Genomic DNA, 72,089 nt, shown 5'->3' on the forward strand with positions numbered 1-72,089 from the left:
ACACAAGAGAATATATAAACTGTGTGCCTAGCACCTAAAAAAAAAAAATCAAACTCTTGCACATTTGTGTGTGTGTGTGTGTGTGTGTGTGTGTGTGTGTTTAAATCACCATTTGACTTTATACAGCTTCTATCACTTCAGATTCTATCACTTCATATACTTCCAAGATTGCTTTCAGTTGCTTAGGTCTAGCACTGTGTTAGCTCCCAAGCCTTCTCCTATATGTTCACGGAGCAGAATTGTTTCTTGATAGTGTGAATTTATGTTGTTGACAATGGCCTGATTTTTAACTTCACATTTTCTCCCAATGATACTATTCCTGTGAAATAGACCAATGCAGAGGCTATCATGAGGACTAAGGAATTTGAAAGTTATATGACATTAGGACAGTGGCAGATACTAAGTCAGTGTTGAATATAAATTCCTTGCTATCACTGTTGCTGTTATCCCTACAACAAAGCATTCATATTCATATTCAACAATAAGATAGCATTCAACTCTAGTATGATTCATTTTTAATCTTATGTGATTTCACCCAGTAAATTAAATTTAACATTAGATTATTTTTGTGTGATAAACTTTCAAAAAGTTGATGATTTCTTGATAAAAGACAGAACACGTTGGCTTATAGGTCTAAACATTACAGACAAAAGAACTAAAATTCCTCCCAGTGAAGGTCTCTAAAGTTAGGAAGATGACTTAGAAATGACTTCAGTTTGTTCACTAAAGGATCTTATATTGGAAGCTTAACCTGTTCTGTGGAGAGTTTGAAAGTGGGGGAGGGGGAGAAGAAAAGCATAGTGAGAGATTATTAAAGATGTTGCCCTGGGAAGAAATCAAAGTGATTCCTGCAGGATCCTCAGTTAGTTTTTATGAGAGGGCTGTGACAAATGTACAGTCCTGGCCTCGGCAATCTTTCTGTGGTTTTCTGCATGGTAATGCCATGAGATCTTCAATAGAGATATGGTGATTACTAGTGTCATGTTTTTGACCCTCTACACCTATGAGGTAAATAAACCTCTCTCCTTTAGGTAGTTATTAGGCCTCAGATAGTTAATATGGCAACAGATAAAATGAGTCCTCTACTATATAAATATGCCTAAACTGTGATGGCAACACAGAGAGTGTGTGTTTGCATCAGCAGCAAAATAGCCTATTCTTCTCCTGAATTCTTGTTATGCAAATATGAATTTGATGAATATAAACATCTACCTATCTAGTTAAAAGTAAGGAATATCAGTCGAGATACACATTTAGTATATCTCTTGTTTTTGTGCAGAGAACTGAACCCAGGGTCTTGTGCATTCTAGTGCATTCTAGGCAAGAGCTCCAACACTGAGCTATTCTTTGTCTTCAGATTGGCTTTTACCTACTTCTACTAATATATATGTCCTACCATGTAAAATGTCACATCTACGTTGTCTTAGACCAAGCACTTTGAATTAAGCAAACATTTAAGGTATTTTGAATGAATAAACATACACCTAAGAAGGGTGTAATAGTTTTTACATGGGTATACTACAGTGTACTTATATACTACATTGTATTCTAGTTTCTTGAGATTTTTAACTTAAGCTGCTTTCAGGTATAACTGAACATATCTATATAATTTACCAAAAATGTAACTAGGGTCGAATCCTAGAAATGAACATTTGTATTAAAGGCATACAAATATTATGAGAGGATGAAATTTGGGTACAGTCTAGAAAAAAAATTACATCTCCTAATAGCATTTTCTCTCCTATTACCCTATTTAATAGCAATTAAAATCTATGTTCTTCTATTTATATGGCAGTCTGCTTGCACAGTAAATACATTTTCTATCTTTCATGTTAGTATGTTGACTTATTTGAAGAAACTCCAGCTATTTCTGTCACTCATTCATTGCATGGTTTTGGCCTACCATTTCTCTTTGTCAGTTACTTCCTATGTCTTCATCAATTTCAAACATATTGAAATGTGTAACAAATTGCTTTTATTTTCCTACATTTTAAGGTGAAGATGTAAGGTAATTATCATTCTTATTAGTCCGCGACATTAAGTAACACATTTTAAATTTATTCTTCAGTGTTATATAGTAATTTCTTATTAAAATAGCTTTAACTATTCTGTGTACCAAAGCACTTGCATTCGTATCTATTACTCAAGAAGTATGTTTTAAGAGACACAAAACAAATTATATAAAAAAAATGTTTTTAATTCAGGGGCTAACAGTTTCAGAAGTTGAACCCATGACTGTTAGTGCCTGATAGCCCCACTAACCTGCCTTTCAGTTGCTTAGCGACCTCTGACATCATAACTTGCAGCAGTCAGATGTGCACTGGATATAAAAAGAACCAACTCACCTTATCTCTCTCTCTTACCCCCGCCTCTCTCCTGCACTTTATTTCTCTGTCTTTCTCTCTGCCTCATGGGGCATTCCTTCCTTTTTTTTTTTTTCTTTACAGTAATCTTTCCATATGAGATCTGTTGCATCTCTTTATTTTTAATGACAACAATAACAATCATAGTGAGGACAATGGCAACAGGCAGGAAGGCATGGTGCTGCAGTTGCTGTGAGTTTATATCTTCTTCCAAGACCATTAGACAGAAATAAAGCACTATGAATGGCATGAGACTTTGCAATCTGAAAGTTCAGCCCTAATGACACCTTTTCCAACAAAGACACACCTCCTCATCCTTCCCAAAGAGTCCCATCAACTAGGGATAAAGTATTTGAATATTAGGCTACAGAGACCATTTCCATTCAAACCAACACACATGAAAATTCACATTCATCTTTGCAACTCAGAAGGTTGCCCAGTGATTGGTGCATGCAAAGGTTAAAGTTAAATGAGCATGTGTTCTTGTTCTGCATTTACCAAGTCTTATGCTTTTGACATTATATAGGTGAGGATATAAAATAAAGGATCAGGGTTTGGAGAGATGGCTAAATGGGTAAGAGTGCTAAGTATTGTTTCTGAAAAGGGCCTGAGCTCAGTACCCAGAACCAATGCTGGGCAGCTCACTACTGCCAATAATGCTAGTTTTATAACACTTTGCCATGCAGACACATGCATATTCACATAATTAAAAATAAGACAGACCTTTAAAAATTCAAGTTCAAATGTCTCTTCTAGGCAGAGATCAATAACACACACATAAAAGCATGCTGAAAGTGAATAAATAAAATTATTAGCAAATGAAAAATTACAATTTTCATCAGTTTTTATCATTGGACACATCTACATGTTTTTCAGTGAAAAAAGTCCTTAAACACACTAACAGACTAGAGTTTGATAAATTTACAAACAGTTACAATCAGACATGAACCCATGAGACGTTAAGTTCTTATGTACAAAGTATAGAGACTAGTCCAGAAATTGAATAAATTTCTTCCTGCTAAGGAATTAAGAGTTGGGATGGCTCAAGGGTGAGGGTGGGGTGAGGTGGGAAATGGGTTGTGTTTACAGTAAGATGTAATGAATTTCTGGCCTAACTACAAACATGCCAGAACTGTGATGGCAGCACAGAGAAACAGTGTCTATTTAGACTCAGGTCACAGGGTGACATGAAAGAGGCCAAGAAAGCTGGACAGAGATCATCTATGGTGTAACGCAGCCAAGAGAAGCCATGAGAAAAAAAAAACATGCCCATTGGCACTGAGTGATGAGGGAGACTGGCAGAGGTGGTACTTAAGGTGTGTGAAGCAGTAAAACTGTACATTAGATACGACTCCGTTTGGAAGTCACACATACTGTTGTATTTTTACTTAAAAATTCAAGGGTATTAACGGAAGCTGTTTGGCAAGGTCATGATGTGATCCAATTTAGATGCATTTAGTTATCACTCTGGCCTGATTCTGAAGGGTAAATAAAAAAGGAGAGGATTCTGTGCGAATTTAGTGAAAAGCTGGCAAGAGTTGACTCCTGCAATGACAAAAACAAACAAACAAACTTGAAGATTAGGTCTAAGAGATATTAACGTTAGATTCCAGAGATATTGCTGCCATTGTTTATAAAGAGTTATATTCATTGCTATCGTTGATGAAGACATAGAGAAGATGATATTTTGGTGGATGTTGACCATATAAGTGGGCATGAAATAGGCAAGGAAAAAAGAAGAAAGTTAGGGAAGGAGTGAAGAGAATGTTGATGTCTGGGAGCAAGGCAAGCCAAGACAACTCTGCTAAGTAGCTCTTACAAGTCACGAACAAAAGGAGAAATATTGCAAGAAAATGGCTTCATAATATGCAGTTCAAGGGCTGAAGTTTATTCATTGAATTTTAAATCTTGATGTCCTAGCTACCTGAGAGAGGATGATTTCAGTGCACTAGTGGGGCTGAACATTGCATGGACTGGACTCAGGTGGTGTAGAAGAAATGAAGGTAGTGGCCCATCCTTAGGATGTTTCTGTGGGTTTGAGGTTTCTGTGGAGGTTAAAGACCATAGCATTTTTATTGATAGAAATCACAAGTTTAGAAGCTTTTTTTTTTTTTTTAAAGAAACTAGTCCTCAGGCCAGTCATGATGCTGTATGCCTTTAATACCAGCACTCGGGCACCTTTGGGTAGGTGAATCTCTGTAAGTTCAAGTCCTGCATGGTCTACATAGTGAGTCCCAGGCCATCCACTGGTATATACTGAGACTTGGTCTCAACAAACAAACAAACATCCCAAACAAAAACAAATGTATATAACAAATTATATGTATATAACAAAACAAAAGGAATCATATATATAACAAAACAAAAATCACATATAACACAAATATATATGACATATATTAAATCTTATATATAACCATATATATAACAAAACAAAAGGAATCCTCTCATATCAACATACAAAAATGGGACATGATTGACTATTTTCCAAGGAAAGAAAGTTTGGCACAAATATTCTCTCTAAGATGACTGACTGCTAGGAAATTGAAGATATCGATGGTGTAAGTGCTAAACAAAACAGAAAATGTCAACTTAATGGTAGAAAAAAAAACCTGCATTACAGTATGAGAGGATGAAATCACTGTACTTCAGTTGCAGACCTCGCTCTTAGAAAGAGAAGCTGCTCTTTAATTGCATATAAAAAGCCATCATTAAATGCACACAGTCCCAGAAGATAATGAGTAAGTGCACTTGATATGTCAAGGACACCAATACAGTTGACAGCATAAAAGATCCATGGTGTTCTTGCTGAAAGATTAAAATATATTCTTTTCTTCACTCTCTCTATGTTCTATATTTTATCCAGAGAAGCAGAACCACTCAGAATACGACTTGAGAGGTTTTCTGTCTTACTGTTAAAAAGAAGGCCCCATCTGTGAAAACACAAATGTCATAGCAAGCATGTCAAACATGTGCAATGTGCATAAAGAGGAGCCACCATCTATAAATTATCAGACACTTGGGCTTTTGTCATATGAGTCCAAGATGAAGTGAGGCAATTTTTAACTTCTTATTATTTCATTAAAAAGTGAAGAAGAAAATACCCATGAAATATGCACTTAATTAAACTGTGCAGCCAGATTGATGGAAATATTCATAGAAACAGGGACAGGACACAACAAACCACTTTGCAGTGGGTCACATAAGTAAGTGGAAGAGCTGGAGAAGGAATGCAGCCATGGCCACTTCACCAGGACTAAACTGAATGGATAGAAATGTCTTCCTGATAAATAAGCCAGATGTGTCCAAATCTGACTTCTGAACTAGCATTTTTTCTTGGTGATATTTTTTTCATTGTGAATAAAAACCATGATGTCTTTTAAAATTCAATATTCTTTATTGTAAGCTTTCTTATAGCTCATTAAAAGAACTTTTAGGTAAAGAGAACATTCATTAGTCATAAAATTATATTATATAAAATCAATTACATGTTTTCCTGGCTATGCAAATCAGAGAGCAAATTGCATAGTAAATTGTGAGCCACAGAACTAAAAATGTCACAATCATGTGATCTCCTGATTTGGTTACATGGACAATCATAAAAGTGATCAAATATGTATAACTTTGATTTTTTTTGCATTTTTAAAAATTTTATTAATTTATTCAGATTACAACTCAATTGCCATCCCATCACTTGTATCCTCCCATTCCTCCCTCCCTCTCACTTTCACCCTATTCCTCTCCCATAGATCTATGACCTAAGGGGACCTCCTCCCCCACTATATGGTCATAGGCTATCAAGTCTCATGTTGGTATCTTGCTTATTCTTTCTTTGAGTGCCACCAGGCCTCCCCACCAAGGGGAGGTGGTCAAATATGGAGCACCAGAGTTCATGTCAGATTCAGTCCCTGCTCTCCACATAACTGTGGAGAATGTCCTGTTCATTGGGTAGATCAGAGTATTGTATTGCCCTTGGTTAGTGCAATAGTTTGAGCAAACTCCCTGGGCCCTGATGCACCCATCACAATATTCTTCTTGTAAGTTTCTAGGACCCTCTGGGTCATTCTATTTCCTCATCTCCTTTATTTCTCTTACCTAGAGTCTCAGTAGGATGTCCTCACATCTATCCCAATCTCCTGGTAAATGAAGACTTGCATGGGACATGTCTTTTGGGCTAGTGCCCAATTATAAGTGAGTATATACCACTTTCTGCTTCTGGGTTAACTCACTCAGTATAACCATCTCTAGTCCCATCCAGTTGTCCACAAATTTCAGGATTTCCTTATTTTTAATAGCTGAATAGTATCCCATAGTGTATATGTACCACAGTTTCTTTATCCATTCTTCAACTGAGGGGCATTTAGACTGTTTCCATGTTCTGGCTATTATGAATAAGGCTACTATGAACATGGTTGAGCATATGTCCTTGTGGTGTGGTGGAGCATTTTCTGGGTATATTCCAAGGAGTGGAATAGCTGGGTCTTGAGGAAGCCCTATTCCCAGTTTTCTGAGAAAGCACCAGATAGATTTCCAAAGTGGTTGTACAAGTTTGCATTCCCACCAGCAATAAAGGTGTGTTTCTCTTTCTCCACATCCTCGCTAGCATGTGGTGTCACTTGAATTTTTGATCTTAGCCATTCTGATGGGTATAAAATGGAATCTCAGAGTCGTTTTGATTTGCATTTCTCTGATGGCTAAAGACATTGAGCATTTCTTTAAGTGTTTCTCAGCCATTCAATATTTTTCTGTTGATAATTCTCTGTTTAGTTCTGAGCCCCATTTCTTAATTGGGTTATTTGGTTTGGTGGTGTTTAATTTCTTGAGTTCTTTATATATTTTGGATATTAGACCTTTGTCAGATGTAGGGTTGGTGAAGATCTTTTCCCAGTCTGTAGGCTGTAACTTTGTTCCATTGACAGTGTCTCCTGCCTTACAGAAGCTTCTCAGCCTCATGAGGTCCCATTTGTTAATTGTTGACCTTAAGGCCTGGGATGTTGGTGTTCTGTGTTGGAAGTTGTCTCATGTGCCAATGTGTTGCAGGCTCTTCCCCACTTTTTCTTCTAACTGATTTAGTGTCTCTGGTTTTATATAAACTTGATTTTTCAAGGCTATGAATTTGGGATAATTAAGCTGTATTGTTCCATTGTTAAAATTGAGGCAAAAGTAAAAATGACAATATAGCAGTAGGATTTTTTCAGTTAATTGTGTGTGACTTAAAAGATGAGAAGCACAACCTAAATTAACAAGAAAGGAAGGAAGAGAGGGAGGGAGGAGGGGAGGGAGGGAGGGAGGGAGGGAGGGAGGCCCCATAAGTAGATGAAATTAAAACAAAGAAATATACAGCTTTTACCACCACAGCTACGTGTAGGCCTTGAGTTTGTCATCTGCAGCCATCTTTATAACTGATGAAAGAAAACCTCTTAAAGAATCAAAGTAGAAATAAAAAAGTCAGTGACATGAAGCTCTCATATTGACTCCAATACCACTTTCACTCGTCCATGATCATGAACATTTTTTCCATCCAACAGAAAATCAGTAGTAAGCATTAAGTAAAAATACATTGAAGAAACATGCATTTTTATAGAAAATAGAATCAAGGTGTGAGCAGAAAATGAATATTTTGCACAAATCTATTCAATAACTACTGAAGACTTTTAAAAAGCAACCCAAAGTTAGGCAACAGATGTGGGATCCCCAATAGTATTTTTTGAGACCTCAATTTGATCCATGGATTGATCACTTACTGATAATTTGATTATATAATTAACTACAGATTCATGTGCCCTGATTTCTTGTTTGTAAGAAGGTAATAGTTTTATAGATTTCTAGGAGAACATTTGTTTGTATTTGATGTTTACTAGAAGCCTGTTTTGCAATTTGACATACCCTGTCAACTTAGTGTCAGCATTTAACTGTGCTATGTCTTACAATGGATGGCATTTTGATATTACAATAAGCCAGGTGCAGGTGTCTTTTGTGACATTGTTTTATTCCATACCTCCATACAAGTTCGATCCTTTCTGTAATGGCTGAACAACGACAACCCACCAGGGTTCAGCCAAACAACTGCATAAAGACCAGCTAAGAAAGAAACACAAACTATAGCTATTTTCTGAACCCATTCCTTGGTGTCTTTCAGTGATCAACAACAATCCTTGAACTGAAACTTGTAAAATGTCAGGGCTTGAAAAAAACAATCTTGAGACAAAGGAGAGAACAGTCTTCTGCAAAATCTAGCATCATCCATGGTTCTAGAGGGAAAGAAAGCAGTAAGAGAAGGGAAACATTTACAGCCTTACTTGAAAATGACTGATTGGGAACACCGCTGCAAAAGTAACTAGGCTGTTTGCTTCACATGTATTTTGTGCTTAAAACATGCATAGACATTATAATTATAAGGCAGGAACTTATGCCTCAATGTCTATAAGAACATTTAAAGTAAAAATGTTCAGTAATAAACCTTTATGTCAGTTTAATTGGCAGCCTTGCCATACAAGATAGTCTTGCTGTCAGTGACATCTTGTGCTTAATAAAATTTGGCATTGAAGGTGAAAAAAGTGGGTTGTGACCCTTGTAGTCACAGCATTCGAGACGCTGAGGGAGGAGGGTCACTCTGAGTTTGACGTCAGTCTAGGCTGCAGAGATAGACTCTGTCTCATATAAACAATAAAGAAGATACTTAACAGAACTGAAGAGATTACAAGAAAGACAAATGTGATTTACAGGAGTTGAAAACAATGGACATATTTCAGATGACTGCATGAAAGCAGACCGTTAAACTTTGGTTGAGAAGAAAACCCAGATAAGGGATCTAATTTGGGGCACATCCATGCCGAAGCATTGGAAGGTACAGTTTCTTCCCTGTCCTTCATTTGTACCGTCACATGCCTTGCTTGCCCCTGCTGTAACAGTCAGTGGTGTTGTATGTGCTCAGGGTATGCAAGAAAGGATGTGCACTGAGTCAGGCAGCAGGTCTCTTTATTGTATTTACTTGCATGACTCCAATGTTGAATTTAAATGACTGTTGGTGTTTCGAGTGTTTATCAAATACATGTGAATATTAATAATTACTTATTTTTCGGTTTAGATTAGTTTAAAGGTAATTTAAAAATCAGTTAAAATCTTTTGAAAGTAAATGCCATCAGTAATATATTTAATAAATCATAAGTAGAACTTATATTTTAAAATAGTAATCATAAATGTTTAATTTCTCACTTAATTTTCCTGAAGCCTAAACTTCATTTATCATATCACATCATATATTTTCTTTTTCAGTACACATTTTAAAAGTTTAATAAGAACATAATTATAAATCATATTCTGTATTATAAGTTAAAATTTTCTTAGTTTGTATCTGTTGCATGTGTTTTTTTTTTTTTAATTTTAGGTTTTGAAAGAGTTTAAATTCTTCATTGCTAAACCTGTTAAATTATTTTGCTTTAAAAGTTCTAACTCTACACTGTTATTTCCCTGTTTAAAGAGTAGGGAAACGCTAAATAGTTTACTTTGAAGAAAATTTATCATAAAGTCTTTGAAATGTGTCTTGTGATGGGAACTGGCTTTATTTGGATAAAATGTCTAAGTATTTTCATTACTGTTTTGACATGGACTTCTCTCACCATGGTTATACACATGTCTGTAATTGATAGGTTAAAAACAACAATCTTAGCTGTATAGAATTAGAAAAGAAGGCTTATTAGGCAGAAAATAAGCCTGAGAGAAAGTTCCTCCAGTATATTTTGTGGAATCAAGTTTGGGAAGGATACTAAGGATCACACTATCTAAATTTTCAATTTAGAAAATGAAATTTACATGCACAGTACATAGCTAACAGAACCATAACAATGACAGACTAACAAAAGGGAAGCATGCAGATTTATTTAATGTAAATTTCGTGTGATGCTAGAGACTTCACAGGAAATGAAGAATCAGCTAAGTAGGAACCTTGTACATCTTGGTGCTAAAGTGATGGAAACGTGAGTATCTCTGAGGAGTTGGAAGGACAGGGTGCTTCTGACTGAATTTAACAGAGCTTCAACTTTAACTTACTGAGCCTCTTTTTCCAGATCCTTCTTTATCATCATGCTGTGTTTTCAGAGGAAATGGTAAGGAGAGGCTAGCGGAAGGCCAGCTAGTACTTAAGAGGAGAAAGGCAGGAGAAGACCAATGTATTGTATTTGGGAGGAGTATGAGCTGAACCCCACAATGTAATTGCTTGTTCAACTTTAATTCTCTCTTTTATATCTCTGCTGTTTTGTTACCTGAAATCTTAATTGGAAAACTGTTCCTGTCTCTTGTAATATTTTCTCTATAGCATTTAAATCTTTGGATACATTTCTGCTGTAGTCTAAGACTATCTTCCCCGGTTCTTCACTCATAATTCCTTTGTTCATGTATCCATCACTGCCGATGCTGCTTGGCATGTAGTAAGTAAGTGCTTTATAAACTACAGCGAGGAACAAGGATCTGAATGGAGCTTACATTCCAGTAGTAAAGCTGGAACAAACATAACAAACATAACTCTTTCTTAATCAACATTTTTTAAAATAATTACTTACACTGATGATTCTCTGCCTTAAAATAATATGATAGAAATATGAGCTACAAATTTAATTGGTGACAAGCAAAATGATGTTTGTTTACCTAGAATTTACCTAGAATGCTTATTTATCTATTTTCTATAGTAAACAATCATATTTCCCCAAGTAAGCTCACTTTAAATATTGTAGCAAAACAGGCTTTAAAGTGTAAATAGTAGAATAAAAGGATTGCCTAAATGGAATTCATAATATCAAGGATGTGCCAGATTGCAAAAATGTTTAGATTACAATTTAGTACCCCAGTATGTAACATAATTAGCTTCTAAATCTTTAAGTAATATTATAGACATTACGACTATTCTTGAAAGGGACTCATCAATTAGATGACTTAGAGGTCATCTTATTTTATAATTGATCTTTTTCAAAAATCCTTCTTTTGTACTTCTATACACAGCACTGGGTAGAACACGGGGGCACATATTTTTTTTAGCTACTACTAAAAATTAAAGTAACAAATGAAAAAATTATGAAAAGTGATTCAGGTCTTCAGTGATGGGCAGATAATTAGCACACATTAGCAATGGAATTTTCCACTTTGTATTCCTATCAGGGTTACAATTACACATGGAATTGCTCAGCTTTTCTTACATTTTCTTGTTCTGCTTAGAATATCCAGAGCAAAATTTGCAAGTCATTAGGTTAGAGTGAGTCAAAGTGAGAGGGCCATTGGATAAGAATTTGGAGGCCTGCTGTCTCTGAAGAGGGAAAGAGGGGGCAGTTAATTGTAACTGGCAGTTCCTTGATTTAGACTGTAGTTGTTTGTAATAAGAAACTTCCTGGAAAATAAATGAAAGATCTCATACTTCCCAGCATGTACATGAGATACTCATGTGATTTGCTCCCATTTGTATAGCAGTGCTGTAAAATAGAGAAGTCCCTGCTTATTATTCCTCAAAGGGACATTTCTCATCTCTTGACCAAATAACTTCTTTAAATTTCTTACAAGACAGGCTAGCTTTTCCTCTGTGAGGCCGACTGTGCAAAGGCCTTGTTCCAGTATAATGTTAGGCACATCTGTCCTTTCATACTTCACGTTTCAACTGTCAAAACAAGCTATCTCATCCTGAAATAATTTATCTTCATTTGTGGAAAATAGCATTTTACATTCCTTAAGAATAAATAATAATGTCTTTAACACATTTGTAAATCTGAAATTTGACAGCAAGACAATCACTCTACCATTCATTTCTCTATATTCTTGTAGTAAGATGACAGTGGTCAATTAGTGACGTCTTTAATATCCTTATTAAAGATAGCTACTTTTATTGATCCATAAATTTGACAATTAGTCATTGAAAATTTACACACACAAAATAAAATAGACACAATGGATGCAACAGAATATTCAAATTAGATATATATGGTGGGACAGAAAAATATGCAAGCATATATAATGCTTGGGCAGCACAAAGAGTGGTTAAGATCTGGGCTAGAAAGCTAAATTCATGCCACAGTGCGAAGGTGAGAAACTAGGACTCTTAATGTATCGTTCATGTGAAAGTGGAAGACTCTTAAGGAAAGCAGGAACTTTCCATGATTAGATTTGAATTTTAGAAAAATTACTTCTGGGTTCTGTGCAGAAAATGAATTATAAGAAGCTGGAAATATGAGACTAGTTAGGAAGATTATTATGATCTATGTTATAAATGCCACAAAGTCACACCATGTGACAGATCTCACGTGGGAGGTTTACTGGGGAGAATGTGTACAATAGCTGCTTCTGTGTGAGGTGGGAGGGATAAAAAGGGAGTGGAGACAGGAGGCACAGGCTTTTTATAAGGGGATATGGTGCATAGGGAAGAAATCTGACTTGTGGTAGGGATGGACTACAGAGGAGAAAGTCATCTATATAGTATGAGTTTAGATCTAAGGAGAGATAAAGAAAGTAGATCAGAGGCCAGGGCCTGGCCAAGTAGGTATGGGCTGCCCCAGAACCTCTGGAGTAGGACAGTCCAGGTTAGTTGGGTAGAAAGGTAAGTGTCAGGATGAGTCCAGGTGAAATAAAAATATTTTGTGACTAATGTCCAGGGAGATAGAGAAGAAGGCACTCTTGAGGTCCAGGATTGAAAAATGGGAGATCCTGAAGAGAGAGTGGAAACGTGTGTATAAGTATTAACTAAAACAGAGTAGACAAGGATCACTGCAGGATTGATGATCTGAAGGCCTTGGTCCAGGTGACATGCTCCATTGGGCTTTTTTTCAGTGACAGTATAGGGATGTTAAAAGGCTGTGGGGCTAAGCAGTTTTTTTTTTTTTTTTTTTTTTTTTTTAAGGAAGGCAGAGATAATAGGCTTAAGTCCCCAGAGGCTCTGTAAAAAGTGTGGGTACTGATATCAGGTGATGTACTGGGTAGGGTCCTATAACAGGATGGTAACAGGGCAATGTTGTTTAGTAACAGAAGGGTTTTGGATATTCCAGACTTGTGGGTCCATCTGGGAGGCTAGCAAAGGGAATGACTTGATGAAACCGGTAGTTTGGGTGGCTAGGAGAAGGAGGAGCGGAATTGCTCATGAGTTTGAGGTCAGGTGAATGGAGATAATGAAGGAAATAGAGGCTCCCATTTTGGCTAGAAGATCCCTTTCCAATAAGGGGATGGTACAGGTTGACAACGCCAGAAAAGAGCTAGTGAGAACATCTGTGAAAGTGCAATTGAGTGGTGGGGTCTGGCAAGGTCTCTCCCCGTACTCTAGCAACAGGGAAATGAAGAGAGGTTGGTTCACAAAACTTCATCAGACAAAACTGAGTAAGTGACCCTGGTGTCCAGAAGAAAGGAGATAGGTCACTCTGATACTGTAATGACTACCCAAGGCTCCCTATCAGACATGGCGGTGGTCAGACCAAGGAAACCCAGGCTCCTTCAGTCATCCATGGCCAGGGTGGAAAGTTGGCTGGAGGCAATCTGGGAGTGATGTCCCCACACCATGAAGGACACAGGGACAAGGAAGAGCCCAATATCCCTTTTGATGGTGCTTAAGGCATGACCGGGATGGTTTGTGGTGGTTAGGTCAGGCTCGGCCTCAGTGACCCTTCTGACCACATTTGAAGCAGGGACCAGGTGGTTTTTGAACCTTAGGAGGCAAGGGATCCTGGCCAGTCACCGAGGCTGGTTGAATGCCCTTGGCCAGCATCTAATATTTATTTTGTGTACCTTTTTATCTTTCCCATGGAACACCTTAAAGACTAGTGCTAACACTTCTGCTATGGAGTTAGAGATCCTCTCTCCAAGTGATTAAGCTTGGCTGTTGCAATTAAAGCAAAATATGATGATGTCGAGAGTAGAACGACGCTGATTATCGACACTCCTTATGAGAGAAGTGGGGGAGAGAATCTAAAATTCTTAGAAAAATAACATTAAATAGACAGAATTGGAAAGGAGAACCCATTTTTAAAAAGTTGAGAAGAGACAGCCAAAGAGGTAGAAGCAACATCTTGCCAGGGTTCAGGGGAGAAAAGACAAAACCAAATAGGTCCATTTTACTCATGTGTCTTAGAAGAAAAATTGTTTATTATTTATGTCATGTAAAAATAAAGCAATGTATCAGTTAAAACAAAAGATATGAAATAAGAGGTACAGCACCAGGAAAGTCTCATTAAGGGAAAATTATTTCCTTCAGATCAGTAAAATTGAATCTCTTGCCTCATTTGGGCAAGTCAATCACCTCACTAAGAATTCTGTATGGCAGGTTTATTTATGCCTCAGGAAGTTGGATTCACCTTAAGGCACACTAAAGAGATTGGAGTAATAATTATTCTTTTAACAAAATCACGTGCTTTTCTTTCCCATAATTCCTGGCCCTGAGCTCAGTCTCTCTAGAGCTACCATGAGATTCTTTTGAGTTTGTCCACCTTTTTGAGTCCTAACACAAAAAGGAGCTACATTACCTTTTCTTTCCTTCTGACCTGTTTTCCTTTCAAATGCTGGCTAGAGTCAGGTACATTTTCTCTGGTACTTGGGCTCTTTCACTTTCTCTCTAAAACTTCCCTCCCTACTACAGGACTGCCTCTCCACCAAGGGGTTCACCTCAACTCCAACAGTACAGCCTTACTTTATCTTTTCACTCTTCCTCCTCCCCTGGGTAGCCACTGAGATTTACAACCTACCTGCCCAGTGGTTTTTTTTTTCCCTTCTTTTAAAGTCTAATAAAATTTTCCTCAAGCTTTCTTATGAGCCTGTTCTTAAGTTCTTTTATTAACGAGACTAAAAACCCCAAAAGGGGATTCCAAACACCAATAACATGAAAATTTTGCTAACCTAGATTTCCAGTGGCAACAGTGATTAACATGTCATCACTATTAGTTAGTTGACTGTCAATAGTTTGATAGTTATGTTGAGAAAGAATATTGGAACCCATCTTCTTGTGGGAATAACAGCGATTTTTGTGGGTCTGTTCCGCATTCTGCCAAGCTTCAGGGATTGATACTCTGGGGAAAAGAAAGGACAAACATGCAGACACAGACACAGAGAAAAGCTGTGAGCACATGGTTTGGGCTCTTCCTTGGAGAAACCTCAGCACCCTAGAATCTCAGTGTGTTTATTCTATTTGGGTGAACTTGGTGCTGGCCATATAGCATACAGCTGAGCAAAGAGGCAGAGTTATTTCATACAGGTGATCATGAAGGCAGGTGTGCTTGGTAGTTTTGTGTCAGCTTAACACAAGATAGAGTTGTCTGAAAGGAGAGACATCATTTGAAAAAAACTCCTCCATAAAATCTGACTATACAGCATTTTCTTAATTAGTGATTGATGTGGGAGGATGCAGCTCATTTTGTCTATCCCTGGGCTGGTGGTCCTGGGTTAATTAAGAAAGCAGTCTGAGAAAACAAGAGTGGGGTCAAGCTAGTTATGTAGTGCCCCTCTGCATCAGCTCCTGATTCTAGGATTCTGATGCTTGAATTCCTGTCCTGACTTTTATGATGACCTCTGACATGGAAGCATAAGCTGAGTAAACCCTTTCCTCCCCAACTAGCTTTTTGGTCATGACTTCTTATCACAGCAATAGAAACCCTAACTAAGTAGGGTTATTGTCTACAAAAATGCAGGAGGCAAGTTTAGCAGTCTATTGAGGAACCCTCTTCAGGCTGTAAATATGTTTGGAAAGAAAGCCATAGGTGGTGTTTTCTACACACACTGTCAACATTTTCACTTAGACCACAATATATTTTTGCCCTCTTTCTAAGCCACGCTGTCTTAGTCACTGTTATATTGCTGTTACGTGATGCCATAACCATGGCTATTTTTATACAAGAAAGCATTTAATTGGGGCTTGATTACATTCAGAGTATAAGTTTATTATCATCATGGTAGGAAGCATGGTGCTACACAGAAGACTGGAGAAGTAGCTCAGAGTTCTACATCATCTGTATCCACAGGCATCAGGAAGAGAGAGAAGCGCTGGGCCTGGCCTGGGATTCTGACACCCCAAAGTACACCCACAGCTATACACTTTCTTCAAAAAGGCCACACCACTGACTCCAAGAAGGTCACGCTTCCTAGTGCCACTCCCTAATGAGCAAGCATTCAAACCTATGAACTTGTGGGGCCATTCTTATTGAAACCACCTCATTCACCTAGGGAAGGCTTTGCTGTTACTCTCCTGGGGATGAAAGCTTGCAGTCCTTGACATAGCTGTGGCCATATCAACAATTCATGTTCAATGGGACTTCACACACTCCCTACAGGCTCTCTGACTCTGAGTAGTGAGGCTTATTAAGAACACTGAAAATCTGCTTTCACAGTCTAGCACAGTCTGTTCAAGTTTGAGGCCACTAAATCCCAGCTGTTGTTTTTACCAGATGCCAAACAGAAACACTGCATTTTATGAAAGTCAGAAGAGCAAGCTACACTTCTGTTTTCTTCCCAAATGTTCATTTAAAACGGGAGCAATAGAATACAGAAAGGCCTGTGTCATGCAAACCTGTATATCGATGAATGCTTTAAGAATCATCATTATATTTTTGTTCAGAGCATCTAATAAGTGTGAAAAATGCTACCCTTTTGTTCATCCTGCTAACACAGAACACCATAGTGTAGGTAACCTAAACGAGTCTGAGACAGGATTCAGCAGGTCAGGTTCTTGGTGATGACTGTCATTTTTGTTTACAGATGATCTCTCCTGTGTCCTCAAGTGGCAGAGCAGAGAGAACAAGCTTATATCCCTTCCTTCTTTAAGGACACTGAACCTTTCATAATGGTCCCCTCATTACTGACTTACCTAAACCCAATAACCTTCCACAGAACCCACCTCCTAATACCATCTCGTTGGAAGAACAGAAACACATAGTTCACAGTGTTCTCTATACCATAAATGTCTTACCACAATCCAATGAAATATGTATTTTCAATGTCTTTAGTTAACCAGTAACAGAACCTCTAAGTTATTCTATAAAGGCAAAGCTGGTCACAATCATGGGCCTTTGAGTGCTCTAATTATTTGTCATTTAGCTTTTTCAATGGCTTCAAAGTGTGCCTGTCTGTCTTTTCAGTCAAGAACCCTATCAATAAATATTTAAATAGAATTGCTCTTGTCTCTTTTCAGAGGATTTAAAGTGACTTCTCAGAATTCTTATGACTCCACATAACATATTTTAAATAATGTCTAGGGCAATGTCTCCTGTTTAGATGAATTGAGTCTCCTACAAAGAAGATAGAAGAAAAAAATAAGTTGCTACATCAATGAACAGTTTAAAAATGTTTCCATGGTGTGATCATTTTATATAACAAGATTAAGTACATAGTCTTGGTATGTATGTGCATAGCACATATATCCAACTCAAAACTTGACATTTTGGTGTTGCCATCAAGTGAATTATACTTCACTTAACTTTTCATATGTGTCTTTCACAAACACCTTTCATCTGTTCCAAAACCCAATGCAACTACTGTGTCTTCTCAGTGTCCCCTTAACTGTCGCTTTCCTAGCCTTCTCTCAGTGTGACATTATAAAAGAGTACAGTACTGGTAAGTTATTTATAAAACATTACTTAATTTTATTAACTTTCTTCATGATTATGCTGATGATGTCATATGTCCTTGGCAATAACACCAAAATTGTGATATTGTACCCTTTTCTGTAAATTACAACAAAGGATTCAAGAGGTTATTGTCATATTACTGGTATTTTGAGCTTAATTTATAAGTCCAGGCGATTTCTGCCAGGTACTCCCACTGCAAAGTCACCACTTTCTCATTTCATGATTAATTTAGAAATGTCTTAGAAGAAATGAACTTGAGATCATGCAAATAACATATTTCCTTTGGAATGTTCATTCAATAGCTTTAGCACCCATCGCTAGAACTTCCTGGAAAAAGTTAGTGCTGTGGTTTTGATCTCACGGTGATATTTGTATTGTCCTCATTCCTTCTGCATCTATTATTAAAATTCTGTATGGAACATGTGGCTCTTTTCCAGATGATATATTAAATGATTCATATTTATCAGTGTGGACTCGAGAATGCTCATTGTATTCTGTGGATTATAACAAAAGCCATTGCCACTCGTCATTCAAACAATCTCAGATCTGCTCATGAGGAGCTCTTCTAGATTGTTTGTTCCTCCTACTTTGTGATGTCCTTCCACATACCCTTTACAGCACTTTTACACCATTAAACCATAGGATAGTTTATGCTCTAGCATGCTCCCTGGTTCACTACTGGAATTCAGCAATGTTTATGAAGATAGTTGGATCTTTTTCTTATTGAACACTGAGAAATAAAAATCTCTGTGTGAGGGACATGCATTTAATTCTGGGCCTGTGTCCAAATCTTGGACCTATATGGATGCAAGATGCCATTATAAGTGTATGGAGATATGATCACCTAGTTACATTCTCTGTGTGTCTTTTTGTATATGATAATGAACAAACGAACACACCGTGATGTTTCAACCCACTGTCTGTAGCAGAACTGATCTGTAAATGGCTCAAACTGGAATTATATGAAAATGAATCATTTTAAACTCTCCAGCCCTAATTCCACTAAGCTGAAGTGAAGAATCTGTTCTGCTTCCAAACTTGTCAGAAATCTCTCTCCTTCACTCTCATCTGAAATGCAAAGGTAGGAGAGCAATGGAGGACTTCTAGTAGTTGTGCAGTGCCATCAAAATAGTTCTGTATTTGTCCCCCTTTTAATCCATGCCCTTCCATTTTTCTTTATACTCAAACTTCTATACTTTTTTTGTTACTCCATTAAACATCCCTTCATACTGCAGCTAAAGTAGTAAATTAAAAAGGGAAATTGGGTTGTATGAACTTCTCTTCTTCAAACTTTGCAATGGCTTCTGTCTGCATAAGAAATAAGATTTAAGAACATGGAAAACAAAGCCTTCCATAATCTGAATCTTTCCTCCTTTTGAATTGCATGTTCTTATTTTCTTTGTTTTTCAAATGTATTGACTTGATACCCTATGAGAATATATAGGGGGAGGTGATCCCCCTCAGGAACAGTCATAGGGGAGGGGAATAATGGGAAAATGGGGGGGGGAGGAATGGGAGGATACAAGGGATGGGATAAACATTGAGATGTAACAAGAATAAATTAATAAAAAAAATTTAAAAAAGAAAAAAAAATAATAATATAAGGCTACTTGATATTATCTCCAAGCTGGCCAATAACATTTTTTCTTCTAGTTTGTTTGTTTGTTTTTGTTTTTTTGTTTTTTTTTTTTTTCTGGTAACACTGGGCTAGATTCAGATGGGAGCACACTTGATTCTTCTAATTGAGTATTCCTCAGTTTTCTAGAATCTGTTTAGTGCCATGTATCCACCAGGCCAGTTTTGTGTTTTATATGTAGTACTTGCAGGATCTTTCTGTCAATATGTCTTCCTTACTTCTAGTACCTGATATTTGAAGCCACTAGTTTATTTTTTGACACCATTACTTATTTGAAATGGTTTGATATAAGGCTCACATTATGAAATACATGAAGATTTTTTAGTTTTTAATCAAACTGTGGAGAACTGGATGTTAGAGGAGTTTGTCAGTGATGTTACACAGAGTCCCAGTAGAGCTCAGGAGTGGCCATGGCTTTGTGAAGAGCCATGCTGAGAGACAGGATGGGAAAGTGAACAAAGACCCTCTCTTACAAGTGTCAGTAGGCCATGCTAAAGAATTCAGATTTATTTTGAAAACAGTGTACAACTGTGTAAAAGGTCAAATAAAGACAGCCAAGTTTTTTTTTCTTTTCTTTTTTTTAAATTTTTTTTTATTAATTTATTCTTGTTACATCTCAATGTTTATAAGACGGCCAAGTTTTAAGGCATATTTTAAGAACATGAATGGATTTCGCAAGACTGGAGAACAAGGAAAATGAAATAGCACAAGACGTGAAGGAATGTTAAATTAGGTGCTGCATAACCTTAGAATAAGTAAATTAATATAGTGAAAATGGAGAGAATATAGTATAGTGCAATCAGTATAACACAATAAACATGATCAGTTGATGAATTTAGAAGTGAGGATGAATAATCAAATATAACCTATTTTTAGATTGTTAATGAATGATAAGGAAATTCTCTGAGGTTGAAGACATGGGATGAAAGAGTGGCTTTGAGAGAGAAAGGCAGTGAGTTCGTTTCTAGAAGTGTTACTGAGATGCTCAAGGGGCTTTGAAATGGAACCATCACGTTGGCAGCTGAGGAACCAGTGCAGTGCTGATAGAAGAGAACCCGCGTTTGATAGTAATCTGTCGTAAGGTATCTACCACATGAAAAAGAAGCAACACTTCTCACTTCCGCCTTAATGAGAAGAAGTGCCTCTCAGCCATTCTATCCAGTGCACAGCCCTCAGCTCTGTTCAAAGACTCCCTCCTCATTACCTATCCAACTCCAGCTGGTGATGTAGGCAACTCCAACTGATGGAGGCTCCCGATTCCTTAATGGACCTCTCCTTTAGCTTGGGCCCTTGAAATTTCTCTCACGGACAACTTGTTATTGCTTTATTTTTAGTGGTATTCAAGCAGTCAGGTTACCTCTGACAGTCTATTCAATTGGGGGTTATTAAACTCCTAGCCCTAAATATACTTCCAACTAAAAATAAAATATTTTGAAAACTGCAATGTACTTAAGAAATAGAAATTAAGGAATTAGTATTGAAGTTGATATAGTAATCCTTTTTTTAATAGTAATATGCAGGTAAGACTAAACAAATGACAGTCTTGAAAAAAATGGACATCATCTCAGAAGTTACATTGAAGGTATTTGGATAAAAGGAAAAAAGCTGTTGTCCTGAGACAAATAAAAGGAAGAAATAGAAAACTTGAGGAAATTGTGAGCTTCATCCCACACATCTGACATTTTTAAAGAGGCTAAAAACATGAACTATAATTTCCACCAGCCACACTGTGGTCCTCTATAGTGGGAGCTATCTATAAGATCGCAATGAACCCTCCTATCCATCTGCCAGCACCTGTGATGACATATGCAACAGTCCTTTGATGAAGGTGAAAGTGGCTGGATGAACTTTGAGAATGGATTAAGCAATCACTGTAAGAATATTAAACGGTTAGTGTTATGCGTGGATATATGAAGGGAGAGAAATTAAGCTGCACAGCAATCCCTTTGTGAGACCACTAAAGAGCAAAACCAAGAAAATAGTGAAGGGAAGAGAAAATATCTAAGCTAATATTTATTTTGAGGTATTTTATGAATAAAAATGTTAATGTTTTTGAAAACATATTTTTCTTTTTGCTACATTAAATATATTAACTTCTTTTTTTGATATGTCTAGATGAAATGCTTCATACCACCAAGAACTACTGTGAAAATTAGCAGGAGACACATTAACTCAGGTTCTGTTTGTGATGTCAAATATTGTCATCTTGTCAGGAAAGGAAAAGATTTTCACCAAGGATACAACTGATAGAGGGCTAATCCCCAAAATATATAAAGGACACCAGAAACTAGATATCAAGAAAATAAATAATCAAATTTAAAACTCTTTGAATTTCATCTTACATCTATTAGAATGACCAAGATCAATCAAACAAGTGACAGCTCGTGCTGGTAAGGATACAGAGTAAAAGGAGTACTCATTTATTGCTGGTGAGATTGTAAACTACTATGGAAATCAATGTGGTGGATCCTCAGGAAGATGATAATCAACCTACCACCAGATTCAGTTATATAACTCTTAGGCATATACACAAAGGATACTTCACCCTACCACAGAGGTACTTGCTCAGCCATGTTTGTTGCTTCTCTATTCATAATAACCAGAAATTGGAAACAACAATTGCCCCTCAACAGAAGAATGGATAAAGAAAATGTGATAAATTTACACACTGCAGTATTACACAGCCATTAAAAATGACATCATTAAATTTGTAGCCAAACAGATGGAGCTGGAAAAAAATTATCATGAATGAGGTACCCCAGACTTGGAGAGATGAGTACAGTATGAATTCACTTATATAATATGACTATTAGCTGTAAAGCCAGTGATAACCAAACTATAAGCCATAGAACTCCAGAGAGTAGGTATAGAGTAATATACTAGAGTGAATAGATAGAACTCTTTAGAAACGGGTAATAAATAGATTGATATGGATGACTGCAGGTGTGTGTGTGTGTGCGTGTGTGTGTGTGTGTGTGTGTGTGTGTGTGTGTGTGAGAGAGAGAGAGAGAGAGAGAGAGAGAGAGAGAGAGAGAGAGAGAGAGAGAGAGAGAGAATTAAGAGGCATTTTAGGGATGGTATGGAAACCTAATACAGTAGATACAATGGAAGTTTCCTAAAATATAAACACATATAAAGATGGTCTAAATAAAGTTGCCAAATTGTGGGGAGATAGGGACACAACTGGACATTTTTTGTTCCCAAATGAAGCTTCCAGTACTGAGATGGACTATATCTAATTGAGTTGTAGCCTAAAGGGAACCCATTGAAATCCCCAATAATTTAGGTTGTTGCCAAGAAAATAGGTTGCTAGGTTGCTCTCCACAAACTGACAGCAAGGCCCCATTGCTGATGACAAAACTTCATAACTCGTTGAAGATGGATGTTGAGCCAATGCCTAAATAGAGCCATCACATATATGTTCCTGCATGTTTGGTACAAGAAAATACTTTGCATATTATCAAAAAAGAAATATAAACACTAAACCAGTTACAAACCTTTTGTCTACAAATGTGTACTGCCTGGAAGATATGCTAGTGCAACAGTGGCACAAAGTTTGTGGGAATAAGCAACCCCAAACTGATTTGACTTAAGGCCCCTCCACAAGATGAAACCCATACCTGACACTGCTTGGGTGACCAAGAACCTGACAAAAAGTCAAGGGATGTAGGGTAAAACCAAATAATTAACGCTCTGAAAATAAAATAACTTCTAATGATATTCTGTTACACTCATAGATCAATGTCTTGTTCAGCCATCTTCAGGAAACCTTCCTCATGCAGCAGATGGAAACAGAAATAGAGTCCCACTGCCAGACATTGGGAAGAGTGTGAGAGATCTTAGAACATATCAGCCCTCAAAGGAATATTTTCATCAAATCCCTTCCCTCAGGAGAAAAGATGTAAGAACCAATGGCACCCTCTAAATCAGTAAGAATAAAACTCACATAAACTCAGAGACTGAAGCAACATGCATGGGTCTTCACCAGGTCCTCTGTATATGTACTGTGGCTTCCATTTTAGCACTTTTATGGAATTCCTGAATATGAAAACAACCAAGTCTGATTCTTATGCTTGGGCTCTTTTCCTTCTATTGGTTTGTCTTGTCCGACTGTGATGTGATAGGACAGTTTGTTTTTTTGTCTTATTACATTTTATTTTATTATAATTTAAAATGAATCTATGAATGAATGGATGGATAGATGAATGAAAACTTGAGTAAGTTAACAACTGCACTGTCACTTATACCTGCTTGGAGAGGGAAAATCAATTTTCTCTCTTATTGAGTGACAACAGGTGTATCAGCTATTTCAGTAAAGCCCTCATGTCAAGGAGTGCTTGACCTTGACCAATTTATAATGGACTCCACAGGTTTTCTTTTTGTTTTGTTTTGTTTTGTTTCATTTTGGTCTCTCTCTCTCTCTCTCTCTCTCTCTCTCTCTCTCTCTCTCTCTCTCTCTCTCTCTGTGTGTGTGTGTATGCTATTATTTGGCTACAGTTTGGTGGATTTTTTCCCTCTTAAGTGTGGTTTTGTTTTGTGTTCTTGGATTTTTGGTTTTTAGTATATTGAATTTTTATTTGTTTATTGGGAAAGAAATTAGAGTTGGATAGACAGAGAGGGCAAGAGGAACTAGAAGAGGGTGGTCGGGGGTAGAATATGATCAAAGTATATTTAAATTAAAAATTTTAATGTAATAAAAATATAATTAATAGGTAAATAAATTTCGTATATGAAAATTATCTGCAAAGCAACGTTAAACTGAAAGATAATTTTATTGCACTTTCCTAACTGTAGTAAACAAGTTTAAATATTGGAATTTAGACATTCTGGCTAGTATATCAGCTGTGCATTTGAAAGTAATGATAATTAGGACTTTGTCAAGTAGAAAATGGTATTTCTTGTAAAACAATATATTTTGTTGGCCAGATAAAGTACATTTCAAGGCATATTTAAATTGTTTGTGTCTGTGGGAATCAGTCCTAGCTGTAGTAAAGCTTGACCTAAATAGATGGCTCACATGAAAATTTCTAATGCTTTACTTCAATCAGCATGAGCATGCAAAATAAAATTACCTAAAAGACAAATCTTTGGGCATGTCTAGAGGCTATTCTAGTTTAAGTTAATTGACATGGGAATACACACCCTAACAATGGTGCAAATCTCACAAGAAAGAATCCCAGATTGTATAAAAGAAGAAATGAGTCAGCATTCATCAAAATGAATTATTTTGGAGTGGAGTAAATATCTTCCCACTGGGTATCTGATGCTATTGCATACTTACATAGTGGAGGGATAATTTTCTGAGTATGATGCTGCATATCACAATCTGTGTAACAGGACGTATAATGTTTATTTTGAGACTGCTCCCAAAATTTCCCCAGACATTACAGTTATATGCATTTGATCTAAAACAAGTCAAAAATTGACTAAACCTAATTTAGACATCTTGGTAAAGTCCTCACAGAAGCTCATGAAATCTATCTAAATGACAGCATGGCATTTTACCATTCACTTATGCTCTTCACAGGAGAGACAGAAGCTCTAGAATTAAAACACTAACATACATCCAGGGCAGCTGAACATCCGAGGTAAGAAAGGCACCTTCACGTTAGCTGCTTTAGGATGAAGGGAGACTAAGCAGGGTCTTAACACAGAGTGAATGAATTTTGTGGAGCTTTACATTTACAGTCATTAAATAGCTACACTAGCAAGTCTGTTAGCACTTAGTAAAGGCTGAGGGTTTCCATGAATACACTCTGCCCTTCTGGAGTGTCTAGAGACAATACTATTCAGTACACACTGTGGCTCTTGGATGAAACCTCAAATTTTACAGTAGCCCCAGTCAAAAGTAAAAAGAAAGGAGTAAAATTAATTTCAATGATAGATTTATTCAGTATAGGGTACTTAAAATATAATTTCAGCATGAAGTTACTGTTTTATTTTATACTATGTTTTGAAAGTTGGTGACTTCTTTAAGCTTTTAACTTAAATTAGGCACACTTTAATGGCCAGCACAGAGTTCAAATCTTTTCATACTGAGTCAATCTTCATTTTACTTGTTCCTTTTTTTTTCTTCTGGATTTGTTTAAAGTCTCAGATATTGCTAATATTTTGGGACAAAAACACTCACAGCAGATGCATTACAACCACAAAAGACATGAAAATAAGCAACCTGTATTATTTCTTTCTCTCAAGCCCTTGGATTTTGTCTGATAAGTGCCATAAACAATCCAGGCCTGTAAATAATTGAGCAACAATAATATTATTGATCTAAGGGATGTATTGTATATAGCTAAGCTATGTCAATGCTTCAGCTACAAATACACCCAAGGTGTCAATGGTGCCCCAGCCACATTGGTAAGAAGCAACATCAGCAAAAGCAAGAAGTACAAAGAATAAAGGTGTTCCCACCAGTTTTTTTCTTGATTTGTGTTAAAGTAATATTAAGTCCTCTTCAAGAACCAAATAGGAGGCAACTAATGAATGAACAATCACTCAGCTCATTGTTCTATACCCTAGTGCAGGTGTCACAAAATTGGACAAAATTATTATTTCAAAAGACATAGTTATAACAACTTTCTGCTTCCCAGACCTTTAAAAATATCAGAGTATTTAGATAAACAGGTAAGAAAATGGTCATCCTGGCTCACATCAGGAGTTTACTACTAGACTGTTCTATTAGGGTAATGGGGGCAGAGGCTCTGATGCTCCAGGTAAAACACTTGGACTCTTCTGATAAACAGGAATCACTAGGATTAGTGATGCCCTAAAAAACAGCAGCAATAGGAAATCGGTTTGTAAATATGTATATATGGTTAGATTACTGCTCTAAACATCATTAATTATAATATTAGCCATTTGATATGAGCTTATAAACCATAGAAATCCTCATAGAATGGACAACACATTGACTTCCTTTGGGAGTATACAGGTAGTTATATTTCATAATAATTCAGGAGGGAACATCATCTAAAAGAAGATTCAAGAAGACAAAGGACTTCTATAATTTAAAAATTAACATATAAGAACATAGCATGTGAAAAATAATAAACACCACAAAAAGCTTAGGGACGAAGAGCAGTCAATTTTGAAAGAGAACCTCTGGCTACTTTGTTGCGGATTCCAACTTTCCCTTACTTTTGATAAAAACTTGTTTTTGCAGCAATTAGGCAAGTTTATGTCATAGTGATATTAATTGCATGTTGCTTGTTGCTTTCACATTCTGATACTGTTTCAAAGAAATGACACTAGAACATGCCTTCAAGCACCCTATCTCTGAATCTAGAACAATGCCTGGCCACCATGATGTGAGTGTTAAAAGATTTAAGAGAAGCACAAAATTCAATATATATTTTTCTTAAAAGAAAATAAAGGTGGTGAGAGGTGACTTAGAGCTAAAAGTGACCTTAAAATTAATTTTTAAAAAGTTTATTTATAACTGAAGGAAGTAAGGCCTTGTAAATGTATCCTTGGCTTAAGACAACACTGGAAAAGATATAGGAATAAACAGAAAGCTACCTCAAATGATTTATTTTCAGAATCTGAATGTTCTATGCTAAGGTTAAGTAAGTCACATATCTATTCATTTGCAAAAAAATTATATAACCACTATTTTTTTTTTTTTACTCAATTCCCCATCAAACACAGTCCTGCTCTCAAACCCTTTGAAGTACTGGATGTACATGTGAACATAAATATAAACTGTGAGAACTAAAGTGCTTATTCAAAACTTAGAGTTTTAAATTTAGAGTGTTTGAAATATATTCTGCAGATGCTTTTAATGTAGGATGGAACATAAAATGTGTGCATTTTACATTTCAAGGTTTTCTTTAAACCAACAATCTGTGAAACTTTCAGAGTGGTCATGGACTCTGAGCTTAAAAGTGTCCACCTGGACAATGAAAGTAATCTTCCTATCTTGAATTGATTAAATGAATCACTTCTGCAAAGTCTGCCTTACCATGTGGGGAAACGATACATCCATGGAGTCCCAGGCTTGTTAGATTGTGGACAACATTAAAGAGAAGGCCATTATCCTGTCTTCTATACAGGAAGAATCAATCCTCTGCATATTAGATGGTGCTAACAGTGGAAATTCCAGCCAGTTAGTGAGTTTAAAGAACAGGCAAAGCCAGCATGTTGGTACATACCTGCAATCTAAGTACTGAGGTGATAGAGGGAAGAGTTGAAAGTTTGGGGCCAACTTGGGTTATATAGTGATCAATGACTCACGCAAGCAAAAAACAAATGCAAAACACACCCAGAGATGTTCTCTATTAATTTACAAGGTTTACACCTTTGTTATCTAAATGTAATCCAGATTAGATGTATGTTCTGACTGTCATTGAGAATAAGAAAAGAAAAAGATGAAGTTTTAGAGGACTAGATTACCATTTGAAAAAGGAACTCCACCTTCAATTTTCTAAATAATTTTCTGCCAAACAGCCTTTGCAGTTCTGCTGTGCAGATTATTCAATGACCTTTGTGTTATTCCAAAAAAGGGAAGAGTGAATAGGGCCCAGTCTCACCATATCTGGAAGGTGATAGCATAATGCACAAGAAGATTTATTTTGGAAAGACTTCTTTTAAAAAAGGATTTCAAAAGTTAAACAGTTGTGAAATAAAGCTCTCCTTTCTTTTGGAAAAATCTACTCTTACTTTCTTTTGAATTTTCCAAGATGGTGGCCCTGAACATGCACTGTATCTGATGTACCACATGGAGACTAGGGGCCTGACTGGGAGCCACAAACTATAAGATCTGGAGAACACTAGGTGAGAGGGGACCTGCACAGTGTAGACCACAGGGGGGGTCTGGCCCCGGGTCAACCAATGACCCATGGAGGATGGGGCCCAGTACCCAGAATCTGGACTGGAACCTGACTGTGAACTGAAGCTATGCTCTATAGCACGAACTTGGTATATGGAATGAACTCGAGCCAGTGAAGCAACAGAGTTCCTTGCTTGGGGAAATCTCAGGGAAATGCATGGATCTGTCCTCAGATCGCCCCCTATCTCCCCCATGCCATTCCACAGAAAGTCCCAGGTGCCACAAGGGAGCCCAGGTGGCTTGGCTGTGGACACTTTATCCAGCTACAGCTGTGTGTTCTGAATAGGACAGGGCAAGAACATAGCTACCCACCTCAGGAGATTGTTCCTGCACAATTGGGCAGATCTGACCAGGCCTAGGCAGGTTCCACAGCCCAGCAGGGTCTCCCACACTCTTGGGAGATGCTGGGAATGCCTGAGGGGATAGGGCAGAAATCTAGCCAACCAACAACAACCAGAAGGCAGTAGCTGCTTTCTCCCTGGTGGGCAGAATCTAGGCCCTACTGCCTGGATGGAACAAGCAGAAACCTAAACAACTACTAGAAGCCAGAAGTGGTTCAGGCACTCTAGAGTGATCTGAACCTAGCACCTAAAGCCCCAAAGCCCGAGGGCAGGGCATTTAAAGCCCAGCCAAAGACAGGATAATTGGCTCTACATACACCACTTCTAACTGATCCTGGGGCTGCCACCTACCTCTGCTGACCCTGTGGGGAGTCCAGTGTGTGGAGCAAGGTCTCCTGGAGCTGAAACCAGGTCATCTGCCTATTTCAGGGAAGAGTTTCCTGATACCCACAGGCAAGGGCCCTCAACCTATAATCACTCACCAACAATCTGCTCTTGATGAACAGTGAAGAACACCAGAAGCTAGTTCCCAACATCAGAGACAGCAAGATGACTAAAGGACAATGTAAAAACATAAACAAAAAACCCAAAACATGTCATCTCTAGATCCCAGCTATCGCAAAGAAAGCAACCATGAGAAGTTAAACACAATAGAAATACAAAAAAATGACCTCAAATTCTTAGTAATGAACATGATAATAGAGGAAACAAATAAAATCTGTAAACAAATGCGGGAAGATGCAGCCAAACAGTTTGAAGACATAAAAGAGACATATAGAGAGGCACTGTAAGAAATTCAGGAAAATACAAACAACCACATGAAAGAAATCAATAAAACAGTTTAAGATCTGAAGATGAAAATGGAAACAATGATAAAAACACAGATATAAGAAAGCTTGGTATGCTATTCCACTATTTGGAATATACCCAGAAAATGCTCTACCACAACACAAGGACATATGCTCAACCATGTTCATAGCAGCCTTATTCAAAATAGCCAGAACCAGGAAACAATCTAAATGGCCCTCAGTTGAAGAATGGATAAAGAAACTGGTACATTTACACTATGGAATACTATTCTGCTATTAAAAATAAGGAAATTCCAAAATTTGTGGGCAAATGGATGGGACTAGAGATTATCATACTGTGTGAGTTAACACAGAAGCAGAAAGACTCACATGGTATATACTCATTTATAATAGAGCACTAGACCAAAAGGCATGTCCCGTGAAAGTCTTCACTTACAAGGAGATTGGGAAAGATATGAGGACATCCTACTGAGACTCTAGGTAAGAGAAATATAGGAGATGGAGAAATAAAAGGACCCAGAGGGTCCTAGAAACCTACAGGAAGAACATCATGATGGGTGGATCAGGGCCCATGGGGGTCTACTCAAACTATTGCACTAACCAAGGACAATACAAGTACTAAACATTAAACCCCTACTCTGATCTACCCAATGGACAGGACATTCTCCACAGTTATGTGGAGAGCAGGGACTGACTCTGACATGAACTCTGGTGCCCCATATTTGACCACTTCCTCCTGGTGGGGAGGCCTGCTGGCATTCAAACTAAGAATAAACAGGCTACCAAGATGAGACTTGATAGCCTATGACCATATAGTGGGGGTTGAGGTCCCTCTCAGTCATAGACCTAGAGGAGGGGAATAAGGTAAAAGAAGGAGGGAGGGAGGAACAGGAGGACACAAGTGATGGGATAACAATTTAGTTGTAATCTGAACAAATAAATAAAATTTAAAAAAGAGTTGGGAACAAGAGAAGAAATCATGTAACACAGAGGTAAGGTTTTCTAACAGAACTCAAGAGATGGAGGAATGAATCTTGGAAGTAGAAGATACTATGGTAGAACTTGAAACAATCATCAAAGAAAATGCTAAATCTGAAAAATTCCTGACATAAAACATCCAAGAAATCAAGGACAAAATGAAAAGATGAAACCTGAGGATAATAGGCATTGAGGAAAGAGAAGACGCCCAACTCTAAGGCCCAGAAAATGTTTTAAACAAAATCATAGAAGAAAAATTTCCCCAATTTAAAGAAGAAGATGCATATAAACATACAAGAGGCCTACAGAACACCAAATAGAATAGACCAGAAAATAAATTCTTCCCACCACATAATAATCAAAACACAAAATGTACAGAACAAAGAAAAATATTAAAAGTGCCAAGGGAAAAAGACCATGTAACATATAATGGCAAATGTATCAGAATTACACTTGACTTCTCAGCAGAGACCATAAAAGCCAGAAGGGCCTGAACAGAGGTCCTGCAAACCCTTAGAGACCACAGATGTCAGGCCAGACTACTATACCCAATCAAACTATCAACAACCATTGATGGAGAAAACAAGATATTCCATGACAAAAACAAATTCAAACAGTACCTATCCACAAATCCAGCCTTACATAAGTAACTAGAAGAAAAACTCTAATGCAAAGAGATAAACTACAACCAAAACTATACAGAAAATAGATAACTACACCATCACAAAACATAATAACACACTCTACTGCAACCAACATCAAAATCAAGGGACTTAACAGTCACTTGTCATTAATATCTCTCAACATCAATGATCTCAATTCTCCAATAAAAAGACATAGACTAACTGAAGGGATACATAAACAAGACCCAACATTCTTCTGCATTCAAGAAATACATCGCAGCCACAAAGATAGACATTACTTAAGGGTAAAAGGTAATTCAAGCAAACGGGCACAGGAAACAAGCTGTTGCTGCAATTTTAATATCTAATAAAATTGACTTTCAACTAAAATTAATCAAAAGGGATGAGGAAGGACACTTCATACTCATCAAAGGTAAAGTCAGCCAAGAAGGCAACACAATTCTGAACATCTATACTTCCAACACAAGGGCATCCACATTTGTAAAAGAACTACTAATGAAGCTTAAATCACACATTGATCTCTACACATTAATAGTGGGAGACTTCAACATCCCACTTTCACTGAAGGATAGGTCATTGAAACAGAAACTAAGCTGAGAAATAACATCATTAACCAATGTCATGAATGAAATGGATTTAACAGATATTTATAGAACTTTTCACCCAAACACAAAGGATTATATCTTCTTCTCAGAACCCCATGGAACCTTCTCCAAAATTGATCACATAGTAGGTCACAAAGCAAGCCTCAACAGATACAAGAGGGTTGAAATAATACCTTGTATCCTATCAGATCACCATGGTCTAAAGCTGAACTTCAACATCAAGAGAAATAACAAAAAGCCTACACACACATGGAAACTAAACAACTCTCTACTTAATGACACCTTGGTCAGGGAAGAAATAAAGAAAGAAATTAAGGACTTCCTGAAATTCAATGAAAATGAAGGAACAACATACCCAAATTTGTGGGACACATTGAAAGCAGTGCTAGGAGGAATATTCATAGCATGAAGTGCCTTTAAAAAGAAGTTGGAAACATCCCACGTAAGCAACTTAATGACACATCTGGAAGGCCTAGAAAAAAGAAGCAGAAACACCCAAGAGGAATAGACATCTGGAAATAATCAAACTCAAGGCTGAAATCAATAAATTAGAAACAAAGAGAAGAATTCAAAGAATCAACAAAACCAGGAGCTGGTTCTTTGAAAAAAATCAACAAGCTAGACAAACTGTTAGCCAAGCTAACTATAAGGCCTAGAGACACTATACAAATTAGCAAAATCAGAAATGAAAAGGTAGACATAATAAATACAAAGAATCATAAGATCCTACTTCAAAGGCATATATGATACAAAATTTGAAAATCTAAGAGAAATGGACAGTTGTCTTGATTGATTCTACTTGCCAAAATTGAATCAAGATCACATAATCAAATTAAATAGTTCTATTTATCTTACAGAAATAGAAGCAGTCATTAAAAGTCTCCCTACCAAAAGAAGTCCAGGGTCAGATGGTTTTAGCTCAGAATTCTACCAGACCTTCAAAGAAAACCTAATACTGACACTCTTCAAGCTACTCCAAAAGATAGAAATGGGTGGAACATTACCAAACTCATTCTATGAGGCTACACTCAGTTTGATACCTAAACCTTACAAAGACCCAACAAAGAAAGAAAATTTCAGACCAATTTCTTTTATGAACATTGAGGCAAAAATACTCAATAAAATACTCACAAATCAAATACATGAATACATCAAAGATATCATTCACCATGACCAGGCAGACTTCATTCCAGGCATGCAGGGATGGTTTAATATACAAAAATCCATTGATATAATCTACAATATAAACAAACTGAAAGAAAAAAACCCACATGATCATCTCCTTAGATGCAGAAAAAGCATTTTACAAAATCCAACACCCATTCATGTTTAAAGTTTTGGAGACATCAGGGATACAAGACACATGTCTAAACATAATAAAAGCTATATACAGCAAGCCAACAGCCAACATCAAATTAAATGGAGAGATATTCAAGAAAATTCCTCTAAAATCGGGGACCCGACAAGGATGCCCATTTTCTCCATATCTCTTCAATATAGTTTTTGAAGTTCTAGCTAGAGCAATAAGACAACAAAAGGAGATCAAGGGGATCCAAATGGGAAAGGAGGAAGTCAAATTATCCCTATTTGCATATGACATGATAGTCTACAGAAGTGACACCCAAAATTCCATCAGAGAACTCCTACAGCTGACAAACACCTTTAGCAAAATGGCTGGATACAACATTAACTCAAAAAACTCAGTAGCCTTCCTATATACAAATGCTAATTGTGCCGAGGAAGAAATTAGGGGAACTACACCCTTCATTACAGCCACAAGCAATATAAAATATCTAGAAGTAACTCTAACCAAGCAGGTGAAAGACTTGTTTGAAAAAAAGTTCAAATCTCTGAAGAAGGCAGTTGAAGATGACATCAGAAGATGGAAGGATCTCTCTTGTTCATGGATCAGGAGAATTAACATAGTAAAAATGGCTATCTTACCAAAAGCAACTTACAGATTCAATGCAATCTCTATCAAAATACCTATACAATTTTTTAAAACATTGAAAGATCTATTCTCAACTTCATATGGAAAAACAAAAACTCAGAATAGCTAAAACAATCCTGTACAATAAAATATACTTTGGAGGAATCTCCATACCTGGTCTCAAGCAGTACTACAGAGCAACAGTAATTAAAACAGCATGGTACTGGCAAAGCAGTAGGATGGTTTATCAATGGAATCAAATTGGAGATCTAGAAGTAAATCCACACATATATGAACACTTGATTTTTGACAAAGAAGCCAAATCTATTTGATGGAAAAAGGATAGCATCTTCAACAAATAGTGCTAGTCTAACTGGATATCTACACGTAGAAAAATGCAATTAGATCCATATTTATCACCATGCACAAAACTCAAGTCCAAGTGGATTAAAGACCTCAACATAAAACCAGAGACACTAAGTCACTTAGTTGTAAAAGTGGGGAAGAGCCTGGCACAGGAGATAACTTCCTGAACAGAACTCCAACAGCCCAGGCCTTAAGGTCAACAATTAACAAATGGGACCTCATGAAGCTGAGAAGCTTTTATAAGGCAGAAGACACTGTCAACAGAACAAAGCTATAGCCCACAGACTGGGAAAAGATTTTCACCAACCCTACATCTGACAAAGGACTAGTATCCAAAATATATAAGGAGCTCAAGAAATTAAACACCACCAAACCAAATAAGCCAATTAAGAAATGGGGCTCAGAATTATACAGAGATTTCTCAACAGAGGAATATCTAATGGCTGAGAAACACTTAAAGAAATGCTCAACATCCTTAGTCATCAGAGAAATGCATGTCTAAATGACTCTGAGATTTGATATTACACTCATCAGAATGGCTAAAGTCAAAACACAAGTGACACCACATGCTGATGAGGATGTGGAGAAAGAGGAACACTCCTTCACTGCTGGTGGAAGTGCAAACTTGTACAACCACTTTGGAAATCAATCTGGTGCTTTCTCAGAAAACTGGGGGGAAAAAAAGAAAACCGAGAATAGGGCTACCTCAAGATCCACCTATTCCACTCCTTGGAATATGCCCAAATGATGCTCCACCACACAAGGACATATGCTAAACCATGTTCATAGCAGCCTTATTCATAATAGCCAGAAACGGGAAACAACCTAAGTGTCCTCGATTGAAGAATAGACGAAAAACTGTGGTACATTTACACTATGGAACACTACTCAGCTATTAAAAACAAGGAAATCCTGAAATTTGCGGGCAAATGGATGAAACTAGAAATCATCATCCTGAATGAGTTAACCTATACCCAGAAAGACTCATATGGTACATACTTACTCATAATTGGACGCTAGCCCAAAAGGGATATCCCATGAAAGTCTTCACTTACCAGGAGATTGGGATAGATGTAGGGACTTCCTACTGGGACTCTAAGTGAGAGAAGTATGGGAGAATGGGGATATAAGACCCAGAGGGTCCTAGAAACCTACAAGAAGAACATCATGATTGACGGATCTGGACCCAGGGAGTCTGCTCAACCTACTGCACCAACCAAGGACAATACATGCAGTAAGCATTGAACACCTACCCAGATCTAGCCAATGGACAGGACATTCTCCACAGTTGAGTGGAGAGCGGGGACTGACTTTCACATGAACTCTGGTGCCCCATATTTGACCACTTCCCCTTGCTTGGGAGGCCTGGTGGCACTCAGAGGAAAGATAAGCAGGATACCAGGATGAGACTTGATAGGCTCTGACTATATGGTGGGGAAGGAGGTTTTCTTCTGTCACAGACCAAGGGGCGGGGGAATAGCATGAAAGAGTGAAAGAGGGAGGGAGAAGGAACAGAAGGATACAAGTGAGGGGAAAACAATGGAGATGTAATCCAAATAAACTAATTAAAGAAAAAAATCCATTGTTAATTATATAGTTAACACAATATTGGAGGTGGGGAACTGGAACGTAAATCAGAAATAAGTATTTTAATATTCTCTATGATGAATGGCTTGGTTTGTGATTTGGTGTGCAGTAGCAGCTTTCATTCTTTTCAGCAATTGTTATAACTTGACAATTATATTTAGATTAAGGCCAGTCTGTATTTTTATACCCAAATGTTTTCAAATTATCATTAAATGAATATAAAAGCAATCAGCTTATAATGAGGATTTATAGATGACAGTGGTAAAAACCACATAGAATATCAGTGTATCCGATTGTACTTTATACTTGCTGTGAGTTTGCCATATTTACATTTAAAGTGGATGCCACGTGTTGTATCCACTTTTTTCTTAATGAGCTTTAGAGATGCTTGCTTTTGGGTCCCCAACAAAAGTCTTGCTGCCTCTGCTGATGTTTTTGGAAATAAGTGATTGATGGTGCACAAAGAACCCATGATACCTTTCTTTCTTTCTTTTGTATTGTTTTCTTTTTAAAAAACTTTTAAAATAACTTTATTAAATATTTTTACAAGTACATTTATACTATTATACATATAGACAATGGACTACCTACAGCAAGAAGAACTATGAAACAATCAGGGAATTATATGCTACATTCGTAGTGTTTTCCCTTCTTTCCCTTCTTGGAGCCTCTAAATATCTCATCCTATGTCCTTTCATAATGCAAAAGCAAGACTGAGTGGCCAGCTCAGTGCATGCTACTAACTAGAAAAGGTCTTGAATATCAGACACCTGAAATCTCACCATACTCCTGCAGTTTGTTACCGACGAAAATGTCCTGAGGGGCATGGAGTAGTATACAGGGGACTGGCTTAACAGAAAGTTCTTGGATTCAGTTGATAAATATTTAACTATTGAGCACTTAGAGAAAATGTAGAAAGTTTTGCTAAAAATCTAATTTATTTGTTAGAGGATCTTGTATGTTCTTGTTTGGGAAGCTTTTGAATTTATCACATTGAATGAGTAGGGAAGATGTGTAGAGAAGAAAATATGTCTTTAGTTTGTTATGGGACATTACTTGAGATTATTGTTTTTGAGGTCAGCAAAGAATAAATATAAATGGTCCTTTTTGCTCTATAGGAGACAAGCTCCCAACATCCACTCCAGGTGACACGTTAGAAGCGCTCCTCATTCTTGTTCATTTGTTCAGGCTGTTGCTGATGGCAATCGACACTGTCATAAACAGACTCAGTGCTGTCTCTTTTAAGCAGCAAATTTGTATTTCCTGTTCACAAGATCCTTACAAATATACTGGTTAGAAATTCTGAAATGAGGGACACATAATTATACAGGAGGAGGGCAGGGTTTTGATTTTCTCTTCACTGCCTCTGAGCAAGCATTCACTGAAATTGGCCATGTGAGCGTGTCTGTACACAGCTCACTAACTCCTGTGCTTTGTACCTCATCTCTCTTCACACTGACCTTGTGCTCAAGTCAGCTTCCTTTCCAGATTCCCTGTACTTCTCAATAGTACTTGGAAAATAACAGTGACTCCATTCTCTGTGCCCCACTCTGTTCTCAAAGAATAAGTGACAGTGAGAAGAAAGCAACCATGTTTCAGTAATCAAAAGAGATGTACAAAGATTAAAAAGAAAGAAAATGTAAGGGAATGAAATGTTGCGTATCTGACACTTTATCTGTCACATTTCCTTCTGTTGTATCAGCAGTTATTTCTCCTCTTCTACAATGAAGTAAAGAAGAAAGCCCAGGGTTGGGGTGGAGAGAAGGTTCAGCAGTTAGGATCACTTGTTCTTGCAGAGGACCTGGGTTCAAGTTTCAGCACCAACATGTTATCTGTAACCTCAGTTCCAGGTGATCCAATGCCCTCTCTTGATCTCCTCAGGCACTGTGCATACATATAGTAGTGTACATACATACACACAAGCAAAACCCTCACAGAACACACAATAAAAATAGACAAATATTGAAACAAAAGAAGGTTCAGCGACCTTGGGAGATGCTGGAACCACTGATGTACAAGACTGCACTCAACATGGTTTGAATGTCTATACCTGTGCTTCCCAGCATGTCTACTTTCTCAGAATATACAAGTAATGCAAGAATGGGCTCATATTTCCGATGAAGCCAGGAAATAAATGCTAAAATCTATCTTGCTTCCGATCTTCATACACTCTTATTAGCGAACATTTCGTCTTCTCATCGAACAGCTCTTTCCCCAGAAAATAAATTACCAAGGCCAAATGTTGCCAGAATTGGTGAGGCCGCCAGTGGAAAATTCACCTGAAACATAGGATGTGTCTTATCATATCTTAGCACAAAAGAATACATCCTGACAAGAGCAGAAGATGCAGTTTCTCATCTCTGTATCAGTATTTTTTCTATATATAAGGACAGAAAAACTTGCAAAGAAGTAGTTTTCTTGGCTTTAGCCACACACTTTCATAGCTTGGTACAAATTAAGATTCACATGATCGTTGTAGTAAAGAAAAGATAAACTAGAGTGGTTTAACTATGTTATTCTTCGGACTTATGTGCCAAGTGATTGACAGTTGTATTCATTGCAATAAGTTTGTTATTTGGTGAACCACTTTCTATGAAATGAGAATAAGAACAAGAGTGAAAGAAAGAAAAACATAAAGATATTTGCAAATTGTTAGAATAGAAAATATGAGATAAACTAGATTAAATAAAAACAAAATAAGAAGGATCATCTCATTTATACACACAAAAATATTGACACAATTCAACAGTCTTTTGTGATAAAAACATTAAAGTTATAAGTACTAAAGAATTTTATGAGTGTTGAAAAGAAAAAGTTCAACAAATCCAAGCTTACATCATATAGGAAATGAAAACCTCCCTAGAACAAAGCAAAGCAAAGCTGCCAACATTTGCTACTGATATTTAACAATATTCTAGAAAGCCAAGCAAGGAAACTAGGCAGGAAAAAAACTTTTAGACCCAAAAGGAAAAAGTGAAATTATTTATTTTCATAGATAGCATGATTCTAAGTATAGCAGACATCAAAGAATCCACAGCCAAACAAATAAAAGCCATTAGCTAATAAGTTCAGAGAAGATACATAGAACAAGCATGGAAAACTCAACTGTGTTCTATATAATAACAAGAAACTATAGGGATTGAATTAAAAAATCCGTTTGATATAGCATCAAAAAAGGACAAAATAAGAGAGATGGCTCAGTGGTTAAGAGCACTGCCTGCTCTTCCAGAGGTCCTGAGTTCAATTCCCAGCAACCACATGGTGGCTTATAACCATCTATAATGTGATCTGGTGCCCTCTTCTGGCCTGCAGGTGTACATGCAGACAGAGCACTGTTTACATAATAATAAATAAATAAATCTTAAAAAAACAAAACAAACAAGCAAAAAGGGAAAAATTGTTGAAAAAGAGTAAAAGACACTTATTTTAAGTACTATGATTTCTCTTTTGGACTCCACTTAATCACAGGCAAAAAAACTAAATTCAAGGTCCCAGATCCAAGGGGCTGAGACTTTCCCAGTAGCTGAACAGAAAAACATATAATCAATGGTTTATTATGCCCTAATTAAGGGCAGCTAGCCCACTCCCTCATTCCCTTATCACTCTGAGCTCTAGATAAAATGCCTAGGAGGATTAATTAAGGGCCTTAGGGACATCTGACTAAACTCCCTTTAAGTTACTCAATATTGTACCTTAAAAATAGACATTCATTTTTCATGCTTCTGGATGCTGGAATTATCATGATTTAGTATCTGGAAAAGATTTATGTAACAGGAAGGGAGGCTTCTTCCTTTCTTCCTTCTTTCCTTTCTTTTTTTTCTCATAAGCAACAAACAAAACTCCCCCCCTCTCTGTGTATGTGTGTGTGTGTGTGTGTGTGTGTGGTGTAGGGGAAAGTCTTTATGTATTCAGCAAGTCTTTAGTAGACCAATGGGTATGTTATAATTCAATTAGAATTTGATTCTATCAACCAAAAAATAGCACCAGAACCCACAAATTTAAGGGCACTGTACCATAAAATATACCCTACTTTATATTGCACATACTCAATATTACCAGAACAGCCTTTCCCAGAACCTTCTCAGGACAGATCAATTTAAACACAATTGCCTGGCATGTGCTATAGATTCTATCTGAGAAAGCAGGAAAGCGAGGCAGAGGCCATATCCAGATTCAAGGTACACTGTCCAGATTGTGTTCTATAGCTATGGTCTGATATCCAACAAGAAAAAAAACAAGTGTGTCACAGGAGGCAAGAAATCACATGCAAGAACAAATCAGGGGAAAAAATGCACCTGAAGTGAAAGGCCCTCTGTCTTTCCTGGAGCCTCTCTCATGGTTCCTCAAGGCATTGTTCACCATGGGTCACTTTTTTGACCGTGTTCTGACATTCTCACTTTTAAATGTTTCACAATCTTCCCAAACATGCCACCAGCTCGGGACCAAGTTTTTAAACATGTGAGCTAATGGGACATTTCATTTCTAGTCTACAACAATTACCTGGATCAATTCTCAATTTACAAGTGAGAAGCCGCTGATCTTCCCAGAGAACCACTGTTTTCTGTGAAGGTCACGTCCTTTCCATAATTGCCACCCACTCTCTTTCTCCACACTCCTTCATAATCTAAGAACGCACAAAAACTGTAAATGTTTCCAAAGTTATGTCACCACTCCTTAAGGAGCCAGTAATTGAGAAGCCCAGGAAAATAGCCAAGTGTTGATGGGACTCATTCTGTGTTTACAGATATAGAAAAGCACACAATGAATCAGTAGAAAAAGAACTACAGTTGTAAACTAATAAATCAAGTTAATTGCTTAGAGAGGGAGTACATTTTTATTAATTAGAGTTCAAAAGGTTATTGAAGGTGGCAAATATGAGGACTCTTAAGCCTCTATAACTTTTTTCACCAATTAATGGTTAACGTCACTTACTAAGAGGTGACATTACTCTATCAAGTAGGAGATTTTCTTACATTATCAACATTGGTTTTTTTCCTTCTGCTTCGTTTTTAGTAATTGTTTAAATCTCCCTATTTTTATGAAAGGACACACTTCTCAATGACTTTGGATACATACACTATTTAAGCAACAGCTACTTTCGCTTACTATAAGACACATTTCAATTATTACATCAGCCAAGACTCAATTAACTACGTGTTGAACACAAGTTCCCAGCTAGATGATGAGAAAAAGGATGAACACTCTACAAGAAGAAGTCACCTGGTGGGATGTAATACTGTAAGTGTGGGCAACCAGACATGGCAGAATAAAAGATGACAAAGAAGTTGGGCTGGAAAGGTCAGGGAAGATTGTGTGATGGAGAAGTAATGTGGGTCATTGAGCCCGGGTAAGTCTGCAGAGGGAAAGCTCCAGCTGCCAAGCTTGGTAGGCAGTGTTTTCTGCATCTACAACTCAAACGAAATAAAAATGCTTATTTTACATTATGGAGTACTAGAACCATTTGTATGTGTTTCACTTGACACCCATTGCCCCTCATTTGCATATGTGTATTCTTTGTGGAAAAAATGAAGACCTGTGCTTTCTCTGTGCTCATTAGTATTTTTTCATCTCTAAAGCATGGAGTTAGCCTTTCCATGACATATTGGAATGTATATTGTCCTTGAAGAGATGCCCTAGGTAAGTAAGAAAGTGCCAACTTTTTATCAAGACAGGTGAGAAAGCAGTAAATCACACACTTTCCCCATGGAAGTGCTTCTCTTTACAATCCATCCACTCTTGTATTTTGATTTTCTTTTTCAAATTATAGTTCAGTACAGAGAAATAGTGTTGCTAGGTTTCCCAACCCTAAAGGATTTTGGAGGTCTGGCACTTTATCATCAGGAGGTTTAATCTGAAAAGACATGAGACTAGAAAGAATGTGCTCAAAGGTCACCTTTCAAATTTATAAGCACCCCTCTTTCATCTATTCCATCACAAATGTGAATTTGTGGGCAAGGCTTTATCTTTTACTGAAGATTTTTTGTGATGAAAAGGGATTACTGGTTGAGATCTTATCATTGTAATATGTACTTCTGTACCAAGGGGGTCATGGTGAATTTTTAAATGCAGCGTTGAACATAAAAAAAAAAAAAAAAAAACAGGAAAAAAAAAAAAAAAAAAAAGAAAACACTCTTATTTCTTCTCTTTTAGCTATCCCAACCATGTTTAACCTGAGAGTAAAAATGGAATGGAATGAAAAAGATTATTCAAGGGAAAGATTAATTGTTGTTTTGTGTACGATGTGTTTCTATTTAGAATTTTATTTAGTTTTAAATGTTAATATATGTGTATTTGTGTGTGTGAATATGTATATAAAAATACACCTGCATGTGTGTACATTTGTGTGTCATCTAAAGGTTGCCACTGGCTGCCTTCTTTCAGTGCTTTTCATCTTACTTTTTGATATAGAATCTCTAACTGAACCTGTAACTTTGAGTAGCTAGACTGTCTGGCTTGGAATCCCACATCCAAACCTTTCTGTCACTGGAATTATAATCTTTCACCAATAGGCTTGCCTTTTTAAATGTCTTCATTGTATGCATTATTTTCTATCTAATTATTTACCTTCACTAAAATATGTGACTATTCTATTAAACTACTGAATCCATTTTTGCATAGCCCTTGCACATATTAAATGTTCAAAAGTTTTAAGAAATGAATAAATCTTGTCATAGTAAAACCTAAGTGTTTATTAACTCAGAATTTAAATAACCATTTCTGGATTCACTTAAAATATATCTTGGTATTTTCTAGTTAAAAATTGGAATTTATTTATACCATGAAACTTTTTACAAAGTTATGAGAAAAAAGAAAGAACAGTCCCTTTAGAAGAGCTTTCAATAGTGCTTATTTTTTAAGCTGAGTTTGCACGTAAAACATAAATAAAAACCTTAATTTCAGATTAAAATGCCTCTGTAGCTTTGGCAGTTATTTGTTGGTGTAGTTATATGCTTGAAAATTGCATTTACTTTAAATTGGTGCATTTTTTCCAAGCTGAATTAGTTTTGGGTGGGTCTTTATGGCTAATTATTCTGTATTAAAGACCAATTATGATATCATTAAAAAAGCTCATATGTGAATATAAAATGAGTACATCAAGAATGCAGTCCTTGCCTTTATAAAATCTGATATCTAAGAGTCTTTGGTGTCTGGTAAAAGGCACTAATAAGAGCCTTTATTCTCCCTAATGGCTAAAGTTGTTGTGTTGGAAAGGCACATGAATTATTAAAGGTAACTGCAGTAATCACTATTTCCCTAAGCATTTCAGTGACTTTAGGAAGGGGGAATGAAAATATAGTAAGCTACAAAATTCTGACATGAAATGATTTCTGCTAAACCTGGAAGACTTGGAAAATGCCGCAGATATTTACCATGCATAAAAATTCCTTATTTTCTCTAATTAAGTCTATGTGCTGCCTTCACCGGGAACTCAAATGTGATGGAACCGCAGATAATGTTGAATTGTGTGTTCTTCACTGTGAGAGTTTACTCTGAATCCCACACCGTAAGCAATTCCCCATTCCATGTGACAGATTTGTTAAGTAGTTGGGCAGGTGTTCAGTTTAATGTTTGACCATGAACTTTTTTTTTAATTGAAGACAAATGCTGGTGTTTTTTTTTTTCCATACAATATATTCAGATCATTGGTTCCCATCACTCATCCCCTCAGCTCTAAGGCCTCTTCTGATTTGGATCCATGCAGGCCCCAGGAACACTGCACAGCCTCTGTAAGTTCGCGTGTATCCGCCCTATTGTTTTGAGAAGGGCTTCTTTCCTTGGCGGACTCCATTCCCCCTGGCTCTTAACGACTTTTCTGCCTTCTCTTCTGCATAGTTCATTAAGCCCTGAGGGGAGGGACTTGGCGGAGGTTTCACTTGTGGATTTGTCTCGCCTATTATTTAGTGATTTGTTTTAGTTTTCTTTCACGTTTGTTCTTTTCATGTATGTTCCATGTATTTTTCTTTCACACACACACACATACACACATTTTTCTTTCATATATATATATACATATACCTATATATGGAACATAAATTTAAGAAAATATTTATTTAAAAGAATCTATATCTATATCCATATCATCTATATCTATATGAAGCTTCTACAGTAGTAGATTTCCATGTGACCTCTCCATATGGCCCCTTATTGTTAGGCATTCTTCTTGAATTCCTTCTGTTATCCTCCTCTTCCTTCTCTTCCATTTAGTCCTCCCATTCCAGTCTTTTCCCTGTATCTCTCTAACTATATATTCTTTTTACCCATCCTTAGGAGATCTTTCCTCCCAACAAATTCCTTCCTCTATACTTAAACACTCTGTGGTTATACATGCCTATTGAAGACCTAAATGCTAACTTCCACATATAAGAGAATACATATTTCTTTTGGGGCTTGGGATGCCTCAGTCAGGATTAATTTTTCTAGTTCCATCTTTCCTTCTGCCAATTCTATGATTTTTATAAACAACTAAAAATATTCCATTGTGTAAATGAGCTGCATTTTCAGTTTCCTTGTGTTTGTTGGTGGACATCTAGGTTATTTCCAATTTCTGGCTATTATGAATAGAGCAGCAATGAACCTGGTCATGGACTTTGATCATAGCTCACTTTCATGGAATCGGCATTCATTTAAAAAGGAACTTCAGCTTTGCCTCAGTGCACTTGAAGAAGTTAGCGTTGTTAAGAAAGAAGATAGTGACATTAAAAAATCTATGTATAATTTTAAAAACTGAAGGCTCTGCCCACTCCTCTGCAGAAATTATCTAACTGCTAATGAACTGTGGCGAGAAGCTTTCTAAAGTTCTTCTGTTTAATTAGTTCTATAAAAATGCACATCAAACTTTGAGAGATTTTATGTGCAAATTATGTCAACACAAGCCTACTGCATATACACAAGTAAACAAATACTTATCTATCAACTTTGTTAAGGGAAATCAAAAGAACATATTAATGTGTGGTCCTTCCTTCTTAGCTATCATGCTAGCAAAAGGTCTAAAATGTTGTCCTTGTGTGTCCTTGACTTGGAATGAGAAAGCCGTGAGCATTACTCTAATCACTATTCTGTGATGTCCATTTTAATTTTTAGTTTGCAAAGATATTTCAAGCTGAGCTGCTATTTTTCCTATCTTCTTTCAAAGTCTCATCACTTAGTATTTGACAAATATATGAAATGATAGGCATTAGCTAGTAAAATGTGGAAGCAGGAAAGCAATTTGCCTTTCACAGACCCATATTTGAAGAACCCACCCAAACAGTTCTCATAAACCTATCCCAGTCTTTCTTTTCCCCCTAAAAAATGAGTTTGTGTTCGGAAACTTGAGATTTGAAGAGAAGTTGCAGCAGAATCTGCAATTGGTGAATGCAGGTTTGGCTTGAACTGATTCAGTTGAGCATTTGGCCACTTGCTCCCATCATTTTTAACTGAACTGAAATTATGTTGGACATAATTAACATATACAATATTGCTATGAAATCATCAAGATGCCATAAACTGAACAAACCATGTATACTATCAAGATCCTATCTAGAGAAACAGCGGATCATATCCTGATCTCGTTAAGACACATGTCCATTTCACCATTGGGAACTAAATCTTATCTTTTATTAATTTCTTCATTGATAATACACATATAGTCAAAACTTCATTAGGAATGCATTGCGAGCAGCACAGAGCGATGACCTCAGAGGTTCATCTTTCTGTTTTCTTCCTAGTTTTCTTTTACCTCCAAAGTATTGATGTTGGCTTTTTGATGGAGAGACCAAGTATAGATAGTAGCTAAGTTCTAGTATAATTTCCAAGAGTCGAGAACAAGACAGGTAAACTAAATGTCACAAAACATGCAGTTTTTTTTATGTGGTTTCATATTCTGGTTTTATTTTTGAAAACACCACTTCATCTGCTATGTGTAATTTCCCTAGCATAAATACGAGTTCTGTGGAATGAATATTTCAAGAAATAAGTGCAATGTTTCTGCATAGAATATATTTAAAACTCTGACCAAATTTTAGGAATAGAATAATTCTCTTTCTTTCCACATCAGTGTCACATACATGCACTCTTCTGGTTAGCATTTAAAAAAGGTTACACAAAACATAGAGGAATAATACATGTAATTTTATTATTGCAAATATATGTGTATGTGTTTGTTATATAACTTATAATGCATGTAATTCTGGTTTACTTGGAAATAAGGTGTATTTGTTCGATTTTAGTTTTTAAATGTTAGCTTTTTCTTGCTTCATAAAGAATAAGCCTCTTAACTGAGTTGACATAAAATCCAAGCAACTTATCACTCCATTTAGGTTAACCTTTTCCCTTTATTCTTATGTGTTCAAGGTTCTTTCATAGCCCATATAAAGCAAAGCAATGCAAAACACACACACACAAAAAATCAAATTACAAAACCACCCAATTTACCTAATCAAGATTCAATCACATTCAACTGAAACAAATAAACAAAAAACCTAACTCAAGCCACACATCACATGATGGAAATCACAAATATTACCATTTCAGTAGCAGAAAGACACAGGGTCAGATGGAGTTGGGAGATAGTTAGGAGAAGAAGGGAGTGATAATAGTTTAAGCTTCCATGACACATCTGCATGATGAACATACTACTGGAATATCAAGAGAGACCAATGATATTCCCTAAATGAAAGTTGATTTTTTTTTCAGAAACTTATTTTTTCTTTTTATGTACACAAAATAAGTCAGCTATTATTTTGTGTTTGAGATTATAATATAATTGCACCACTTCATTCTTCCCCTTTCTCTTTCCAAACTCTCCCACATATCTCTTTTTCAAACTCATGGCCTTATTCTTATTAGGTGATTGTATAGGCATATATGCATTTATACATATATATGTTGCTAAATAAAACTTGTTCATTATGTGTAATGGTATTTGTATATTTGTTTTCAAGATGGACCATTTGGTTTTGGATAATCAACTGGTGTATTCTTTCATTGGGAAGATTGTTTCTCTGACTCTCAGAATACCCTAGTTGCCTGGAGACATTTTGTGTATCTAGGATCTCATGGCCTTTCCCTTGTCCTTTTGTCACGGATATTAGTGTCATTCGTGTTACTTTTTTTTTTTTTTTTAAAGAAAATCTATTGTTGCTATAGAAACAAACTAGTAAAAGGCGTTTTCTCTAGAGAAAAAGTACTTTCTCTTTAAAAATGTATTCATCCCTCATATATTACATCCTGACTATGGTTTCCACTCCTTCCACTCTTGCTAGTCCCTCTCCCAATCCTCATCTCTTTGTGATACACTCCTTCAGAAAAAGGCAGGCCTCCCAGGGATATCAATGAACATGGCATAACAAGTTACAATAAGACTAGGCATGACCCCTCATATCAAGACTGGGTGAGGCAACCCCATAGGTAAAAAAAGGGACCCACATATAGAAAAAAAATCAGAGACAATCATCAATCCCAGTGCTAGGAATCTCACAAGAACACCAAGCTGCACAACCGTGACATGTATGCAGTATATAGAGGCTCTAGCTCAGACCCTGAGTGGTCCTTTAGTCTTCATGAGCCCTATTAGCCCTGCTTAGTTGATTCAGTGGGCTATGTTCTCATGTTGTCCCCAAACCCCCTGGCTCCTATCATCCAACTCCCTGTTGCAAGGCTTCCCCTAGGTCTATCTTATGTTTGGCTGTGGGTTTCTGCCTGCATGTGCTCCCATCAATTGCTGGATAAAATGTTTCTGAAGACAATTGAGCTGGGCTCCGGCCAATGAGTATAGCAGACTATCATTAGTATCCTAGGTCTCTGGACTATCCAGCCTCTGGTTCCTTTCCCACCGGGCAATGTCAGGCTTGGGCTCCCTCAAGTGGTGTGGGTTTCAAGTTGGACCAGTCTTTGGTTGACCAATACCACAAGTTCTGGGCCACTGCTACGACAACACATCTTGTAGGCAGGAAAAAGTGTAGGTTGAAGGTTTTAGGAGTTTGAATTACATTAAAGAAGATAAGTGAAAGGACGAAAGTTGGAACTCTAAATTTCATATTGGCAATAAATTTGTGCTGCCATAGATTTCTACTAACAACTGCTTAGCCTAATGTACATCATTGAAAATAACAAACAAAATGTTGTATACACTATAAAATCTTTACACATGCACTAACCTAGACATGTCAGACTTATCTTTTGGGGGAGATTCATGAGCAAGCAGTTCATGTAAACAATGTGTTATAATGAAAAGAACAGGGGTATTCTTTGAAATAAGGCCATGGACTTTCTGTCACAGTGGAGAGGCATGGTTTGTAGTTTGTTGTCTTCTGAATTCACAATGTGATCATAGATAAATCCTCTTATAAATCAAATACCAGGCTAAGTTCTCAGAGACCTCTCCCTGAAAACCCACTTATTCTCATTAAGACACCCCCTCTCATCTTTCAACTTCAGCATTCTAATGAAAGTTGATATTGTTTAGGCCCCTAGGTTTTGTTATTGTTTTATGGCTTGCTGTCCTTTTCTGGGATTGTGCTTTTCTTGACTGCACTTGCACTTGCAGTTTGAAAGCCTCAGCTGTACCCTGAGTTTTAGCCTTAATGATATATATGATATAACAATTATTAAAATTCTCTGGATTTTAAATGGTTCCTATTTTAAAATAATAATAAAATTAACTCTAAGAGATAATGTCTTGGGATGTGTGCAGCTGTCCTCAAAGAGAAAAAATGAGACAGAAAAAGTAAAAGCACATGAATCTCTTTCAGTATTAAAGTTTGGTGACTCCTGTGGTGGAAAGCTTTCATGGTAGTAGTCTATGTGTAACTCTATAGACATGTGTAAAAGCTCCACTGGAATTTGGAATGATTATCAGTGTTTTCCTGTATGGGCAATTTATATGATTTATAATCTCAATATTCTGAACTTTAAATTTGGTAGGGCAGGAGACTTTTAGAAATTGTATGGTATTGGACTTTTAAAAGTATTTATTCTTTTCATTTCAATCCAGACCTTGACTGGAAGTATGATGAAGGCTCATCAGCATCAGTCTTAAGGACAGCCATCCTTTGGCTGTCCTTTTCCATTTCACATTTATTATTACTTGGAGTCTATTCAGGGAATCCTTACATTCTTCTTGTTCTTTCTTTCAATCACAATTATTACCCAAGCAATCTTTTTAAAGTACAATCAGCAAGGTAATCTTTTGTTAGGATAATGTCCTGCTAAAAACTAATTAATCAAAGTAAGGAAGATGGGAGCTTTTAAACACCAATCCTACTGACATAATTGCAAGAAGACATTTCAGTACTGAATCAGAAGGTCATGACCTAGAAGCAGACAAGGACCATGAAGAGCAGACAAGAATTATTATTTATTCCAATATTTACTCCTAAACTTTTCACTGCTGTTACTGTAGAGCATAATAGGTTACAAAACAGGCTTTGGAATGAACTACCTTTAACATTTTCTATTTTAGGTGCTAAAATTATTTATACAAAAGAAGTCCCTGGAGAAAGCTACTTTAATAGAAATTGAGTTTCTGAAAGGAAATCTTCAACAAATGGTCCTGGTCTAACTGGATGTCTACATATAGAAAAATGCAATTAGACCCATATTTGTCACCATGCACAAAATTCAAGGCCAAGTGGAATAAAGACCTCAACATAAAACCAGAGACACTAAAAGGTTAGAAGAAAAAATGGGGAAGAGCCTGGAACACATTGGTACAAGAGACAACTTCCTGAACAGAACACCTACAGCTCAGGCCTTAAGGTCAACAATTAATAAATGGGACCTCGTGAAGCTGAAGGAGGGAGAAGACACTGTCAACAGAACAAAGCTACAGCCCACAGACTTGGAAAAGATCTTCACCAGTCAGACATCTGACAAAGGTCTAATATCCAAAATACATAAAGAACTCAAGAAATTAAACACCACCAAACCAAATAACCCAATTCAGAAATGGGGCTCAGAAATAAACAGAATTCTCAACAGAGGAATATCGAATAGCTGAGAAACACTTAAAGACATGCTCAATGTCTTTAGTTATCAGAGAAATGCAAGTCAAAACGACTCTCAGATTCTATCTTACACCCATCAGAATGGCTAAGATAAAAAATTCAAGTGACAGCACATGCTGGTGAGGATGTGGGGAGAGAGGAACACTCCTTCATTGCTGGTGGGAATGCAAACTAGTACAGCCACTTTGGAAATCTATCTGGTGCTATCTCAGAAAAATGGGAATAGGGCTTCCTCAAGACCCAGCTATTCCACTTCTTGGAATATACTCAGAAGATGCTCCAGCACACAACAAGAAAATTTGCTCAGCTATGTTCATAGCAGCCTTATTCATAGTAGCCAGAACATGGAAACAGCCTAAGTGTCCATCAGTAGAAGAATGGATAAAGAAACTGTGGTACATATACACTATGGAATACTACTCAGAAATTAAAAACAAGGAAATCCCAAAATTTGTGGACCAATGGATTGAACTAGAAATGATCATACTGAGTGAGTTAACCCAGAAGCAGAAATATTCACCTGGTATATACTCACTTATAATTGGGCACTAGCCCAAAAGGCATGTCCCATGAACATCTTCACTTACTAGGAGATTGGCAGAGATGTGAGAATATCTTACTGGGACTCTAGGTGAAAGAAATATCAGAGATGGTGAAATAGAAGGATCTAGAAGGTCCTAGATACTTACGAGAAGAACATTGTGACAGAAGGATCGGGGCCCAGGGGAGTCTGCTCAAACTATTGCACTAACCAAGGACAATTCAAGTAGTAAACATTGAACCCCTTCTCTGATCTACCCAATGAACAGGACATTCTCCACAGTTATGTGGAGAGTGGGGGCTGAATCTGACATGAACTTTGGTGCTCCATATTTGACCACCTCCCTTTGGTAGGGATGCCTGGTGGCACTCAAAGAAAAAATAAGCAGGCTGCCAATATGAGATTTGATAACCTATGACCATATAGTGAGGGAGGAGGTCCACCTCGGTCATAGACCTAGGGGAGGGGAATAGTGTGAAAGCAGGAGGGAGGGAGGAAGAGGAGGATACAAGTGATGGGATAACAATTGAGTTGTAATCTGAATAAGTTAATTTAAAAAAAAAGAAATTGAGTTTCTGTTTGCAGTAGTTTTTAGCTTAAAATTTCTTTCAACAGTTTTTGTTACCTTAAGAATACTTTTGTTTAGTTTTACAAAACTAGAGTAAGGATCATTTTGGTTTGCTTACACTTTTGCAGTTACTGGCTTCTGTGTAGTCTTTATTTATTCAGTCTAAAAGTAGGATTCAAGAACCTATCACCTAACAGAGAGACTGTGTAAGTTTACTGCCTCCTCTCAGCTCACAGTGAGACTAGACTGTAGATGCTTTAGCTCCTATCACCTCACAGCGACTAGACTGGACACTTCACCATCTCTGATCACCAGACACAGAGAGTAGACTATGGGTGTGTTGCTGCCTCCTATCAGCACGTGCAGAGACTAGAGTGTGAATACTTTAACTCCTCCTATCAAGTCTGTGCCACACAGTCTCATACCTCGTTTTTGTGATTCTCATCTTTATTATAGTTCTTTTTTACATACATATTTATATCATTACACGTAAATAAAATAAACTACATACTGCAAGAAAAACCATGAAGCAATCAGGAATTATACAAATGTTACCTTCATAGTGTTTTTGGCTATTTGCATTTAGCAATCTTAGGGAAACATCTTTCCTATCTTGGTGAGTCTAAAATTCTGAATGCAAATCAATTTTTCTCTCTCGCTCTCTCACATACTCTACCACTACCAACATCAAAATAATAGGAACCAATAACCAGTAGCCATTAATATCTCTCTGATTTTCATCTTTATCATAGCCTTCAGCCTCATCCATGACAATAAATCTTTCAAAGGGAATGATCAGTGTTGATTCCTTAGAATCAATGAAAACGGAAGATGGTTAATTCAGCATTAACTAGAGTTAACCAATTTGATGGAATTAAACAGAATCAATTATAGTAAGTTTCTAATTAACTAGAATAGAATATATTGAGATTACAAAAATTTTACATGATCAGAAGACAGGGCAAGAGGCAGGCTCACAGGACAAAAACAAGAAAACAAAGATGAAACAAATAAACAAAAAACAAAAACAAAACCAGAACAACAATGACAAAAAAATGTATCAGAATCACATAAAGAGGTTGATGCTGTTGTTGTTGAGGACTTGGTGAGGGAGAATGATTCCACTCCACTTCGGGTAAATGCGTGCCTGGCCTGGCTTGAGCCATGTGAGACTGGTAGCCTTTAGAAGCAGCTTGGTGGGCTGTGTCTCCTGTCTGAATCTGTTAGAAGCAACAATGAAACTGACTGAGGTTGCTTTTCATAAAATAGACAAATTAATATGGAGGCCCCAGGCAGCACATGTGCTCACTTAAATACTTTTAAATACTCAGACCACTAAGCCTAACACAAGTTTCCAGGTCTCAGCTGAATTCAATATTGCAATTGCTCACCTGTCGTTGTGTTTGACTATATGTAGTTATCAGTTTTGGCTGCATCTTTAAAAATGGTCATTTCACATGACTCAATATAGCTGCACATCGTTTAGTTGTACTTTCTTCCTTCCATTTTCTACAAGGGGCTCCTAGAGTTTATCCTATTTTTTTCTTTACATTTGTACCTTCTACAGTTTTACTTTCTACCTTGATGTAAACTTCTCAAATAGCACAGAACGATAGGATGGGCTTCTGGGTTACAGAGATTCACTTCTGTGTACCCATAACAGATACTATGTGATGTGAGGGAAATTCCTCTTCTGTGTACCCATAATAGATACTATGTGACGAGAGGGAAATTCCTCTTCTGTTTACCCATAATAGATACTACGTGATGTGAGGGAAATTCCTCTTCTGTGTACCCATAGCAGATACTATATGATGTGAGGGAAATTCTCTTCTGTGTACCCATAACAGATACTATGTGATGTGAGGGAAATCCCTTGACTTGCCTAAGCCTTGATATTGTAGTATTTGTTTGTGCTATAATGGAGTCCTGTGGAATGCATAATTTACAAGCAATACAAGTTTAATTGTCTCATATTCTAGAGACCCTGGAGTCTCAGCGTTTGCTTCTGGGATCTGTTGATGCTGAATACCGTGCCATCAGAAGGCAGAAGGTCTGGTGGACACATGTAGGTTAAGAGGGAAAAAAGTCAACAAATGTCGTCTTGCAATAATTAGTCCGCTCGTGATGGTAGTAGTTAGTCACATACATCCTCATGACATGCCACTTTTTGAAGGTTTATCTTTTAATATCACAGTGGCAAGTCAGCAAGGGGTTTGGAGGTGACATGCAAACTGTAGGTCAGTTTCCCCTTCTTCATCTACTAAATAGTAACAACCAATGCCCGTCATCTCACACTATTTTGAGTGTTGAATGGCATTATGAATATAAAACACCTAGCATCTATCTGGGTACAAGGTCTGAGACTGATGTAGCTTCTGTCTATTGAATAATGATATACAGAACATTCATATTTTGAAATTTCTCATTATAAAACTCCAGTCAGATATGTTAATACAAAATATAAAATTGAGCTTATTTGAGGAAGCAGACACTCCATTTATTCAAGAATAAACTGTATATCCTGCTCCAGGGAGTTCTTTCTCAGACTGAGAACTTAAGTGTTTCCTTTAGATGTCCATAAAACAGTGCTGTCCACAGTCAAAGAAATATGTGCTTCCATGTGAATCACCCATGGGAATGCATCTTCTAGCTGTGGATTTCTAGTTCTCGCTTCAAAATGTGACTGCTGTGTTTAGGAGCCATGCAATTTAGAACCAGAAGCTCCATTAATTTACAATCATATGCACATTCTCCATTTCTCCCTTATAGATAGAATCTTTGCTCTTCATTTTTGATTAAGTGCTTCAAGCCTTTAAAACGTGTTTCCTATAATATAGAAATGACATAGTCATATATTACTTATAATGAGTTATGAGTCTACAATAAACTAATGAATGAAGGCTGATATTTATTACATTTTATTTATTTATTTGGTGTGCTGTGTGTCTAAACATATATATGCTCCTGAATGCCAAGTAACATATGGCGATCAGAACACAAGTGGCAGTCAGTCTTCTCTTTCACCATGTGGTTTCTAGGCATTGTGCAAATCAAAGGCAGTAGAGAGAAGTATGTAAGAATATGGAATCCATGGCCAGACTACTGAATTTGAGTTCTCATTGTACCACACTGAGCAAAGGGACTTGGACTACAGTGTGTCATTTTCCTCAGCTATGCACTGAAGATAACGGTAGAACATTCTTCATGTAGTTGTTTTTAGACCTAAATGAGCTCAAATATGAAAAGTAATTAGAACAGTGCCTGACATAAAATTGATGGCATATAATTATTTCTATTAATATTATCTTGCTTTTTAAAGTAGATACATGAAGTCCCACTTTTTAACGTGTATTTCAAGACGTGTGATTACAGCTGGCAACACACATTCATACTTTACAGTATCCTGTGGTTATAACTCAGAGTTAGTGTTCATCTCTGTCTTATTTGCTGTGGATTTTCTGCTCTTTTGAGGGATAGGTCACATTATCTACACTTTGTTATTTTCTCCAAAGAATTAGCTATTCTCTTTCATATATATTAAAACTATTTTGTTCTTTTTTTCTATCATTTGTTTTCCTTCTTTTTTTTTTTTTTTTTTTTTTTTTTTTTTTTTTTTTGGTAGAAGAGCATGGAGACCTTCCAGACTATCATAAACTATTTTCCCAGCATCAATTCCTAGTTTACTTTCAAACCTGAAGGATTTCTGTGCATACCTAATGGAAATCAATGATGTTGAGTCATTATGGAAAAAAAACACTCAATATTTGTTTGGTTTTCTTTCTTCAGAAATTTTGCTGCTGACTTTGTAGATCAGACCATAAAATCATCTCTCAAGGTTCACACTTCAATTTTGTACATAGTGAGAGAGTGTTATTTCTTGGCACAAACAAATGTAGTAAGGCAGTGTCTTAACTGAGGTTTCTATTGCTGAGATGAAACACCATAACAAAAAAGCAAGTTGCAGAGGGAAATGTTCATTTGGCTTGGATTTCTAGATCATAGACTATCACTAGAGGAAGTCAGGACAGGAACTCAGGTGGAGCTAGAACCTGGATGTAGAGGCTATGAAACAATGTGGCTTACTGTATTGCTTCTCATTCCTTGCTCAGTCTGTTTTCTTATATAATCCAGGACCACTATCCCAGGAATGACAGCATCCACAAGGGCCCACCCACACTGATCACTAACTGAGAAAATGTCTTACAGCTGGATCTCATGGAGGCATTTTTCTCAATTGAGGCTTCTTCCTCTCTGATGACTATAACTTGTGTCACATTAACACACAAAATCAGCCAATATAGGCAGCTTTAGACATATACTCATATACACCAAAAATAGCAAAAAGCTAAGCAACAACAAAACAACAACAAAAACAAAGCCATGTGAGGAAAGAATTCCAAATAACTTCTGATATAATTTCCCAAAAAATGTGGCATCAACTCCACCATACAACAAGGACATTTGCTCATCTCTACTCATAGCAGCCTTATTCATAATAGTCAGAGTCTAGAAACAACCTGGATGTCCCTCAACTGAAGAATGAATAAAGAAACTGTGGTATATTTACACAATGGAATACTACTCAGCTATTAAAAACAAGGAAATGTTGAAATTTACAGGCAGATGGAACTAGAGACAATCACCTTGAGTGAAGTAACCACACCCATAAAGACATACATGGTATATACTCACTTACAAGTGTCTATTAACCCAACATAGATGTCTTCTGAGATACTCTACTTAGCACGACATTGGGACAGATACTGAGACTCAAAGCCTCATTCTTGGTTAAGAGCTGCCAGTTACATGGAAGAGATGGGAGATGGAAGGACAGGGTGGGGATGTCAGAAGCTACACAAGAAGAATACCAAGGCTGGCAGATCTAGACCCAGGAGGCCCGCACAAACTGTTACACCAACCAAGGATATTGCAAGCAGAGAACCTAGACCTCCTGTTCAGATGTATTTGATAGACAACTCATTCTCCACACGAAGAAGGGAAGGGGAGTGTGGGGGACTGCCCCTGACATGAAACCTGGTGCCTGTAGTTTAATCATTGCCCTTTGGTGGAGAGGCCCTGTAGAAACACAGAAGAAGGGAATGCAGGCTGTCCAGATGAGACCTGATAGGCTGTGGTCAGCGGGTCGGGGAGGAGGACCGTAATGGTCAGAGGTCCAGAGGAGGGGAATATGGCAGAAGAAGGAAGGAGAGTGGGAACAGGAAGATAAGAGTGAGGGGATTACAATCAAGATGTAATGTAAATAAGTTATAATAAAAAATAAAATAAAATTTAAAATGTGGCATCAAGGTTTCGACCTGAGGTATACTTTTCAAAGTAGCAAGATATGTTTTAATGTTTTAGATTGTTGAATAACTCTTAATTACTTAGACATCTGATTGATTACTTCAATTTTGAGCTTCTTGTTGTGTTACATTAATGGCAAGAATTGGAATACATGTAGCATTACAACACTTATAAGGAGTTTATTTAAGGGTCTGAAGAGATAGATCAGTGGTTAAGAGCACTATCTGTTTTTCCAGATGTCCTAAGTTCAATTCCCAGCAACCACACTGTGGCTCACAACCATCTATAATATGATCTGATGCCCTCTTCTGGCATGGAGGTGTAGATGCAGATAGAGCACTCATATATAAAAATAAACAAATAAGTAAAAAGAAGCTGATTTAATAAAATGCCATGCTATACAAATGTGTGTTGAAGTTTCAGAAAGTACTTATGAGTAAATATAGTATTGATTACAATTAATTAATCCATCCAACATATATTCATTTGTATCTATTTTTAGGCACTGTTGAAGGTATTGAGGGCCTAGCAGTGAAAAAGATTAATATTTGGATTGTTTATATTCCACTGTGAGGGGAAGATAGAAAATGCAGACAGATAAATATATCATAGCATCACTTATAAGTGCTATAAAGAAAAATAGCACAAAGAGAGAGAACAGTGATCTGGGAAGGGTTATCACTAGTGTGCATGGAAGTCAAGGGAGAGCCTCATAGGAAGATGGTATCTGAGGAGATATGTAAAGGAAATGAAAAAGAGGCTATAGTAATTTCAAAGAATAGCCTATGTCTAGAAAATGGAGAATTCAAGTGAGGCAAGCATCTGCAAGGCCAAATATGCTGGATCAGAACAGATGAGGGGACAAAGGCTTGTGGAACAAGCCTTCAAGATCTTTGTCAAGTATCAGTAAGACTTGTCTTTATTATCATTGAGATGGTGGAATATTGATGCTTTACATAGAGAAATGATAAGACCTGGATCAGGTTTGAACAATACCTTTGGCTACCACTAGACTCATGAAAGAATGGAAAGGCTGGGAATGAACAGAATGAGTGGTAGATTGGGGCAAGGACTCAATCTGGGACACTACCAATGTAATCCAGAGATTCCATTTCAGATATGCTGGAAAACTAGTCAAATATTCCTTCTTTTCTTTTTTTTATTTATTTTTGTCTTATACAATACATACTGACTGCAGCCCCCTCCCTCCCTTCCTCGCACAACCCTCTCACTTCCCCTCTACCCCCAGACCCACTCCCCCTCCCCTTCCCTCCAGAAAAGAACAGGCCTCTTGGTGATATTATCAAGTGAACGTGTGTAACAAGATGCAATGAGGCTTGCCTGTAGTCCCAGTTACTGGGGAGGCTGAGACAGGAGGATAGCTTAAGTTCAGGAGTTCTGGCTATAGTGCGCTACGCTGATTAGGTGCCTGCATTAAGTTGGCATCAACATGGTGACTTCCTCGGAATTGGGGACCACCAAGTTGCCTAAGGAGGGGTAAACTGGCTCAGGTCAAATAGTTATTAAAAGATCAACCTTTTATAAAAATATATTTTATTAATTTATTCTTATTACATCTCAATTGTTATCCCATCCCTTGTATCCTCCTATTCCTCCCTCCCTCCCATTTTCCTCTTACTCCCTTCCTCTATGACTATGACTGAAGGGGACCTCTTCCCCCTGTATATGCTCATAGGGTATCAAGTCTCTTCTTGGTAGCCTGCTATCCTTCCTCTGAGTGTCACCAGGCCTCCCCATCCAGGGGACGTGGTCAAATATGGGGCACCAGAGTTCGTGTGGAAGTCAGTCCCCACTCTCTACTCAGCTGTGGAGAATGTCAGTAGTTATCAGCTTAGCTGAGCTGACACCACCCTTTACCTAGAAATATGAGAGATTGTAACTGTACACCCCTCTACACACTCTTTGTATCCTATTGTTTATTATTATGTTCGCAACCACAATTATTTTATTACACTTCTGCTATATCAGGTACAATGCTGTATTCTTACAAGGAAAATGCCCAGAGCTTATGGCATACCCCCAAAATAACCATTTTCCTAAGTTTGAAGGTGCTCTTACTGTTTATAATTCAGAAGCTCTATTGAAGAATCAGATTTGACTATCATTATGAGAGTCCATATTTGTTAGTGGCCATGGTAGGTGTGAGAATGATATGGAGAAATGCTCTCTATCTTCTTGTGGAAGCTACCATGGTTAATCAGCACATTGCAGAGGGCAACTACAGTTCAGTGTGAGAGTGTCAGACTTAGAAAGAGGTGTGGCCTTGGATTGGTCAGGAGTAATAGGGATATGATCTGAAGTACAAAAATATCTGCAGAATGCAAGAAAAGTTTTTCAGAGTTTGAGGCTATAGAGAATAGAAAATTATCACTACCCTTGCATGTATTAAAAATAGACATGGTTATGTAAGTACCATAGTAACTTGATATTATTTCCTCACCCCCCACCCAGGCCTGCCAATGTTCCACTGAACTGACTACTGAATGATGTTTTCTGGTGGCAAATAAAATAGTGTGCTGCCAAGGGATCTTTGCAGAGCTTTTCACCTCACAATTTGTCACTTTTCCTGAACAGTAAAATTTGGAACACCATTATCCTGATTAGCCCTACACTAAATAAAAAGTTTGTTAAAATATTCTCTATCCAAGATACTGCTATGATACAGAAAATTACAGATCATATATATATATATATATATATATATATATATATATATATATATATATATATATATATATATTTTCCTGAACAACCTTTTTGTAGAAACTGCAGGGAAGGCAACAGAAAAATCAATCACAATTACTCTAAAGTAGAGTATCACAGTGTTCCCCTTAGGCTATTATCTTTCAGTTCTTTAAAGTTACTGACATCTTACTCACTTTTGGTTCTTCCAGTGTCCATAGTATGCCTGGAAAATGGTGAGATCAGTGTTTGTAACACACACACACACACACACACACACACACATTCATACCTAGTGAGAAAAATTTAAAGTCATTATGGTTTGAATATGAAATGTGTTCCTCATAGTCTCTTGTGTTTGAACACTTGATCACCCACAGGTGGCACTGTTTTAGGATGTTGTTGAAACCTTGGGAGGTAGGGCAGAGGAGGCTCACTGTGGGAAGCCTCATGAAGGCCTTTAGTCTATGTTGCTCTTTGAATAAGCAACAGCTATAAGTTCCCATCACCAGGAACTGAGGAACTAGCACTTCCATACCTTCCTTGCTATTATGATAGAAAAAAAACTCCCAAATCTCAGCCACAGTGACTAGAAAAGCAACTCAGTGGACATCTATGATAGAAAAACCAAATGGCTAACCTTGTACTCATAGAATAAGTAAATTAATGTGTATAAAATATAGGCATTTCTTGTATCTGTGGGGGATTTGTTCCAGGGTCCCATTAGAACACTATGGTTTTCATAGATGCTCAGTCTTTCATACAAATGCCCATGTGTATGCTTTAAATGTATTTATTTAGGTTACTGAAAATATCTAACACAATGCAAAAACATGTAAGGAGTTATCATCTATATCATTGGTGACATGATAAGGACAGCTGGACATCTTTGTGCACACATTTTGCAGAGTAAGATCTTTTCCATATTTTCCATTTTTTGTTTGAATTTGCAGCTATGGAATCAACTGTGTAGAAATGTCTGACATGACTTATTAATGTGTACAATCTTAAGTTTTTAGTGTCCTATAATTGAAAGCTGGACGACAGATCTGTTCACCAATGAATTTTATTTTATTTATATATTTTCTATTGCTATAATATTAAAAAGAGAATTAAGTGAAACACTGAGCTGTAGGTTTTGGTTTGTTTGTTTTAGTTCTTATTACTTAGAGAGAGAAAGAGAGAGAGAGAGAGAGAGAGAGAGAGAGAGAGAGAGAGAGAGAGAGAGAGAGAGATCATAGCATTGGATGGGTAGGGAGCTGTGAAAGCACTAGAAAGAGGTGAGGGAACTAAAAGAAATCAATTTTTAAGATGAAGTGTTAATGTGAAAGCAATGTTCATTTGCTTGTAAATATCTCCTATATAATAGAAGTTTGCTCTAAAATTCTTATGAATTTTATAATTTTCATTAATACTTGCTACTTATATCCTTAGAATATCTTATCTACAATGTAAAAGAAATATAAAACAACAACAAAAATCCTCACCTAAATGAAAGGTCATTTGGTACAAAATTCTCATCCCTCTCCTGCCTGCTGTCCTTCACCTGAGGTCCTGTGACCACAATTTCCTTCTGAATCAGAAATGCACGCCCTCGGTCTGTATTCTGTCCCCTCCTTGGGTGTTCCCAGTTCCTTCTTTGCTATTCTCTTTTGCCTGGATGTCTAACCCCAAGGCCATCTCAACATCCTCAATACCAGTTCTACTCTGGATTTCACTGTCATGATAAAATCCAAAATACCCCTCTGCATTTGAGTCTCACCAAAGTTTTCACTTGATTTTCCAACAATCCAGCACCTTCTTCTTGCTTGTTGTGTTTTTTGTGGAAACCCTGAACTCTCCAGCATTTTTCCATATTTACATGCTACCACCCCATTTTTCAATCAATTTTTATTTCCATACCTACTTCTAAAGTAATTTTGCTCAGTGGAATACCCTATTAGGTCTCTTTATCTCTTCTTTGGATAACTCTGACTCATATCACAGCTGTAGTTTATGCTTACCTCTGCTTGGCTGATAACCCAACTTCTTTCATAAATGTTGAATCTGCATCCATACACACTGCATACATCTCTGGCCATGTTATGTTTTAGACCATCACGTCACCACACCTCCATCATAAAAGACTGCATCTCAAAGAAACAAAACAAAACAAACAAACAAACAAAAAAGCAAAAACAAACGAAAGAAAAAAGAAAGTAGAAAGAAACAAAGAAGCAAAGACCAAAAGCAAAGAGATTTCCCCTTTATTATTTGTCCTTCATTTTCCTAATCCTGGAAGCACAACAGAAAATGTGATAACATTCCTATCATGTATGACACTTTAAGCCCTTTTATTTATTTTTTTTTTTATTTTTTGGTTTTTAGCAACTTTAATATATACCCTGACTTACAACGAATTCTTTTTTCTTAATTGTTTCAAGCTTACTAATTTTCTTCTTTTTTTTCCATTTTATTATTTTATTCATATTACATCTCGATTGTTAGCCCTTCCCCTGTTTCCTCCCATTCTTCCCTCCCTCCCACTTCCCCCTTCTCCCCTCCCCTATGTCTGTGATTGAGGGAGACCTCCTCCCCCTATATATGCTCTTAGAATATCAAGTCTCTACTTAGTAACTTGCTATCCTTCCTCTGAGTGCTGCCAGGCCTCCCCATCCAGGGGACGTAGTCAGAAAAGGGGCACCAGAGTTCATGTGAGAGTCAGATCTCACTCTCCACTCAACGGTGGAGAATATCATGATCGTCGACTAGGTCTTGGTAGGAGTTTGAAGTTTAATGCCTATATTCTCCTTGGCTGGTGCCTTAGTTTGAGGAGGACCCCAGGACCCAGATCTGCCTGTCATAAAGTTCTTCTTGTAGGTTTCCAGGGCCCTGTGGGTCCTACTATTTCCTTATTCTTCCATGTTACTCTCGCCTAAAGTCTCAATAAGATGTCCTCTCCTCTGACCCACTTTCTTTCCATCTCACACCTATCAGAATGGCTAAGATCAAAAACTCAAATGACACCACGTGTTGGCAAGGATGTGGAGAGAGAGGAACACTCCTTCATTGCTGGTGGGAATGCAAACTAGTACAACCACTTTGAAAAGCTATCTGGCGCTTTCTCAGAAAAACGGAAATAGGGCTTCCTCAAGACCCAGCTATCCCACTCCTTGGAATATACCCAGAAAATGCCCTACCACATAACAGGGACATATGCTCAACCATGTTCATAGCTGCTTTATACATAATAGCCAGAACATGGAAACAGCCTAAGTGTCCCTCAGTAGAAGAATGGACTAAGAAACTGTGGTACATTTACATGATGGAATACTACTCAGCTATTAAAAACAAGGAATTCCTGAAATTTGTGGACAAATGGATTGATCTAGAAATTATTATAATGAGGGAGTTCACCCAGAAGCAAAAAGAGACAAATGGTATATACTCACTTATATCAAAACACTAGTCCAAGGGATACGTACCATGAAAAACTTTAAGCCCTTTTAAATCTATTCCCTGCTCTGTGCTCTACTATCTCATCTTCTCTCATGAAAACTGTCATCTTTTATTCCCACAAGGTCCCCAGACTGATTTTAAAACACACACACACACACACACACAGACACACACACACACACACACACACTCCACACACACACACACACTGTTCCTTGGCCTTACCACACTCTTTCATTGTACATTAATCTTCTTACTTAACTAAAATTCAGCCAGCTCAGGCCTCAGCTCTCCCACCACATATGTGCCCCAGACTCTCGGATACAGTTTGCACCGATCCCCTGGCTTTCTCTGATATTGCTGATTATCTGAATACTCTTCCATAGAGGACTTCTGCATATGCATTAAGATTCAGACAAAAAAATGTTTTCATCTGTGATATGTTTCCCTTGCTAGCTGTCATTCCCTCTCTCACCTCCGAATATGTTATGGAGTTAATCATTTTCTAGTCTGAACTCACACAGAGAGGATAATGGGATTTATCACATTGCTTTACCATTTGTAATTTAATTTTAAATTTGTCTGTGGAAACAAGTATGTTCTCCTTGGCATTTATTAAAATACTGTTCTTGATAACAGACCTAACTTTGATTGTTTGCCTCGATTCCATTCTCCTCACTATAGTCCCATGAGCATGTCTCTTTAGCTTCATGAAATTATCTTTTATCTAATGAACTCTGAGACATGTGTACAGTTCTTCAGTGGCTTCCCTGGCCTCCTGCCCAATGTCTATCATTGGGAAATGCTTTCTGGGAACAAAAATCTCTGGAGAATATCAGTTCACCTCACCAGAATTCTTGTTGCTGTTCTTGTTTGCCTTCATTATCTTCCTCTTCAAAATGCAATGGTAGAATCATTTGTTTGCTTTATATGATATCCTATTTGTTGCGTTCACAGCGGAAGCCTTAGTCTATCTGAGCATACCCTGTCTCACACCAAAATATCTTCTAGGACAAAGAATCGCAGTAAGTATTTCAAACTCTTATGCTATTAAATAAAATTATCTGTTGATCTGGTCATTGTTACTCACTTTACATGGTAGGTATCAAATAAAATTTATATAATAAACAAGTTCTACAAATGCATGTGCAGAATGTAATGTTATCTACCATTTCTCTGCCACATTGGGATGTAATGTTTGAGAGGAGAATAAGTAAGCAAATAATAAAAAGAAATCAAAATAAATTCTATGCACAGAGAAGTGGAAGACATCATATCATGGTTTTGAAGACAGAGACCAGAATGTTATATCTACAAGTCAAACAATGCAAGGAAATACTTTTAACTTGAAGAGAAAAATGATCATACCACTGTCATATCTTGATTTTTCACCCACTGAAAATAATTCCAGGCTCTTGGCTTCTAGAAGGACTGGAGAATAAATGTTTTTTATGTTAAGTCAACACATTTGTGGTCTTAAACCACAGGAGATTATGAATTTGGTATGACTATCATAATCCCCATTTTATCAGTGGGAAACATCTTTTATCAGATTATATACCTGTACTCATTAAAAGTGGAGTTTTAGCTTTAATAGTTTGAAAGATTTGTCATTATGCTGTGGGATTCTAGATGTCAGAATGTGAAAGGTAGGTAGGTATTAGTGAAAGAACTGTAGAAAAGAACACTCTTAAGATAGGGAAAGATGACAACTAAGTGGAATCATAGCTGTACAGCTTGCTTTTTTAAGCCTGTAGGACAAAGTCAATGAGGAAGCCTTGATACTACAGAGGGTTCTGCATACTTTGAATATTACCTTAGTTCTGTAGGCAGGAAGCATAAAGATCTCTGTAGAACTGAACTGTATAATAAGGTCTTCATTGTAGAGCTCACAATGAACAAAGTAAGCAAATAAGGCAAAAGAAGAGTAGAAGACATTTTCAGGGGTTTCTCAGAAGTCCAGGCAGGGGCAGTTGCACTTGGGCTGAGATGATGACAGTGGCAGGAGAGAAAAGTGCACATATCTGAGGGGGAAATATGAACTAGATTAAGTGTGACTGAGAAAGAGGGGTCAGGAATGATTTCTAGATCTCCGGCATTCACACCACACAGATGGAATTGTAAACCAATCAGGAGGGAAATGTTGGCAGGCAACTGTTATTGCAAAATAATGAAATAAGAATTTAGGCTTGTTGGATTGGGGATGTCAGTAAGACAATGAACAGAGAGGGCATGCTGGCTATCAGCTCGATGGGACTGCAATGAAGAGAAGAAAGCTGTATACCAGATACTCACTTAGAAATGCAAAATCGGGGAGAAGGTTTAGAATGCAAAAACAGCATTAGAATTAAGCCTAAGGAGTCAGGAGTAATCATGATATACTCCACCGTTGAGTGGAGAGTGAGATCTGACTCTCACACGAACTCTGATGTCCCTTTTCTGACCACGTCCCCTGGATGAGGAGGCCTGGCGGCACTCAGAGGAAGGATAGCAAGTTACTAAGAAGAGACTCGATATTCTAAGAGCATATATAAGGTGAGGAGGTCTCCCTCAAACACAGACATTGGGGAGGGAAGAAGGGGGAAGTGGGAGGGAGGGAAGAATGGGAGGAAACAGGGGAAGGGCTAACAATTGAGATGTAATATGAATAAAATAATAAAATGAAAAAAAAAGAACTAAGCCTAAGGGACTATAGCCCTGAATCCTGGTTGATGTGGACAGAGAAAATAAATTGCCAGAGGGACAAAGAAAAATGGGTAGAGTTGTATATTACTTGAAACATTAGGCTCATGAGACTCATATCATTGTCAGTCCCACTAAGTGGTAATGAGCATTACTGAAATATTTGGCTATGTGGAGCAGGAGTATTTGATAGCTGCATCAACTAGTCATTTGGTACTCAAATCAGGTGTTTCCTCTTAAAGGATCATATTCAGAAAGCCAAGCATGATAGGTTCCTATTAGTACCTATTGGAAATAGATTGTCACTTCTTCCTCTGCAATGTCATAACTGATAACTGTATTAATATGATAAGCACCTCACGTCAGGCTGAAGTCTTCATTGATCACAAAACAGTGACAAGAGCAATAATGATAATAAGCCCTGGGAAGCCACCACTTAACACCTTTTAACCAAGAAAGCTGAAGAGCAGCTATGCAGTGCAGGATGATGAAGACTGCAAACACAACATGATTATATCATACACATCTTCATCCGGGGTATGTTGTGGAAGGTTTGGTTTATATGTAAACATGTTTTTGTTTTAATCTCAGGTGTGGGATATGGAGGCTGCTCCAGTTTGTACACAGCTGATACTTGCCTCCTTCGAGGGAATATGGTCTATGAACCACCACGTGTGGGGTGTGTGATCTTTGACAGGGGGATAAAAGCCAGACCCAGAGAGAGACTGGAGGCTCCAAGGAAGAAAAAGGCTGCTGGTGTTTCCCCCTTGCTGCTCCTGGCTGCTGCTGATGCAGTGTGACGAGGAGAAGTCAGAGATCATGAAACAAGCATTGGACTTGCCTCAATGAGCCTGATGACCCTAAACAGCAGGAAATAGCTAAGGAAAACTATACCCCTGCTCCCCAATAGCCTTCTTTCTCTCCTACCTGGTGTTGAGGTGTTGGAAGCGATTGGGGTGGAGAAGGGAGAAAGATTTAAAGATCCCAAAATAAAAATACATTTTAACAATCCGATAACAGGGGGCACTGAAATGTCTGCCTCAACTTGAGGAAGTGTCCAGAAGGAAGTATTATAGTTTTATTTTCAGTAATTTTGGAAGGCCAATCATTTGAATTTCTGTTTTATTCTAGAAACTTCCACAAGTGGCAAAAACACAATCTTCCATTCCTTGCACCCATACGCTCATAATGCAAAATGCATTCAGTCTGATTTTTCCAAATTTTAAAGCTCAAGGTTTCAGGGTACTCTTTTAGCTCTGAGTCTCTGCTATTGCCATATAATTAGGAAGTCTACTGTGACATTGTTTTCTTTAGAAATAATGGGGAGCTACACTCATGATACCTCAACAGAATTTGAACAATACCTAATGAGAATTTGAACAATAATAACACCAGTCGACATGCTGTCATGGAAGGGGGAAATCTCACAAGGCCTAAGCCATGGAAAAAGAACTATAGGGAACTACCAACCAGTGAGAGAAGATGCATTAAGGATTAGCTCCCATATCCAAATTGCCATATATATTAGCAGATTGGACTCAGCAGGTTGTATTGAAGTATTTATGCATGTTTTTTGTGTAATTATAACAATTAAAGAAAAAGGGTCATAACTTTAAGAGGGAGAGAGATGGATAGTAGATGAAAGAGGTCAGTGGGAGGGAGAAAAGGAAAGTTGACTCAATTGTATTGTAATTAAAAATATAAAAAAGATTAAAATATATATATTTCTTGTTTCTTCTTATATAAAAGGTGAAAAAGAAAACAAAGTAAAAAAAAATCAGAACTGGGCAAATAGGAAGGAAAAGACCAAGCTAAAGCAAGATTAAACATCAGCAGACAAAATACCATATCTTTAAGCTTTAATGGTAGGCATTTATAATTCATGGTAGAATTATCCGGGCTCCAATAAGTCCACTCAGTCAATCCCTTTCCCCAGCTCTTCTGCCTGTGGGTCAGAGAGCTGCTCTCTTGTGCTGCCTCCACCTCACAAATGCAGCGCTCTTCTATAGACATAGTGTGGTTTTAACATCACCAACCCAACACTATGATGCCTTCACTGACACTTGGGTTTCATGTTCACATCTTCACTCTCATCTACTAGAGCGTCAGTGTGTAAACTCTGATCATTGCGCACACTGTTTGTCTTTTGTAGCTGTTCAGAACCTTACCACAACATTCCATAAGGCCCTCACGCTTGTATCTGTCATACATGTAAACCAGCAATGTACAAAATGATGTTGCCAAATTCTACTGCCAGATCAAGTTGCAGCTTGGACCCCAGTTGTACGTTTTTCTGTGTGGCTTCTCTGTGTAGTTGTGTTGATGGAGCATGGAAATACTTCATCACTATTGTCAGTTTAAGCTCTCTCTTTTCAAGTGAATTTTCATTTTCAGAAGAAAATGAATGCGGTTTTTTTTTCTCCTTTAGGATATCTTTCCTATTGGTCTAGTCTAAAATGTCAGCTTTCCCTTTAAAAGCTCTAACTTCTTTAACAGTTAGAGCGGTTTTTAAATCTGCCTTGTCTTAAGGCTAATCTCACTCACATTATTTTCCTCACCAAACTTAACAATTTTCATATCCTTCAATTCCACCTTTTGCTCTCTCTTACTGTAGACCTGGATGTGAGCAGTAAATAGTAGTAGCCTTGCTACAGCTTGACTGTTCTCTTGTCTTGACATTTTCTAAGCCAAAAATAAATTCTATATCTTCTGAATTCAGTTTTATTCCAGTTCTCAGAACATAGGTTGAATGCAGCCATACTTTACCAGGAGAAAACAAAAATAACTTTGGCTTAAACCCCAATAGAGTCTCCATTCTCCTCTGAAACCTCCTGAGGCGGGCCTTCATAGTTTGCATTTCTCTCAGCATTTCTTTAAGATGTTGACTTTCCTAAATTCCCTGTAGGATAGTCCATTAAGCTCTGCTCCCAACATTAAAGACATTTTCCAACCCCTTGTTCCAAACTCTTCATCACCCCACCCTTGCACCCCTAACAACCACAAGGTCAGATTTATCACAGCAATGGCCTACTTTGTGAGACCATTCTCATTTCTGTGGCAAAAATAGTTTACGGGAGAAAGAACATATTTTGACTCACAGTTCCAAGGTAAGGAAGTCATCAGTGGCTGCTCATATATCATCATATTGCATCAGTAAGCACAGACCAGTGAATATTCTTATCATTCTGTGACCCTGCATGTGGAATGGCGCTATCTATACTTGCATGATTCTTTTCACCCCTCTACCAAATATTCCAAGAGAGTTGTCTCTTAAGTAACTCTAGATGCTGTCAAATGTAAAATTAATCATCACCATGCACTTGTTTTGTAACCATGGAAACATTTGCTACCACCTACTTTTTGTTTCTTCTTGGATGACATTGACAGTGACATCTAAACTTATCAAATAAAATACTATTATCTTGGTCAAGGGTCTCTAGGAAAACAGAAGCAATAAGAGGAAGATTTTAAAGAACTGGGTCATCAGCTTAGCAAGTCTGAACTCCTATCAAGGTGAGGCCAGCAGGCTGAAGGTTTGGGACAGACTTGCAATTGGAATCTGAAAGCAAATTGATGCAAAGCCCTTGACACAGATGGAGTGTGAAGTTATGTTATGGGACTTCTTTTTTCTTGGAAAATGACAGCTTCTTGTTCCGCTTAGGTTGCCACAGATTGAAGAGGTTCTCTCACATCATAGAGTTGTCTAACTTAAAACCTTACTAATTTGAATGCAATACCCCAACACATGCTCATAGAAACACAGAGTACTGTTTGAGCAAATATCTGGGTATTATAGTTCAGCGAAAGTGATGCATAAAACTAACCATGACAGATACTGTTGACTGATATATGTATTGAACATGATTCCAGAATGACTTAAGCTAAATATTAAAGAAAGTGTTTTACTATACACTTAAAGACCCAGTCTCAACTCTAGAGGAAATTTTTCTATCCAGAAAATTAGTATTCTGATACATGATTTATAAGACATATTTTATATTATAAGATGGTATATCCTATTATTGAATTAAAGCTTGATTTTAAACAAATTTGAGTTTAATTGAACACAGTTGTATCATGAAACTATACTATTCATTCATTGAAAAATAATTTTAAGACAAATTAATGTGGTGTTTCCTTCCTTACGTGCCATTGCAGACATTAGTCTACATTGTGGATTCAAATTGAACTCATGGAACTATCTGTGTCTGAAAGCAGTGTCCATAAAACTAAAGATTACACAGCTGCTTGCTTTTAGTTTATTTCTAATTGATAGTTAACAAATGTAATTTTCCTAATTTTATCTAATAAATGGATTTATTTTATATTCCAGACTATTGATAAATCTACCAACAAAACAGTCAACCAACAAATACTACTGTTTTACAAAAAGTGGTAAGTGTTTGTGTATGTCTCTGACACATGGCCCTCTATCTTGGTAAGAAAGCTCCAAGCCTCAGAGGGATACAGCTGATTATCCTGGATTCTAAGGCTTAGAAGAAACCATGTTTTACTAAAATGAATGGGCAGTAAATACCATCTGCTACAGAAAATAATTCCAAGGGAGATTAAAAATTTTTCCAAAAGAGCAAAGTCATGAAAGGTTATGTGTAATAAATGCTCATTTACATGATGCAATATTTATGCAGCAAAGTCTTTTTCATGATTAAAACCAGATTAGGACACAGACCAGCTTTGAAGAGTGATAATTAAGCATTTACTTTCGATTAATCTAATTTGTTTAAAACCGTGACTTTATGAGAACAGTAGTACATAGTAATGGTACAAGACTGAGGCCAAGTGGTTTTTGCTCTGACTCTTTCATTCACTAGCTACATGATCTTGTGCTAAGTATGTACTTACTCAGACTAGAGCGCTCTCTCTGTAAAGTAGAGATAGCAGTGAATATATCAGCAGAAGCCTGTTACCCATCTGCCACACAAAGCATTCTAAGCCAGGCAAAAATCTGAGAACTTGTCTTGGACTTCAGTTTGACTTCCAGGTACATATGGCAACATACGACATTGAGAAATAATATGTTTTAAGAAGTAAATATCATAACGAAAAGCATGTGTTAAGTATAATTTGATCATGTAGCTATATTTGAAATTCAGTATTTTCATAGACATTAGATTGCACATTTCCCAGGTATCATAAAGACTTACTAATAAAACCAGATTCATTCTCCATACATAGTTTCAACATCGTTGAATGCTTAATTTTGCAGAGTCAGTAAAGTATACCTCTAAGACATTTGTTCCATGGCAGAATAATTTTATTTTCCCACTTTCGTTGAAGATATCTAAGCATCATCACACATTTTCTATTTCTCACTTGGTAAGCTCTTAGAGAGAAACTTCATCTTGTACTCACTGATGGACTGCTTTAATGATTATTTCATTCACTCTTACCTGTCCAAGTCACTAAAGAGATTACTATAGAAATTATTCTAAATACTTGATCCCTCAGCTAGCATTTCCTATTCCTTCTCCCATCTTGTTTCCTCTCTGCTTTTAGTCATGCCCCCTTTAATGTTCTCCTACCATATATACTGTATGACATCCTTCTAACACACCAGTCTGGCTTTGACTCTACTCCTGAATCCAACTCTTCATTGGCTTAGCCAGCACTTGGCTCCCTGTAACACTGAACCAACAGTTGTTCAAATCCATCCCCTTTACACTGTTACTCCTTGTCTTTTCACTTAGCTTTGTTTGGTGTTTAACACCTTTCCTGCGTTCTCATTCTTAGATCACATGAGTATCTTACATGGCTCTATCTTATATGACTCCTTTCTTGGTTGTCTCAAACTTCTTTATTCATTGTTTGACATTTAAATGATCATTTTATGATTTTTCTACTATTGTCCCAGTCTGTCTTTTCTTTTATGCAACTGTATTTAATTAACAAAGCTCAAAATATAATCAAATTTGGAGGTCCTATTTTATAGACTGAGTCCAGATTACTCATCTGGATTTCTTTGGTCTTTCCCTTCACACCTTTTCTTTCCTCCCTATTTCTTACCAGATGAAATGATACAATTACCTTATCAGAGAAAATATGAAGTATTCTACTAGGCCTCCAATTCAAAATACTTGGTCCTTTTCTTTAGAAGAACTTGTACTGAAGAAAATGAAAGCTATTAAATCATGAATACCCAAAAAGGTTTTAACTACAGTAATATACAATGTGGTTTTTTACATTCTTTTCAAGGTGAGTGTATTCATACGTACACTCACAGACACCTCAGTAGGGGCTTCCAGTAGCTGTTATCCTTAGAACTGTTTTCCAGTGCTGCTGGTGCTGATTTGGAGTGTCTTGACCTTGAAGCTCAGCAAGCAGTTGATAGAGACTTGGGTAATATATTTTGCTAGTCATGGATCTCTAAAGAAACAGAACTAATAGAATTAGGTTATGAATATGGATGATTCATTAGAGTCACTTACAAGCTATGGTACAGCTAAGTCAAACAATGGCTATCTCCTGACAAAAAGAGCAAGAATCCAGCCTATGGGGCTGATATTCTAAAAAGTCTCAACCTGGTGATGGAGTCCCCGGATCGTTCCTAGAGATGTGGTGGTCGTCAGCGTACGTTTGAGTCCTGAAGATGTGTGTTCTAATGCCAGTGATGTAATGCTACAACAACAGAACAGATGAGCATGCCAGTGAGACTGAGGGGAAGCAGGCAAAAAGCCAAAGCTTCCTTCTTATAGGTCCTATTCTGTGGTCAGCCAAGAAGGTGTCACCCAGACATAGATTAGGTCTTCCCACCTCAGATGATCCAGTCAAGAAAATCCCTCACAGGCATAGCCCTGCTGTTTGGGTTTTACTTGCAGAAGTATTACAGAAACTGTCAAGCTGACAAAAGAGAGTATTTATCATACAGATCCTTTTCCTCCATTCTGCTGGGCAAGCTCATGTGTGTCTGGAAATCAAGGTTTGGGATGAGAGGCTTTGTGCTACAGGGGAAGTGTATGGCTTTGCACACTGTTTAATTGTGGTTTTCATAAAGAACTTAAACCTCCCTGGTCTTCTGATTTTTGAAAAGCTCAGAGGAGAGGGTGGAAGTTTGAGGATGATCTTGGTCACTTTTCTTGCTTCCTGTTTTTCCTTTACTATGGGAGCCCTTCTTTTAAAAGCCCATTCACCAAGGCCAACTGAAAGGCTATATTATATTTTTTCTTGCTGTGGATCACTCTGAACTGTT

This window comes from Acomys russatus, chromosome 15, assembly GCF_903995435.1.
Source record: "Acomys russatus chromosome 15, mAcoRus1.1, whole genome shotgun sequence".
NCBI lineage: Eukaryota > Metazoa > Chordata > Mammalia > Rodentia > Muridae > Acomys > Acomys russatus.